Source organism: Apium graveolens, chromosome 1 (assembly GCF_009905375.1).
Source record: "Apium graveolens cultivar Ventura chromosome 1, ASM990537v1, whole genome shotgun sequence".
NCBI classification, from domain to species: Eukaryota; Viridiplantae; Streptophyta; class Magnoliopsida; order Apiales; family Apiaceae; genus Apium; species Apium graveolens.
The window spans coordinates 199,491,114-199,562,450 of NC_133647.1; the positions used below are offsets into that span (position 1 = coordinate 199,491,114).

The following is a 71,337-nucleotide window of genomic DNA, read 5'->3' on the forward strand; positions in this document are numbered from 1 at the left end:
CATAAGTTACGATACAACAATTTGGCAGGACTGCACTACAATAAAACCTCCATAAATAAATATTCGTTAAATGAATAATTTTGGTAATGAATACTGATTTTTTCGCTATTAATATAATAAAATAGTATAATTTTAATTTAAATAAATAAATAATCTTTATTAATTAATAAAATACTTTAACGTCAATAATATTTAGGGGTCGTTTGGTTGTTTGGTTCATAATTCGGTATTTGTTTGGAATCAGGAATCGGGTTAGGCCGGTATGGGGATGAGAAATGATTCCTGATATTACGTGTTTGGTTCAGTGTGTTTGGTTTAGTGCTGGAATGAATCTGTTTTATTTCAAATATAATCGACATTTCAATTTTAGTTCTATGTGCAAGTATACATTATACATTGAAATAAAATTCTTACATAATTTACAAATAAAAATTTACTAAAAAATTATATGATTAGTAAAATATAGTTTAACCAATTAAATAATATTTTATTATTTTTTAATAAATTAAATCTTACAAATTGGCATTAGATAAATATTATTATAATTTTATTTAAAATTAAATAATACATCAAATTTAAAATATGTGTACATAAATTGTATTTAATCGTATAAATAAAGATGAATAATAATAGTAAATCTGATACCCCATACCACTTCTTCATACCCACCTCTTCCCAAAGATATCAAATCTGATTACAAGTGGGTTTCAGTTTCAGCAAATACAAATCTTGAACCAATCATGAGGTATGAGTTTGGAATGAACAAAACTCATATCTGATATCCAAATTTTATGAACCTAACGAGCCCTTGCAGGTTTAGTCATAATATAGACGCAGATTGCGGAGGGTGATGCGGTAGAAGGATTTGTTTAAAATGTGAACATTATAAAAATGACAAGGGCAAAACATATGGGGCGTGACGGTGTGGGGATAATTAGCTGGATAGCATGCATTCATATTGTATGGGGCCCATCCAATTGGTAAAGTTAGGTGATATGGTAGGTGGATGAATCCTAATCCTATGATCTCTAATTACACAAAGGAGGACAAAAAGCTTACAATTATTATCGAGTGGACAAGAGATAAGACTAGGAGGAGGGGGAACGATGGTTTCGTACCCTACCATTTTACCAATCTACCACTCTATCATGTATCCAACGGTAAAACTAATAGGCAGGGGATGTAATTTGAGTCGTTAAAACCAGCTCGGTTCGCTAAATAAGCTGACTCGATTCGACTCATTTTTTGACTAGTGAAATTAAACGAGTCGATTTTGGGGAAATGTGCAGCTCGGCAATTTAAAATTAAATTAAATATTTAATTTAGTTAAAATTTCTGAAAATACAATTTAAAACCTAAAAATTAATTCGCTTGCACGTCATCCTGGAAATTCGAATAGCCAGGTAGTATATAACAGCAAATTTTAAAAATAAATTGGGCCGGCAACCTTAAAAATTAAACGCCATTTTATTTCAATATTGGGCAAAAGTTATCCATTTTGGGCCTATGACAAGCTCATTTTTTAGTTTCTATTGGGCTTTCGTTGCTTAGTATTTGTCCCAGAGTGGGTATTGGACTTGTGGCCCATAACACTTTTCAAACCTTCTTTGACATTACGATCCAACATGGTGCAAAAATATTCAGCTAAGATTAACCTAAAATTGTGAAATAGAATCAATTTCATATTTGTTCCATATTCATGTGCCTCGAGTATGACTAATAAAATATATTATGTATCTGTATTTTTCCGAGTTGATACATTTGTTTCAAATTTTCAACTTAGAACAAGAAAATCATATATTTCCAAAAAAATATTTATTGATCAAAATTATTAATTTATTGAATATTCATTTATCGACTTTCTAGCATAAACTCGATTGTATCTAGAAGCTGTCAAATGAATTATGAGATGCAAATTAAACATGTTAGGAGGTGCCGCTGCCAACACAAGAAAAATGTTATGTCAACTGTCAAGTATGGCAAAAACAAGTGCACTGTAGTACAAAATTTACAATCAAGTCGTGTGGGGAAACCATTACTATTCTCTAGTATCATTCTTTGAATTTCTGCATGTTCAACTAGACATGTAAAGACTTGGGGCATGTTTGGCTACTAAAACTACTTATGACTTATAAGCTCGTGACAACTTATTGATAGACTGTTTGTCGACCCAACTTTTAAGTTGAATTCACAATTTATAAGCTGATAAGTGGAAAGTTGACAGTGACGTACTTTTTTCCAACTTATTTTCTTTTATTAATTTTTTTCTAAAGTTTTGATTTTAAAATATAAATTTTTAAATAGTTTCTAATTTAAGATTCATGAACTAAGATAATTGTATTTAATAATTATTTATTTTAATTTATTTAAGTAAAAAAACTTCTGACTTATAAGTAAATTTATCCAAACACTTATAGAACTTGTAAATATTTATCAACTTATCAATTATTTTGCACTTAATCATTTTAAGTCATAAGTTACTTATTTTAAAATTTCTCAAACGGTCACCTAGTATAATTTTGTACAAGTTTGTGATCACAGTTCACAAGGATGTGTGTGCCATAGAGACTTATTACAAACTGTTACAAAACTGTACTCCCTTCGTCCCATATTGTTTTCCCTTTTTGACTTTGGTTACTGTTCGTGGTAAGCGATTGACTATTAATTTACGTCTAATTTATAAGATCAAACATAGTCATGAGTGATTGAACCACTGATGTACTTACTACAAACTGTTACACAACTGTAGTTGCTACCATTTGGTTTTACTTGACATTGGTATTTGCTTGAATCTAATTTAGTACCACAAGAATCTTGTGCTACAAGTTAGTAAAATATAATGCAACAAAAAAAATGTTACATATTCTAACATAGGCTATGCAAGCGATACACCGTACACTGTAATTTTTTAATAAGTAGTACTAATTACAAACTCGAAAAATGACTGTCCAAGAAAAATGATCAAAGCTGCGAACCCAAAAATGGTTATAAAATGACACATTGCCTAATTTTATTTGTGAAATTCATATGCATATACGAGAGGTAAAATAACTAATAATAGATAGGCAACTAAGCATTTTGGAACGTTTTTTACACTTAAGCATGGCTCAAGAGAAATATTGTGTGCTACGTGTTTTTGAACAGAAAACAATAAAACACCAATTCCAGATTTTAGACCAGCTTGACTTCCCCTCCATATATATTGCTTCTGTGAAGACAATTCTGTTGGGTGTATGAAGTATGAACTTCTAAAAATAGAAACACAGGCTCGACGTGTCAATATCTTTAGTCACTGTGAGATGTATTCAAGTATCTCTTGCAGTTCCTTTCCCTAATGTATTGACCAATATAAGATCTTGGTAAGGATTCCATTATAGATTCTAACAGCCATTCTAAACACTCACTTTCACTTCAATCTTTCTGTATAGTGTGTTTTCAAAACAATCCCAAAAATGTTCTCAAAAGATACATAACGTGTTTATCAAAGAATAATTAATAATACATCGATAACTTGTCATCCGGGAACGAGAACAATTTTGAAACAATTTTGGAAAATTTTAGTAATAGTTAACGATAAATCTAACTACCTTTAAACTTATGAAATTTAACATTTAGTGCTCGAGGTAAATGCAACGAATCCATTCAAATAGGATTTTGACAGCTAATATGAATGCATTAGGAAAAACAAAAAAATAAAAGATTCCAAGCGAAAAAAACATAAAAAGATTACAATTCTACATAATATTATTTTCAGAGCAAAAAAATGAGAAAAGACGGGGCAATTTTGTTTTTTCACCATTTTTTGCTCTAAAAATTTAAAAGTTACTCTGAAAATAACATTTCCCTTCATATTTCATAATCATAACCATTTCTTTTAACAAAAGAAACAGACAACAGCCTTAAGCAGTGTGGACCAAACTTTCATTCCTTCACCAACCCAAATTGGACCAAATATACATCAGAAGAACACATTAAAACAAGATCATAATTCATACCATGTTTAACAAATATTATGAAAGTGACATTAGTAATCAACTACCAAATCCAATCATAAGACAAGGGCATGAGTAATCAAACCCACAATTTTATCAAAATTTATAATAGATTGGTTTTAACTTTTAACCATTTCTTACAACCCTGTTTTCCCTCTGATCATCATTTCAAAACTATTACAAAACAAGGGCATGATCATAACTAAGCACCAACTACATATGATTAAAGACTTGAACATAACCACACATTCTCTAAACTTGTTGTTCCTAAAACCAAACTACTAAGATTTTTATTAATAAGCGAAAACAGAACCACACGAAAGAGACATCAGAAGCATAGCAGCTCGTCGTTCCTCTTCCCCAAACGTCCTCCTCCTCTTGGTTATATTTGATCTCGGTCTCTGGAAAACATTTTCGTTCTCCACACATAGAGGCTTTCTCTTCAGTGAATTCGCAATCTTATTATTCACATCTTCATCGTTATTATTAGTACTTGATGATCCATCACTAGTGGTTATAGTACTAGTATTAGAATTAATTTTTTTCGGTTTTTTCTCTTCTTTGTTACTTAATCCCAATAGCGCCCTCTTCCTCTTCCTACTTCTAATCCCACAAGCATTACACAACGACTGCAATAATTTAAAAAAAACACAAAATCAGTACAAAAAAAGCATAAACCACTGATCAAACACTATCAAGGCATAAGTATGTGTGTGAATTTGTTTAATTAAAAAGATGGTGAGATCGGAGACCTTAGGGCCAGCAGGACCGCCTCGCCAGAGAGGGGTTTTGGTAGTTCCGCAATCAGCACAACTTTTAGCACCCTGATTTAGGGTTTCATCGCACAAAACTTTCTCGCAAGCTTTGCTAGTGTTTTCATCGCAATCTGAACCCTGTATACACACAAAACATAAATCAGTATCAAAAACATAGATCACGCAATAATAACGCAAATCTAAACCGTAACGAGCCATGATCACTAACTTGTTCACGCAAATCCACCATCTCACCAAGCCAAACTCCACAAATCAAACTAGCTAGATTTGATTTGAGTACCTTAAAGTCCCGAGCTGATCACAAACAAAACTAGTAACAAGTTTCTACCATAAATAAAATGATCACATATGGATAAACTCGAAATACTAGAGAAATGATTTCTCAAGTATATTTAGTTACACATACTAATGGATAAACACAAGAAAATATATATTGATTGATGAAATGATGAAGGTGTATAGCGGCGGAGAGAGAGTGATGTGGAGAGAGACGAGAGAGAGAGAGAACCGACTCTAAAATAAAAGAGATAATAGCGGCAAAATGAAAATGATTTTAGGGGTACATTATAAGGATTGGTGGAAAACCCTAGACACTCCTTGGGTTTGTTATTTGACCTTTATAGCCTTCATTACAAAATATATTTTATTCACCCGCCAAAACACTTTGGGCTCTACAAAATAATGGCGGCATTTTTTGGTGAATTTTTGTATTGAGAATTTTTGTAGTTTGGGAGGCTAATTGTTTCCAATAGGAGCGCCAAATTGAAAAATTGAAAAATGATAAATTTGAAAATGGATAATTTTATTCATTTTTAAATGTGACAAACTTGTATTATCAATATTAGGCCATGGTTCAATTTATCCATTTGATGATAGATTTTTTTTATGTTTATTAATTGTTGCAAGTGTATTTTTCAAGGATTTGTTAAATTAATTGGGTGCTTACATTAAAAACATGGGTATTAGATTAAATGTATGATTAACAAATTAAGCAGAAAATATGGTATTGATTTCTTTTACATTGTTTGGGTATATTCCTTTTCAATCTTTTACAACATCGTAAATATAATAAATTCTTTTAAGATTATGGCAATTTGCTTGTTTGTTTTATAATGCAAACAATGACGAGCATAATTTTTTTTAATTCCTTGACAAAATTTAGTAATTCTCTTTTACTATGATTTTCTTGATTATGAATTTCTTTAGTTGTATAATCATAAATATTTGAAATTAAAAATATGAGAAAATTTGAAAGAAAAATTCTTGTTTAGTTTGTTTAAGTACAGCAGTGGTTGAAAATGATGTCACACTATACCATTCTGATTTTTTAGTTATTTTCGGTATTCCAAAAATTAGTGACTCAGCCGAGTACTCGATCCGAGTAAAACCCTCGCCTGTTTTAAGTTTCGTGTAATCTGGTGCGGATGATTTTATCGAAAATCGGTCAAAATTTGTGTTTGACTCCGAGTACTCGGCGGCTCGGAGTCATATTCGGATTTGACTTCCTCAATTTTTATTACAATAGTTCGTTTTTAAAACTATCATAATAAAAGAATAAATGCAAAATTTTATATGATGTGGTTAATTATTAAAATTTATTTGTAATTATTATTTCATAAATTATGAAATAAACAATTTGTACTTTAACTCTATTATTTCTATTATTGCTAATGTGCTATGAAATTATTATTATTATTATTAAATAATTAAAAGAAGGACCCGATCCATTGTGAGAGTTTTCGTTTCGAATACAATTCGAATTTCGAGTACTCATTTTTCCCGAATAAAATTGAGTGGAATCGATTTTTGAACAAGGGTCAGACAGACCACTGTTTTCAATCGATAGCCCATTTTGTTTTAATGTTTTCTTTTTATTTTTTTGTAAAAAACTTAAAAACTCTGTGAGTCTTTGCAGGTTCAGCCATTCAACCAACGGTCATAAGACCCCCAAAGTGCCTTAAAAATTCGTAAACAAAAGAGTGCTCGATCAATTACTTAGTGGTGTCTTAAAATATTAAAACATTCATCATATGTCTCATTTTTAAGACACACATGTTCTATCTCATTTATTTTATTTAAAAATTTATTTCTCTCCCTTTTACACATCTCTCTCCTCTCATCATTTATTTTTCCTACTCATTATAATTCAAATATATTATCTATTATATATATAATAGAGCAAATACGAGATTGGGTGAGACAATTTATTTCAATTTACTAATTTACCCCTCAATAATAAATACAAATAATTGTCAAATTTAATATCATGTGTTAACTACACTTAATTCATTATTACTCCTTATCAATAAATATAAATAATTTCCATATTTAATAACATATATTAATTACACCTAACTCATTAGTATTAATAATTTTATATATGTTACCATTTATCATTTAATATTAACAACCTATAATTAGATATCTAAAATTTAATAATATTTGCATGTATATATACTACATTCTTATTTTTTGTTAAGACTTTATATAAAATAAATTTATTTTCAACAAATAAATTTAATTTGTTAGCTAATCTAAAAATGACAATATTAGTGTATCAAGTATTAAATTCAAGAAATATAATAGATATTCTCTTTATATATTAATAAAAGAGTGGGTTGTGAGAGGGGGTTTATAATAGAGTTTAGATTCTTATTATATGACCAAATCGAATATAAACTAAGACTGGTTTGAAGATTTTGAATATATATAATAAAATATTAAAATATCAAGTTCATTACAGTTACATTAATATTTTACAATAATAAGGTGAATCATTTTTCTTACATTAACCAATTTAAAGTTTTTTCAGAGGTATAAGTAAAAGAGTTACAAGATTACTGCAGTGGTATGGAAATCGAAAATTTCGTCGATAAATTGTTACAAGACAACCAAACAATCTATTGAGCAAAATCGGAGCATACAACATTTTTGCCATTTTCGTTCAAAATCGGCAATTTTTCAGTCAAAATTTGGCGAATAAAACACCCGATTTGAGGCTATTAAGAGAAGAAAAGGAAGAAGAAATATACTCAGCAACGAGTTGGTAAAAAATGACGATTTTAAATGAAGAAATCAGATGACTGCCGAATAGAAACTGAAAAGAGAAGGGATGAAGAAGAGGGATGCGTAAAAATTATTAAGACTCTTATCATTTTAATAAAAAATGCACACAAAATAATGTTATAACTTAGTACGGATGTACAAATGCAATGTTACACATTTCAAATATAATTACTATACTTATATATTTTTAAAAAATATAAAAATATGTTCAATATTATTTCGATTTAGCATTTCGATAAATTCTCGATTTTTGATAAACCGTAAATCAGTAGTTCAACCAATTTAGTCCATTTTTCAATTTCCATTATCATTGATTACTGACGTATTTATTAATATATTTATCATAAAAAATGATGTATATTGGAAAATGTATTTATATTTTCAATTGTACAATATTATCGGCTTTCATATCCAATCATTACATTTTCTAATATGGAAAGTAATATTACGTCATATTCATTGTAGTTTGTATCACTAATTGTACCATGTAAGCAACTATAATAACTCTTTAATTAACTTCGCAATATTTCATTCTTATGAGTTGTAATTATTTTAATGAGATATGTGTGCTTTCATTTGTATTATATTTTGATCGTATATTTCGATTTCATTTCTGCATATTCAATTCATTTTGAGAAAAAACGCGTTAAGTACGACATCGATTTGCGTTAAGTACGACATCGATTTCAATTTCATAAAGAGAGATATTTAGTTAATTGATCCATCATGAAGCAACATGAATATATCGTCGATAATTACCAGTGTTCTAAAAATCGGTCTACGCGGCCGCCTCGGCGGCGCCTAGGCGCTAGGCAGTGGTAAAACGCCCCAACTCGGACCTAAGCGGTGATTTATGCGTTTTTTCAAAAAATCAGGTCAAAATCAAGATTAGGCGGGCTAGACGGTCAAAAATCGGTCCTAGGAGGTCTAGGCGGAAAATAATTAAAAAAATATTTTTTTTACATTTTTATAATTTTAAATCATTAATTTCATAATTTCACACAATATCATGTCAATTTATAATATAAAGTATTGGTAAGAAGTAACAAGTAATGTAATATATTTATTTTCTCACTTAAAATATAAAAATAACATATTATTATTAATTTAAAAGTGTGAATTAAAATATAGTTAATATTGTAACTCAATAATTAGTACATAATGCATGTCAAATGGGTAGATATTGTTTAATACTATTGTAATTTATTTATTTTTTTATCGTAGGTAACCCGCAGGCGCTACCCTTCGGGCGCGCACTGGGTAAACAATACGGGTTCACGTAATAGTCTACAAACAACGTGAACCAAGGTAAACCGCATTTAAGCGACATACTCTGACTCAGGAGGCATAATCATAAATTCAAAGAAATATTTGACATGTTGATCATTATATAATTTTAAAAATTAAAAATAATATTTATATCCTTCCGATTAATGTTCCAATTAATCGGTCCGATTAATCTCCGACTTGCCGGTTAATCTCTCGAAGGTACCTTCACCGCCCTGGCACGCCTAGCGATTTCTGGAACACTTATAATTACAATCAAAATAATATCAATTCACGCACTATAGAACATGCATGTGCATTGCATGGGCTATAGAGTTAGTTACTTTATTAATAAGGCACAAATATAAGGCATATTGTTGGAGTTGATGTATAACAAAATCATCTTAAATCACTCGTACACAATATTTTATTATATTTATAATACATTTATTAGGACATAGTTTTACTTGCTTTTATTCAAGTATGTCTATTTAATAAAAGATTACTAATTAAAATAACAAGATATAGTTGAACTTGAACCTAGATATGTGTTAACAATTAGCAACAAAAAACTCCTAGGTTTGATATGACATATCCAAAAGATGGTAGCATATGCAGATCAGAGCTCTAAGTTCGCAGGCAAAACAACATAGAACTAGATGTTAACAAACATCTAGCAAGAATTCATTAACATGTTAAGATTGGAACTTCTGGACATCATGCACTCTCGTTGTGTTTGCATCACCATCCTTCCTGGTCTGATTCCCTATGAATTTTAGGTACTTATTAGCATCAACTAAGTCTTGTTCCTAAGGACACCAATCCATCATCAGCATCAACATCGATATAAGCAACAACCTTCTTTGCCGTTGAGGACGTATACGTAATCCCAACGTTCACTTGTGTTAAAGAGTATAAAATCGTAGTTTGGACCTTCCTCTACCAGCTTAAAATTTTATTGCGTGGTTACTTACCACCTTAAGTTTTTACTTGTTCATCGTGGTTTTTGCGATAGCAAGGACTTTAGAGAAACAAAAATCTTGTTCATTAGAGTTAACACAAACAACATTAGGATTGTTCGAGTTACGACAGAGCGACCTTTTACGACATTCTTCCTCATTATCAGAGATTGGTCCTTTTTCCATTCCTAGAGGGGGAACGTGAAGGCTTTCATCCATGTAAGAACTAGAATCAGAACCGGTGGTTGTTTGTTTTTCTAACAAAATAGAACCCACCAACAAACGAGCTGTCACAATGAATCGCACCAATCTCAAACATAACTAGAGCCTCATCAGTAGTCTAACATACCACATCGATAAAAATAAGAGTGTTTGTGATCTTTATAAATACAAGTAAACAACTAATATGTACTAAATCGCTAGCTTTTTCAGACTGACCTGTGGTGGGTTGTTGGGTCCGATACGCATTCAGTTGAGGACTTGGATGTTATAAAATATATGTATGATTTTGTGTGATATGTGCTATGTGTCAAACATGTTTAAATTATATTTTCGAAAAAGATATAAAAAATTATTTTGAGTCGTTGGACGGTAGTTGCTTGTTGGGCTTCGCCGCTCATTACTTACAATTTCAGGTTTCGTCTAAGATTTCAAGTTGGATAACATTGGTGTTTGAGGATCTTAGAATTGGAGTAAATTGACTTTTGGACTTCCGCTTTTAGCTGCGTTTTTGTAATATACACATTTGTAACAGAATCTTGATCAATAAATTAAATTTTGTATTAGTTTTGATTTAGAGTTAATGGTCCGGAAGTGCGGGCTGTTTCAGTTGCTATCAGAGCTCTGCCCGATCGGAAGTGCAGAAGCACTGTCCGATTTCCGTATGTGTGTTTGTGAGATCGACGAGGACGTCGATTCTATAAGAGAGGGTGTTTGTAACATCCCACGTCGATAAGAATAAGAGTGTTTGTGACCTTTGTATATATAAGTAAACAACCAATGTGTACCAACTCGCTAGCTTTTTCGGACTGACCTGTGATTGGTTGTTGGGTCCGATACGTATTCAGATGAGGGTTTGGATGTTATAAGTAGTCTCGTTCTTCACATCAGCATCACAGGTGATCTTAAACATGACAGTTGAGTTACCAAATAGCAATAGTAAAACCGTACCTAAGAACGGACCATTCATGTGAGCTCTGAATTGTCATGTAATCAAACCAATAATAGATATTAATTTGAGATTTTCTTAACTGACTTTTGTTAACTGATCAATGTCTCCTGAAATAAATGATGAACAATCACCTGACAATCGGTTATTTGAAAGGGGACCAATCTGTAGCAACTGTTTGCTATTATTAGGTTGTTAACAAACAGTATAAGGGCCGTTGGATGGGGGATTAACGGGTGAGATGGTACCCGGACCGCAGAAAGTTTCAGCGGTTGGTCTGGACGGACCGCGGAAAATTTCCGCGGTTGGGTGCTGTCCCCTTATCCCCAGCATCCCAACAGCACCTCATTTCACCACAAAAACACCAAATTTTTGTAGAAAAATTCTACTCTCTCCAAGTTTACATTTTAGGCGATTTTCATCAAGAACTTCAAGTTGTTTTGTCAATTCAAGGTATATTTCTTGTCTTAAATTTCTCATTTTCATGGCGGATAAATTATTTGCTCGCATGTTTCGTCATAAACGTCAAAATGAAAAAAAGAGGGTATTGATTGTAGTTTACATCTTGATAGTTTAAATAGTAGTGAAGAACCTAAAACCCCTGTATATGTTGAAGATGATGATTTTGTAGATAGAAATGAGCAATTTATTAATTTAGATGACGATTTCGTTGATGTTGAAGATGAAAGTGATGGAAATGAGGTTGAAAATGAGGTCGAAAATGATAGTGATAATGTTGAGGGTGATGATGAAATTGATAATGTAGAGGATGCAAATTTGTATGAAAATGTTGATAGGGGGGAGTTCCATATTTAAATCAAATTTTTCAAAGTGTGGATGAGGCCGGTCATTTTTTTAGGGCTTATGCTTTACGAAATGGATTTGCGATTAAAATTCAAGCTAGCCATCGTAATAAAGACAACGAGATATATGGTCGTTTATATGTTTGTAGGCTTTATGGAAAAAGTGTCGTCGCCGAGAGTAGTCAAAATAAACGGCGTAGAGAGGTTCTTCCTAAAAGCGAGTGCAAGGTGAGGATGTATGTCAATTATCAAAAGAAAAAATGTCACTGGGAGGTAACTAGCCTTGAATTGGTACACAACCACGGTCTTGTTTCCCCTAGTAAGATGAATTTGGTACAACGAGAAAGACATGTCAACACCGCGACCCGTAGTTTGATAAAAACGCTTTATGGTTCGGGGGTTCGTAATTGTCAAGTGATGAATGTGATTGGTAACATTCATGGAGTTAATGACAAAGTTGGTTTCAATGTTCAACATGTTAGGAATGTGTTAAGAGACGAGAGGATGAAAAGGTTTGAGATTAGTGACGCCCAAGCGGGGTTGGACTTGTTGCATAGGTTGAATGAAGAAAGTGGTTCTAAATATTTTATTAGGACCGAAGTCGATGAAGAGAATCGCTTGAAGTGTCTAGTATGGATTGATCCGAGATGTATAATGGCTTACCAAAATTTTGGCGATGTTATGGCTTTTGATACCACTTATCGGACAAATAGGTATGCAATACCATTTGTCCCATTTACCGGAGTCAATCATCATTATCAATCGGTAATTTTCGGGTTTGCATTGATGCGGGATGAACACGCGTCGACTTTTGAGTGGATTCTTCGTACTTGGCTTGAAGGTGTGGGGAATAATCCTCCATTGACTATAATCACGGATCAAGATCAAGCCATGGCAAGCGCTATTGCGGTTGTACTCCCGAATACTACCCATTTATTGTGTTCTTGGCACATTAGTCAAAAATTCCCGGAGAAATTAGCTCATTATTATTCGACTTTTCCGGAATTCAAGACGGACTTCAACAATTGCATTTATAAATCTCTTACCGAATGTATTTTTGAAGCTAGATGGGCGTCGTTTGTGGAAAAGTATCACTTGCAAGATCATAAATGGTTAAAGGGGTTATATGAGTTGAAGCACAAGTGGATTCCTGCATATACTAGAAATAAATTTTCGGCGTTTCAAAATAGTACATCGAGGAGTGAGGGGATGAATTCTTTCTTTGATAAGTATGTGAGTTCGGCAACGGGTTTGAAGGAATTCATTGAAAATGCCCAAAAAGCATTGGCAAGGCAATTCATGAGGGAGAAGGAAGAAGATTATGTCACCATTAATCTAAAACGTCCTATGAAATTGCATACCACATTGGAGTATCATGCTTCTTGTATCTACACTAAGGAAATGTTTAGAAGATTTCAAGATGAATTGGTCGAGTCTTCAAAATACTTTGTTGAAAAAGACCGACGAGCTAGTGAAGAAGGGGAGAGAATGGGGGATGTTTATACGTACTATAGTTGTTATAGGCCCATGTCCGAGCCTACGAGAAGAAATATTTATTTTGTGGCATTCGAGAAAGCAAGCTCTTTGGGAATGTGTACGTGTAGAATGCTTGAACATTCGGGGCTACCTTGTAGACACCTATTGGCGGTCTTCACTAAGAAACGGGTTTCGGAAATTCCCCCGTATTACATAAACCGGAGGTGGACAATGCATGCCAATAGAGTTGATGGTGTGTTGCCTTACAATTTGGATGTTGGACAAAGTCATGAGATGACCTCAACCGATCGATTTAATAGCATGACAATGTTAACCATGAGTTTTTGTCAAAGTAGCATTGCATCCAAGGAACGGTATGATTATGCCGTTGGAGTGATGAATCGAGAAATACCAATTCTCGAAAAAATGAGCGTTGATGGAATTAAATCTTACGAAAGCAATTCGCAAGCTCCAAATGTAAGTGCTCATGAAGAAACAATTTTTGACCCTATTATGTCCCAAACTAAAGGGAGGAAGAAGGACGTTCGTTTCAAAAGTCCAATAGAATCGATTGGTAAAAAGGAGAAGCCGCCAAGAAGGTGCACTTATTGTCAAATGGAAGGCCATGATAAAAGGAAGTGTGCTAGTAGACTAGAAGATCTTAAAAATGTTCAAGAATCGCAATATAATTAGTGGTGTACCACTTTGTAACCGAATGTTGTAATCTTTAAATGGATTTCAATTTTAAGTGTTTAACATTGCTTTCTTTTTTGTTATATTTTATTGTCATATAATTGCCAATTATTGTCATATAATTGTGTTTTATTGTGATAGGTAACATGACTAGCGAGTATAGTGGTGAGAACAACTCCGATCATAGTTGTGATTCGGTTTCCCACGTTAGCAACACATTCTCGGACTCCCTACCAAGCGACTCGTGGTATGAGGACAATGACGAGGAAGATGTGGTCTCACCAACCTTTAGTGAGATGGAAGATGCATGTGCCGAGTTGATGCCCCTTGTGGACAATGACGAGCCGCCCCATGTGAAGGAAGAGGAAACAGACTTGTACCCACCCGATGAGGAGGCTTATAGGGCCAAAAATTGGATCGAGGCTTGCCATTGGATGGAGGGTACTGAACCGTGGAGATTGGTGAACTCTCATCCGGATCCGTACTTCCTTCCGATCTAGAATTTGGGCAACAACACGCCCGATGGAAAATGGAAAAAATCCTGATGGAATGGCGGTAAGCTTGTTAAATGTGATCGGATTGCCGATATTGTAAACTTGAGGCCTCGTGAGGGTTGTAATATGGACCAAATACGCATCGAATATGTGAAGGGTTGGGTTTCACACCTAACGGGAGGGACGGAGAGGGAACGCGGGACATGTTTTGCAAGATTTCGTCTCTACGATGGCTCGAATACGATTCCGGTTACCATTTGGAACGACTCCAACCCTTACCCTTGGAAACTTACGGAAGGCCATATCCGTGATGGTTGTGTACTTGTTCTCTACCATATTGCATGCTTCGTGGATACTACGCAAGGAGTTGCTCAACACCGGTTATCCGGTGGCCTTTCTAATATACTAGGTATTTTTGGTTAGGACCAATATATTTCATAAAATTTAGTGGATTGTATTGATCGTCTAATTTTCATTCGAATCTATGTATTTTTATTGAATTTTATATGAATTTATATGAATCTTCTATGAATTAAAGTATGAAATTTGAGATTGAAAGTGTACCTAAAAATTTGAGATTGAAAAGTAAAGTTTACAAGTCGAACTATACATTACAAATTGTTATGAAATGTATTGAAAAGTTTTTTTCAATATTTGGACAAGCGTTGACTTTCGTTGACTTTTTTAAGGAATTTTCAATTTATCGTAAAAAATGAAAAATAATAATTTTTTTTTTGAAAATCACTCATTACCATATTTTAAGACTTTTGAAAGTAGTTTGGATTAGTGGAAGTTAGTTTAGGACTAACTTCCAAAAATTAAGCAATTTCAACAGAAGATTAATTTGCACATACTCTGTTTCCCCTGTCTTTTGCTCTGTTTTTAGGTGCAAAAAACAAAACTGATGGACCGCGGAAATTTTCCGCGGTGGGGCTGTAGACGGACCGCGGAAATTTTCCGCGGTTGGGGCCATTAAATTGTTTTTTTCGCAGATTGAAAACAGAGCAGCCAGGAAATTCACAACCAAAATTCACAACCAAATTCACAACCAAATCCACAACCAAATTCCACCAAAATTCCAACACCTACAACACCAAAATCCACCAAATTCCACCAAAATCTACCAAATTCCACCAAAATCCACAACAACCCAAAATGCTCAAAAATAACAAAAAACCAACAAAATTAAACAACGTCAAACCAAACAAACCAAATAAACCAAATAAAACCCGACAACATAAAATGAAATCCAACTACATAATTCAACAACCTAAAATCAAATGAAATCCAACTACATAATCCGACAACCTAAAATGAAATGCAATCCAACTACATAATCCGACAAACTAAAACACTATGAAATTCAACTACGAAGCCTCGTGACGCCTACGCATACGAATCCCGGAAATCCCCCTTGCCTTCCCTAACTGAAGCTCCCTGGCTATCCGATACCTAAAGGTATCCACCTCCTCCTGCGACCAATTTGGTACCTCAGCTAAGTCATATCCTTGTGTGAAGTAGTCCATGTACTTCATCACATAAACACCACAATCATTAGAGTTTCGTTGCTTTGGCCTGGACGGTAGAGCTAGGACCTCGGCTGAAGTAGGGTCAAGCCCCTCGACTGGGTGTACCATATGCAATAGCCTCGGCAACAACCATGACTGCAATGAAATTATGATCCGAGAATGAATATAATATACAATTGGTAAGGACTATATAGAAGACAGTAATAGTAGAGGAACATACCACCACTCGTATATCCTCACGATAATCCGACTCGTCATTCATTGAATCTATGATAAGACCTTCAAATCGCCTAGTACCGAACATGAACAAAACCCAATGCACATCTCCGACACAACATGGGATGAATATGTAGTCCGCCTCGAGAACAGAAGGACCAACAGTAGCACTGGAAAACCCGGTAAAGCTACGTAATGCTTTATTCCATGCCCTCTGCAATGTATCTCCACCGACCCTCGATGCTTTTCTGATTTTCTTCACATGTCCTTTCCCAAGAACCATGAAGTAGGGATCCATGAAATAATAGACGGGTTTCCTCTCCCATATACCTCCAGTGTGAATCTCCTCCTCCCGAGTCCTTAGCAATCCCTGCAAGTATATATGAATGCAACAAGTAAAATAAATGCAACAAGTAAAATTAATGCAACAAGTAAAATAAATGCAAAAACTAAAATATATTAGACAACGAACAATACCATATAAGTGTATATGATCCTGTCATCAACCCATGTTCCTGGAGCCAGACTCTGCATAGCTGATGCATGGACGTGATAGTCCTGAACACTAAGACCACCGGGATTCCTCGGCGCCATCCCAAAGCCCCATCCCCAATCTGAATATATAGCATTCTTCTTTGTCATGCTGAGACTCTTAGTGATACTCCACTTCTCCTCTTTCATCCTGCGGGATGCAAGCTTCGCGGGCCTACTAGATGAGGCAATAGCCTGGGGTGGCTGAGACACATGCTGGGATGGCTGTGTCATGTCAACGACATCCTGGGCAGGAATGGCTGGAATGTCAAAGTCGTCAGCCAAAGGTGCAATGAAATCTGGTTTTATGTTTTGAAATGTGGGAGGTCTGTAGGCGGGTCCTTTGATCTTCTTCATCAACCGAGAGAATGGTGTGAGGAAGGTAGCAGAAATCCTCCCAAACTCCTCCACAAACTCAGGAGGAACCCTAACGTCCAGCTGCTTCAACATATTAAGCCCGACAACCATCTACAAACAAAAACAAGCAAACATTTTTTCATTAATTCCACAAGAATATCATATCATCAAGATGAAATACGTGTGAATGCAAATTTTGTAGTGTGTGGGTGTGTAATATGAAATATACATATTTGTAAAACACTTACAACTTCATAGCCCTCGAGGCTATCATACAACTCCCTCGTCTTGTACTGCTGCTGAGGCTGTGGATCGGGCTTCCCTATGCGCATACGAGATATATCAGCATACCACGCCATGTAATCAGCCTCCGAAGCTATGTCTACCGAGTCATCAACAAGGCCATCCAAATCTGAACAGAACCTGTCCCATTTGCCAATATCAATAAACCACCGCACCAGCCAATCCTCCCCTGCAAACGTGGCATCCTTAGCCCCCCCTGTAACCAACCATGTTCACCGGTGCCCGTGGAATCTGGGGACTAGAACCAAACTGTCTCGACACCCTGTCCGGATGCTGCCACTCGACCACGTCGTAACATACAAGGGGAACTCGACCGCACCCAACTAACTGTGCCTGTATCATCTCGCTGTCCATAACATCCTCGAACCTAGCATACGGCCTCCAGACCACCTCATCACCAGCAACACCATCAAACTCACCCCTATAGAACGGTAAGCTGTGGTGAGGGACTGACATCCTGCGCTTCTTCGAAACCCCGACATGAGTATCACTAGCATAGGCCCATCCCTCAGCAACCGGATAATCCTCCTGACAGGGAGATCGTAAAGGCACGCCAATACGAAGAAATCTCTCGTAAGACCAAACCTGTAACACCCAGACACAACAAGCAATGCTCTTGCTGCCCTTCCTTGCAGCAATCTCCAAACCCCGGTATATATGAGCTAACACAGCTGCACCCCAAGCATAATAAGGAATCTCCCGCATATTAATCAACGGGTGCATATACCGAACATGAACAAAAGAGCGGTTGATGCTGGGGAAGAGGATACAACCCATAATGAATAGCAGATATGCCTTGGTATGTACAACCGTGACCCTCATATTGTTCTTCTCAGGCTTCTGTGCACCATATCTCTCAAACAACCACCCCAGCTTGATGTTATTCCGATACAAAGCCTCCTTCACCTCCTCCTCGGTCAAAGGCTCAAACCAATTATTAGCAAAATACGCCGCCTTGTTCTCTATCACCCCACAAGTCAGCGCATCCCCCTGAACTGACACCCCTAAAATAAACCCCACATCCTCCAATGTAACAGTCATCTCGCCCTGCCTCGTGAAAAAAGTGTTGGTCTCAGGTCTCCAACGCTCCACCAAAGCAGATATCAACCGAGTGTCAGTAGCCAAGACAACAGCAGGGTCTGCAAAAATCCCAAACCCAAGCATGTGTAGCAATTCCCGCTGTGGTCTTCTTAACTTCCACAAGTGCAATGACTTGTTCCTCGAATAGCTTTGCAACTCATCTCTCCCTGCACCATCCCAAACATCATCACTGACGTGATACCGATTGTCCCAAATAATATTATGTGCATTAGGACCCGCCAACATATTCTCGAAATCATCAAAATTATCCATACCTGAAAATATTGCCAACAAAATTCATCAATCACCTATTAAAAACACCACAACGTACACAATAAAAACAATCATATTACGTTAATTCAATTTTACATACACTAAATTAATTCTAAATTAACACTAATTTATCCTAAAAATCGAATTAAATCAATTCCAAATTATGAACCCTACAAATTCTAAAAATTCGAATTTAATCATATTACGATTCATATGTTAATTCATACATTATTTAACCCTAAAATTTTGAATTACATACACAAAATAAGATTTACAACAAAAGAAAAATATAAGTTTATATACTAAAAACATAAGTTTAACCCTATATATTCGAATTATCACTAAAATTGTATTGTAACACTAAAATTCGATTTATAAATAAAATAAGGTTTAATAATTCGCATTATCCTAAATATTATCCTAAAAAATGGATTTTACTATTTAGCACTAAAATATCACGGATAATTCTAAATTTATTCATAAATTGTCACGAATTTATCCTAAATTTATTCCAAATTTATTCCAAAATATCCTAAATTTATTCCAAAATATTCGAATTAACACTAATATTCGAATTAAAATTAAAAATTCGAATTTAATACACTAAATTAATTCTAAATTAACACTAATTTTAATTCCACAAGGATATTAAAATTTCAAATTAAAATTGTAAATTCGAATTAAAATAATAAATTCGATTATTAAAATTTCGAATGGAAATTATAAATTCGAATTAACATTAAAAATTCGAATTTAATACACTAAATTAATTCTAAATTAACACTAATTTATCTAAAAATCGAATTGAATCATGTCCAAATTATGAACCCTAGAAATTCTAAAAATTTGAATTTAATCATAGTACGATTCATATATTAATTCATACATTATTTAATCCTAAAATTTTGAATTACATACACAAAATAAGATCTACAACAAAAGAAAAACATAAGTTTATATCAATAAAACTGTAAAGAACATAAATGAATCGATTATATACCTTAATAACGGAAAAGGAGAATGATTTAAGGTTGGGTTGCTGTGATTGTTGCTTGTGCTGGGTCTGCTGGCTGTGTGTTTGTGTTTGTGTTTGCAGGTTGCGGCTGTGTTTATGTATATAAATTTGAGAGAGACTGTGTTTGTCAAGAACTAGGTAAACAAAAAACGCTACCAACCGCTGAAAATTTCCGCGGTCCGTGCGGAGGGGTATTTTGGTAATTACCACGGACCGCTGAAAAATTCTGCGGTCCCTTTGGTTCTGTTTTAATTACCAACCGTTAGATCCACCATCCAACGGTGGAGAAACTGTTTGTTGTATACCGCTCTACAACAAAACCGGCCCCCTATTTGAAATTACCCGAATTATGTGGAGCTGCTAAAATTAACGACAGCTGTTCTCTGTTTATAACATTGCCAGATAAACTAATTACATGTCTTTGATATGAACACGCTCAACCAATTACTCGGTGATAACTCCAATCCTTCCCCAGGCATGGCCTATCACTCGGGATGGTATCTGGTATGCTCGTAGTCGTAGTAGACATCAGAAAATGTTTTCATGTCCCTAACAGTGTTAGTAGCCACTGCAGAATTTTGAGTCCTATTTTAACAGCATTAATATATTTCTTGTGTAGAATTTGTAAATATACAGAAGGAAGTCGACATGGCAAGATTGACTAGATGTCTAGATCACAAGTAATATAACTGACAAGCAAAAGTTATAGGCAACTATAAAATTTAATCGAATCTTTATTTACAATTTCATCTATCAGATTGTAGTAAAGCTCTTTACAATGAATATTTATATACCCCTCTTTACATTTATACAGAATTTAGATAAAGATTTTTGCTAAAAGCTGAAATGTACAGACTCAAATCATGTTCATTGTGCTGTCTAATTACAGGACTTTCATTCCTAAGCGTCTCAAGTCTGTGCCCCGGTGACCTTGGCGGGGATGCATAAAGCATAGCTGCCTCTAAAGCCTGGCGTCGCACAATTTCTTCTTCATGTAACAGTTTTTGCACGCGTAAAACTGTAATATACAAACCAGAAGCAAGAAACACTGTTGTTAACCCGAAAACTCCAGCAGCTATAAACAGACCTTGTTTTAAAACAAGGCAGCTAGGCCTTGAAGTTGACCAGTTTTTTAGGTGTCCTGATTCGACACTTATTCCTATCAATAGTAATACTTCTCCAACCGCAAAACAAATCCTGCATTCAAAAAAAATGTTTCTGTTACTTGCTCGTCGATATTATGAAAAAAATTGTAGATATTGTAGAAGAACTCCCAGTTTATACCATGTTGTTAAAAAGAAAAATGCAGCTTGCCAAGTGAGGTTTTTGGCAGGGCCGGACTCAGGATCCCAAGTGACTAAATCAGCGGATTTACTAACTGCGACAAGAATGTAAGTATGTTCCACAATCATAGCAATCGCCAGGGCTCCAAATGCACCACAAGCACAGAATAGTGGCACTTTTCCGCTGCTGGTGTATGTGCACTCATATTTCTCTGCATCCCCTTTGGCTGTGCTTACCCATGTCACCTGCAAAATAGTGAAGTTAGAAACGGTAACACCCCAATCCAACATCGAGTCCAACATCGAGGAGATTTGAGACATCTGTTTAGTTTATAAGACAAAATACTACTACTACTTGCACCAACAAATCATGATCTTTTGGGATTTGACCCGGGTTGTCACAGAAACATATCTCTACGTACACCTTACCCTGCACAGACCATGTATTCGGGTTGGACTGACTACGTTTGGTTTGGTTTGGTTTTGAAATCATTTTTAATACAAAATCATCGGTACCTGTGAATGAGTGGCCTCGGCAAAGAGGGAGAAAATGAAGCAAATGAGGCCAAACACCACTGACAAGATCATGAGAATTGCGCCTGTTTTGCTGCGTAAATCGATGACCCGACGACTCGGGGCAAGATCAGCATGGGTAACAGCCATTGTCTGAATGTGTGTTTTGCCAAGAACAAGACCTTGGTAGATTAAAAATTGGATAAATCATGAAAGAATGGAACTTGGTTATAGTTATTCTATGTGAAGATAAGGGAATGAGGATTAGTATTGCTTGGAACAGAGGGTTGCTTAAACTTTAGATATTCTTTTTGGTTTGAGCTTTGCATGGGAATTTTCACACAAGGTTCTTTATCTTTAATTAGTGGTTTGAGATTAAATTAGTGGGGGAAAGTCATTTTTACATTAACTTTAAGAAAGAATATTGATAGCAGAAGCTAGTAGTGAGCATATGAGTAGTCATACTTGCAATCTGAAGATCAAAATGCATTTTTAATGACTGTGAATCAGCTAGCATATTGATGTAAAGTCTGATCTGAGAATGAACAGAGCAAGACTAATGCCTCACATTTTAGCTCAACTATAATCAGCACAAAATACACACATTCAAAACATGCACAACTAGGGAAGACTGATTAATTCTATGGAAAATTCTAGATGATTTCTCGTTTAAACTCTCTGACGTTGTTGACAATCTAAAAATAATATACATGGCCGAGGGTAACGTTATTTGTAATCGAAAAATAATATACATGACTGACGGTAAGAGCATCTCCAACGCTCTTCACCTGTTAGGTATAAATATCTATAAATATCTACATGTCACCCTATTATACCTAACATGTAAAAAATGAAACACTCCAACTGAAAGACCTGTTAGGTACTCCCTCTGTGCCATTGAATTCTATACGTTACTTTTTGGCACGCTTTTCAATGCTCATTTAAAACATAATTTCACAATATATTTTTTTTTAAAAAAATTTCTGAAAAAAAGTTTCATGTTTAAACTTTTATTCAAAAAAAAAATTTTGAAAAAAACATTACGGAACTATATTTTATAGAGACCTCGAAATACGTGCAAATAGTAAACGTATAAAAATCAACGGGACAGAGGGAGTATAATTTTAGATAACGAAAAACAAGCACGCTACATTTGTTGATTATCCACCCATCATCTATAATACTCCACGTCATCTCTAGCCTGTATTAACCCTTATCTAGCCTAAATATTATTCTAAATTTTATTATTTATAATTTTTTATAACATGTTTAGGATTTAAATATATCATATTATAATATGAAAATGATGTATATATCTTCATAATTATTATTTATATAGATGTATAGATGTATTTTTATTTATAAAAAAATTGTTATGTAATATTAAGTGTGATAAATAATTTATTGTTAACTAAATTTATAAAAATTCTAATATATTAATATATGTTCTAGTCATATATTTTATTTTATATGTAAGTAATATTCATAATAATTACTCATTTTTATTTTATAATGTTTACTTTAAAATATTGATATAAATATAAAAATGTTATAATATTATAAAAAATATCTTTTTATTAAATATATTATTTTATTTCCACTAATATAAAAAATATAAATAATTAAACTCCTTTTCAATAAAAAAGAAATAATTAAACTTTTTTATTTATATATTTAAAATTAATAAAAAGAATAATATTATCAATATAGCTAATGGTTATAGCTAATGTCACTGGAGTAAAAATGCTTACAGGTTCAATAAAATTTTAGTTAATCATGTTTTAGCTAAAGATGTTACCTTGGAGATGTTCTAATGTTATTTGTAATCGAAAAATAATATACATGACAGAGAGTAACGTTATTTGTAATCGAAAAATAATATGTAACGTTATTTGTAATCGAAAAATCCCGTAACAAAAGGATAACTGCAAAATTAGAATCTTGCATACGTCATTTTCACGTGTAAAATGTTTTGTTGAGCCCTAAATGCCAAACAAACAAAGCAACTTATATGTACATCATATATTTCAACTAAAGTACAAACAATATATTTGCAAAAGAATAATAAAAAAAAACAGTATGATAACAATAATTCAGAAGGATGAACTCATTGTACCCAGTAAAATAGTCTCTTGTTTCTGTTTTATTACTAGTATCATAAATGCTCCACTATTATTGTTTGTTTATCCTTTGAAACTATTAATTTAATCAACTAATTTAGCATAGATTGCGGTTCGGGAGTTCATAATTTTATCATCTTTCTAAATCCACTACAGTTTGCATTTTGGAACTTTGTACCATTAGTCCCAAAGTGAAATCACATTTTTCGATTTTATGCTACAAAAAAGTAGCCCTCACCAGCTACCTGATCCTGTTATCCAACAAATGTTAGGCAAATGTCCGCAATATAATAGAGACATTCAAATTCATACCTATAATGATAAAGGTAGTTTTGTTAATAAAAAAATAAGAAATTGACTTAAAATTATAAAACTGCTTATTTAGAATTGTACTCAAAATTCTTAGAACCTCGTGTTCAGCTTTCTCTATTTTATATTAATAAATAACTAAAGAATTCTTTTTTATGCGTGTGTGAAATATAATCAAAATATTTTAAACTAATAACCAATCAACCAAACTTATATGGTAAATACTTGTCTTACAGCATCTCCGATGTTAATTATAAGAACTGTTAGTTAAAATATAATAAATAAGGAATTATGTAAAATTTTATGTAAGGGGAAGGAAAACACTCCAATGATATTATGTATAATTATGATATCAAAATTATAACTAAGCCACTTAATGGTTCGACAAATATAGTCAATCAAATGTGATTATCTATAATTTTTGCTAATGGCAACTATGGTTGGAGTGCTTAAAATTTTACATAATATCTAAATATTGCCACTTAGGTGCCACATAGATTCCACATAGATAATTTAGTTAAGGGTTTTGCACCATTGAAGATGCTCTTACCCTTGTTTAAAAGAAAAAAACGAAAAGACCGTTTTCACAAAATTGAATAAACAATTTTATAAATAAATTAAAATACCCAATATCAATATTGAGCGTTAGAGATGCACAAAAATGCCATCGGGCCGGGATTTATGCGGGCTTAAAAAACTTGGTTTTTTTTAAAACGGATCGGACCGGGCCGGGCTTCCTAAGAAATATAAGATCTGTTTTAGGCCCGCGGGCCGGGTCGGGTCGGGCCGAACCGGGATTTATCCGGACTTTTTATTTATATATTAAAAAAATTAATATTTTATAACTCAAATTATGAGTAGTTTAAATACCGTAGAAAATAATATCTCGATATATCAAATAGGGTAGTTTATACACTGAAATAAATAAATATTTTTTAATATAATATATAAATAATCATGTATAGCTTAATTGATTCTAATATTATAGTATAATATTTTAAAAATCATAAAAAATATCGTATATTTTCAAATTTTATATAAAAAATGATTTTTAATCGGGCTTTTCAAAAATCCCGGGTTTTTATCCGGGTCGAACCGGGCCGGGCTTTTTTCCGGATCAGGTTTTTTGAGTTTTTTTCCAGATCGGATCGGATTTCGGACTTCAGATTTTTTAACATCTCTACCTAAATCAATTTATATTCCTCGTTTTCATATTGCACTATTTTTAATGCCTCAATCTCAATCTTTTTCTTTTAAATTGACACTGCCTCGTAAATTATCTGTATTTAAAATTAATAGTATCTTATTTTTCTTTTCAATATTTTCCTCAACGATGCAATTTTAAATATACAATAAAATACAAAACCCATCAATTTTCACAATATAAATTTGAAATGTGGGTCCAGGCCTATTCAAAATCAAACACCTCATGGGTCCCGCATGTCCATGTCATCAGTGTAAATATAGCCATTAGGAATTTGAAATCTCTCCCACTCTCCCCAAAAAGAGACGTTACAAAGTCTAACCTTTTTTAATTATTTATTATATTATTCTCATTATTTTACTTTAATAAAAATTTAAAATATATACCTACACTATAGATACATACATTCATAAACACTCAACACTCTCTCCAACCTACAACAAAAACTCTCTTTCACCCTCTTTTAATCTGTGTATGTATATTGTGTCTATAATTAAACAACCCCAGAAGCTTGGTTTTGCTTGAAGAAAATTAAAAATGGCCCATTTGCAAATCTTGATTAGTCATTGTTAAAGTAAGCATCTTTTCTTGTTTTTTATTATATATTTTTAAAGATTTTCATTTGGGTATTTTTCTTGCAGTTGTTTAAGCCTTAATATATGTGTTTGATTCTTGATTTTTGATTTTTGAATTTATGGTTGATTTTTGATGGTTTTTGATTTAATTGTTGGTAGTTGTAACAGTGAAGCTATAGACTGTATTGGATTGTATCTAATTGAAGGAAGATAATGTAGTAAATTTTAAGACTTTGGTGGGATTCATCTAGATAAATGAGTTCGAGTTCGTTGCTTAACATGGTATTAGAGTTAAGTTTTTGGGAGGTGTTATGATTACGAAAAGAAGGATGGAATTTTTTTTGGGAAATGTTGATCAACTGTTAGGCCCTGTAAAATGAGTTTTCGAGTTATGGATATTGTTAACGATGTTTGATCCGATTAAGCCCAATTAGTAACATGTTAAGGCCGTGTTTGTTTTAAGGGATTATGATCCTTGCTTTATTAGTTTGTTTAGTATAAATGTAAAGGATTAATATTCTGTGGAACTACGTTTGATCATCTATTTGGTTTATTTATGTGGAATTATAATAAATAGAAATGAGCTAAAAAGATTATTGAAATTTTGTTCTATGGGATAGTAGTCGTATTAAGAATAAATTGGATGATAGTTTAAGGATTGTAATTCCTTAAAAGAAACATGGCCTTGGGGTTTTTGGATAGTTGGTGACTTAAAAGATTGATAAGGTGTAATGAGTTGCAATAGTGTGAGCGTAATTGGAAAGGGTTGTTGGTTTGGTATAGACGACTAAAAAAATCTCGAAGATTAGGCCTTTATTGGAGGAACATGCACAGAAGGAAATCAATGTCAAATCAAGTCTTGTGATGGTAACTTAGGCATGCTAAATTATGCCCATTTTACGACCTTTGTGGTTTGATTGTGCAGATCATTTGCTTCAGAATCTAGATAAGAGACACAGGTTTTTAAGACCAGCTAATTTCGTACTTGTGGACCTGTGGTCAAGCTATAAGTTCATTTACAGGCATTTTCATTAGTATTGCATAGTTCCATTACTAACTCTCTGTTTTTATACATAGCAAATGATTGTTTGATTACAATAAATGCATTTAGATGTGTATGTCCCGACATTAATGTGTCACTTTGTTGATAGCCAATCCTTATATATTTGTTTTACCTTTTCAAATATCTAGTTGAACAATTTTAAATTTTAATGATTATCAAACTTTATATGGATTTATGTCTCACTCTCTTGTTAGCTAATCCATATATTTGTTGATCATTTTTTGATTATAATATCTATAAAACTTTTATATTGATTCTAGGTTTCAATATGAATGAACTAAATACTATGAAAGATACATATATTTATTGTTAACTTTACATGTATTTGAATAAGATACAAGTTTACACGAAATCCTGATAATGGTCTGTCTTATCATTTCTGGATTGTATGTGTAATTAATCCTTCATAAATTATCGACCGCTTATTCTCTCATCTCTGGCTCTTTGCCTAGTGTTTTAATTAGTCCAAATATATTTTGTTTGAATCTTAAAAGCATCAACTAATTTTGCATTGACTAAGTTGCAGATGAAACTTGACTGTTAGATTGTCTCTGTCTTGGTCGTGATGTCCTCTGTATTGGATTTTTAAAGTTATCCAAATTCTAGTTTCTACATGCAACTATGGGGATTGATAGACAAGGGTCCAAGGCAGGAGGTGGTTACGTTGGTGGCTTCCTCCATCTTTTTGATTGGAATACAAAATCTAGGAAAAAATTGTTTGCAAGCAAGTCTGATCCAACAGGTACAACAATAGCATATATTATGCTTGTAATACCTGGTCTAGTATAATGTATCAATTCTGTTTCATTTCTTGCCTGTTTTTTAATAGACAGTTTTTACTGTCATTTCAATAGAGCGATCAAAGCAGAAAAAAAGAGATGATGGAAACTATCCAACAACACAGTTACATCTGGTGCGGAAACTGGCAGTCATATATCATTTCGTACTATCTTATGTCCCATTAATTTTTCTATTTTATATAATGCTTTGCTTCGTTTACTTCTCCAGGCGGATCAAGATGACAGTCTAGCAGGGTCCAGTTATAAAGGAAGTAGTGAATATAGTTGTGCTTCATCAGTAACAGATGATGATATGGGCGGGAGTAAGGCTCCTGGAGTTGTTGCCAAGCTTATGGGATTGGATTCCTTGCCAACATCTAACTTTTCCGAGGCCTACTCTACCCCATTCGTTGACTCGCGTTCTCTAAAAGATTCATACTACTATAGAAAGAGTGAGGAATTTCATGATGACCATCAAATTATGCACTCTGGAAATATGTTTAATAGGGTGCAGGAGCCTGTAAGGAATAACATAGATCCAAAGCTTCAAAAAACTCTAAACAGTCCATTTAAGAAGTTTCAAAGTGAAGTTTTGCCTCCAAAATCAGCTAAATCAATTCCACTCACTCACCATAAGCTTTTGTCTCCTATTAAATGCGGTGGATTCCATCCATCTAAAAATGCGGTGCATATAATGGAAGCTGCTGCTAGGATTATTGAGTCAGGAAGCCAAGATGTTACAAAAGCAAAAATGCCTCCAGTTGGGTCTTCACATCCCTTGAAAGTCAGGGATTTGAAAGAGAGAGCGGAAGCTGCTAGAAGACCATCAAAGCTTGCTGAAACTTCTCAAAAACCAGCAGAATCAATTGCTGCTAAAAATATCAAGGAACAATCCACTAATAAGAATTGGAATAGATCGACAGATACGAAGACATTTATAGCATCCCCGGATTTAGAAGAAAGTTCAGTTGGCTCACGAAATAAGGGAAAATCTGTATCACTTGCAGTCCAAGCTAAGGCCAATGTTCAGAAAAGAGGACTAACCCCAAATTGCAGCCGAAATTCAGTTGGTCAGAAAGAACAGGGTGCATCAGTGTCAAACCAGATTTTTAAAAGTCAGCCAAGTGTGCAAAGGACTTCACATAAGAAATCTCATACAAATAATCCTTCCTCCGTACTTAGGCAGAATAATCAAAAACAAAATTGCCAAGCTGAAAGAGAGAAGGTAGCTTCGAAATCACTGTCTTCTAATAATTCACAAGGTAAAAAGGTGATGTCCGGAGATTCTTCACTTGAGCGGCAAAGAAGCTCAAGTAAAAATTCCGGGAACAACAAAGTTGGTTCCAGAAAGATTGGGCGTGAGGTAACTGATGATGGTAAAGAACTCCCATATTCCAGTACAAGTGTCACCAGGAAGAAAAGGTGTATAGATGGAGATTTTAACTTGCAGAAAGACCAGGCTGTTGTTGACAATGCGAAAAAGGGAAAGGCGATTCAATTTAATGGAGTGATGGACAGTAAATTTAGCTGGGCTGAAGAAAGCAAAAGAAATGGAATGGATGTTGTTTCTTTTACATTTACAGCTCCAATGGGACGATCTTCTCCCGTTCCTGAGACCTCTAGGGATGTTTTGGAGAAGAGTAATGCCTTTTTAGCAGATTTCCAAGGTAAAAAGGTATTTTTTAACTCAGGCGGTACTAATGGTGTAAGGTCATCATCAGTGGGATGTAATGTGATAGAAGGTGATGCTTTGAGTGCTCTATTAGAGCAAAAGCTTAGAGAATTAACTCTAGGGGTGGAGTCTTCTCGCCATAAAGCAGGGGAAGCTGGTAGTACTGCTTCAAGTTTTCAGGATCAGAAACCGCAAAAGACAGTAGTGAAGTCCACAAAATTACATGTCGAAGGAAGCAAAGGAGGGTCCCAAACAGACAGCTTGGATGAACAACGAAGTCCTGTATTTTCCTTAACTTCTTATGAAGAAGGACGCATTAGCAAACATAAGCTTCAGGTACCTGTTTTTCGCTTATTAGTACTAATCTTTAATTTGATGGTAAATTATACTTTGTTTTGCTGCCTATAATTAGTGTACCTTTGTACCAACGGCCTCTTGGTCCAACAATATCTCTCTCGACTAACTTTACGGGAGGTCGGGGGTTAGAATCTTCTCAAAGACAAAGATGTATGGTTATGAGCGTGTCTAATTATAAAAAAAGGTGTACCATTTCTGGCAATTGTAAATCATTTTTTGTTTTATGTTCAGAAAGTTTTCCCAATGCCATAATGTGAATATGATGAAATAAGTGTCCTCATGATTAGAATTTCTACAAGTATATACTCAACTAGTATTTGACAGGCTGGCTCCGGTTCAAAAGTTTATGGTTAATTTTGCACCAATTTGCAGCAAATGATTCCTCCAACTGAACAGTATAACTTGCACAAATTTGATGCTAAATCCGAGCTTAGGACCTTCCATGATTTGTTTCTTATTGCTTCTCAGAAGTTACACTTGTCTAAAAGCATGCACGCGCATTGATATATTTTTCTCAAATGTGAGTTTATCAAGTTTGAACAAGCAAGATGAGAATATCAGATTCTTTTCAGTTACATTTGGAGTTCCTGCTTCTTTCGGAACTCAAACATAATGAAATTAATTTTGCAAACGTTTGTTCATCTCAGTGATGTTAACAAGATAGCATTTCTGTTAGATGCTTTGTTTGCTAGAGTCACCTTCGTCTTTGAATATAAATCAGGATGCACTTCATTCCTTAACCTGATTCTCATTACCCTGTTCAGGATGTAGAAGATATGTTTGATTGTGGTATAAATGGAAGTGAAGTCAGAAATATGCTCTGCTATCGGAATCCCAGTCCAATCTCTATTCTTGAACCTTCCATCTTTGCAGAAAGTTGCAACTCTACTGATACTGGAGACAGCTATAGTACCGAAGGTATGAGCAGTGCGGTACTGTTATATTGCTACTTCAAATAGTATAGTAATTTTATTATTTGAAAAAATTCATCTTCTGCTCAAATTTTAGGTCCAGTTAGCAAGCAGTGTTCTTCGTCGGTTCAAGGCCAAGATGTATATAATATGAGGAGTTCAAGAAAATTCCATGTATCAGAAACCGATACCGAGTTATCAGATTCAGCCTCTTCATCATCTAACAGAGTTGTGGCTACTAAGCAGGTGACTGATCCTGTCAGATCAACGAAATGGGAACTGGAATATGTAAAAAGGATTTTATGTAATCCTGAGACGATGTTCAAGGATGTTTCAGCTGGTCGGACATCTGAGATCATAGACCCTCATCTTTTTTATCAGCTGGAAAGCAAAAATTGCGAGCTTAATCTACAACGGAAAGTGTTATTTGATTGTGTGGGCGAATGCATGGACTTGAGATTCAGACAGTACGTGGGCGGGGGTCACAAAGCATGGGAAAAAGGGCTGGCAACAGCAAGAAGAAAGGAAGTTTTGGCAGAAGAGATTCACAGAGAGATTTCCAGCTGGGAAGCTATGGGAGATTGCATGGTAGACGAGCTCGTCGACAAGGATATGAGCAGCCACTGTGGAAGGTGGCTTGACTACAGTGTCGAAGCATCAGAAGTAGGAGTCGAAATCGAGCGTCGGATACTAAATTCTTTGCTCAATGAAGCCATCTCTGATATTTTGGTACTTTAGCCGGTAAAAATGCATTCAACTTCACCATTTCGTTGTAATTTAGTCACAAAGTCTTCAGCTGTATCAACTTCACCATTTCGTTGTAACTTGTATCAACTTGTTAATTTTAGCTCTGTGATTAGAACCATTTGTTTCTTGGAAGTTCTTGGAAGATACTTTGATTCATGCAGACAGCCGGAAAAAAAACAGATTGATATTTGTTTATAATGATCCATTTCAAAAATTTTCAAATATAGTAAAGTTTTTATAATTTTTGAAATAACTATGTTCACTACTTCTCTTCCCTGTACCCATTTTATACATATAATATTAATCGATCCCACTATTTTACTCACTTTTTTTTAACTTTTCTCCAATATTTTATCATTTTTCTTAAATTCAGGGAGGAACTGAGGGAGTAACAATTAGCTGCAAGTAACAGAATAGTTCCGACTCATTTGCACTAAAAACATCACTTTCTAATAAGGATATTAAGATGTAAAGTTAATACTAAACTTTCTGACACATTAACCATGAACCACGTGTTAAAAAAATGTTAACTATACTACACATAAAATTTCACTCATATGTAATTTTAAACTTCAAACTTCTATTTGATACAAGTACTAAAAATAATACCCGGGATTTTTTCAGCATATCATAGTACGTGACAAAAAATCTAAAACAGTTAAAACTGGACAAAAGGAGTAACGACTGAGATATTTTGGAGTTAATGTTGTGCTGCATTACTACTGCATTCTGCTCCAAATTCCGAATCTCACTAAGCAGAAGACCGTCAGAGGGAACTCTTTTAATTGGGCAGCAAAGTCATACCTCATATGTTATTCTATAAACACGCCTGCTCAATAACACGAGAGTTGCTCATATACCTCCTTGGCTCCTTGTATCTATTTTTAAGGAGCTTCAATCTCTTTAATAGTTTATACACATGAAACTCTTTCCAGGAAGGAATATACAATATAGTAATCTAAGACAAACAACTTGACTATTCTTTTACACCTGATAAAAAAAATTCAGATTCTATAAACGGCTGCCTAGTAACGAACACTCATCGCAGATCAACAACATCACAGCTCAAATTCTGGTTCATATAAACATGAGAACAGTGCTCATAAAGTGGGCTCCCATCCTCGGGCTCCTCGTGAGGATGGAAACCACGTTGTTGACAATTTCGCATAACATTAACGCCACTAGGGTCTGATAGGTGAAATATGCCGTGTGGACTGCAAGACAATAAACACATATCAAACTGCAGATCAGTATCATACAGGCCTCTTATCATGTACGCAAATCAACATGTTTTAATAAGGACACCAAAAAGATTGACTAATTTAAATGATGCTAGCAAGGCAACCAACTTTTGCTGCCAGCTTAGGCAACTGGTACAGGGCAAGCCCAAATAATCAGTAAAACTAATATTTGAACACGCAACAAATATTCATATATACCCCCCAAAAAAATAGCTACATATTTATTTATGCCCAAGTAAGAACTCATTTAAATGTAAAATTTCATCACCCAGCAGGGAAACTAAAAATAAAAGCATACCTAGCTTCATCCGTAGGAGCCATGACAATTGCAATTGCTTCTGGTAACATGACCTGACAAATAACATTCATATAAGCTATATTAGTGGACTAATGTGAACGTGTGCCTGACAGTGCGCAAAAAGTAACCTCATATACTCAATTATTTGACTATCTCTTAAGGTGATGTTCCCCAATTCAAAAATTAAAGTCCATTGCAGAAAGTCCAAATTTGCACATCTATGCAAGCTGATACACTTGTCATCCGTTCATTGCATATTTTTTGTGTGTGTTTGAATGAGTGTGTGCGCACACATTTGGGCAGGAAGTTGGGTTGGGGAGGATACAACATGAAGATTTACTAGTTTAGAATTCCACCCTACAAGATAATACTATGCCCAGGTCAATAAAGTATCAATTGCGGCATATAGAATGTTTACAGTACATCCAAATCGATATATATATATATATGGGGTTAGCTTCTATGGAGTCCCCTATATATTTGTATATATATATATATATATCAGAATAGCCCAATTGATATATTCAATACGCAACTCCAACTCATCACAACGTTATTAAGAGTACATGTATATCTTAACAACCAAGTGCGCAATTGATACAAAGCTTTATCAGAATTTCTTAATTTATGAACATCAATTTTGATATCTCACTTGCATAATAATATAGCTAAAAACATGTAAAAAATAATGTTTACACAAAACAAAATCCAAAATTCCATACCTTTTGCAAACAAGAGACATAATATTATCCTACAAACCAAAATATAACTAATAAAAAACCGTTACCTGATATGAGTAATGAGTGTGCAGATCAACTGATGACATAAAACAAGTTTGTGATGGGTGAGTCTGAAAAATAAAATAAATATACTGTTATGGCGCTAAACAGGAAACAATGTCAGTTTAGATATAAAGCGTAGTCTAGTACACACAATTTTGGACATGGGTGTAAAACTACATACAGGTCAAATAATGAGCAATTGAGCATGGAGTCGACACTCTCAAGGGTTGTGTGTCGACTTTCTATATATCTACAATTCCTTGGAAGAAAATCTTAAATCATCAAATGGCTAACTAGACCATATAGGAAATACAGTCTCGGGTCTATATACCAGAAGCTCCTTTGAGGTCAAGAATTCAACATAAAAGGATTTAAAATGGCACGATTAAGGCCAACTCATTAAAGTTTAGATCTGGTTCTAGTTAAGTTTTCAAGCCAGAGGTTACGACGAAACAAAAGGGCCTGCTCTAATTAATTATATGCCTTAAAATGCAGAGTATGAAAGTAATTAGACGCATCAGCAAGGTAAATGTTACTTACATGAATCCACCCAAGTTGAAAAAGAGAATTCTTGTCTTGAACCTCAAAAAGTTCTTCTTCATTCAATGTCTGACACTAAACAACAGGAAAAATATGTCTTGCTTCAGTAAATTGAAGTGTCCCCATGACAAAAAAAAATAGCAACTATCATCATAAATCTACTTATACATAATTAAACCAGAGGATGGAAATCATATTAGTATTATGATCCAAAATCAGAACTAAAACTAGTTTCAGACAAATCAAATTTATGCAATACCCAGGAGTATGATCTACGTATCACAAAAATGATTATTATTATATATAAGAAAACTTCTCAGTGAATGCTATTCATTACTCTGAAATTCACAATGCAAACACATGAGCTTCGTAAAAAGACAAAACAAAAAAAAGCATTAGAATATGAAAAGATAATATATCCTCAGCATTATGTTCTATTACAAATAAACTATTATCTTACCGAGTCCGAAGTCGATTCCTGCTTTGGTATTATAAGTGTAGTTATGTGGAACACTCTGTTCTTCTACAAGTGCAAAGAAGACGAATTATAAGTCCAATAAATGCCATGCTTAATATAGCTTTTTAAGTATTACTTAACGGAAAAAATTAGCAACACAATATAAGATGTGCAACATACAAGTGAACCGGCAAGCACGCCACAAGTTTCCAGATTTTTGGCAGTATTTTTTTGTGCCAGCCTCAGAAAATCTTCCATCAACTTGATTGGCTACAAAAGAACAAATGGCATAATGGTGAAGAGAAAACTTCAAAATCATTGATATCACCAAATATCTCCATAAATCTGTGACTTACAATATGCAAATGCTGATACGACGTAGAACTAGATTTTCCATCCTGGAATGGTTTTACAGGTCCAGGTCTTGGATCCGCAACTCTTGACGGAGAAATTGGAATGTGTTCTGTTTGAATTTGGGCAAGAACAGGTGGGGGAGAAGGTTGTCTGATGATGCCTACAGGAAAATGGTTGTTCCTTTCATCATTAACTGGCGGGAAAAACTTCTCAGCAGGAACTGACCATCTTCCATCATTAAGAGAGAGCACGGATTCCATGGCACTGGATCCGTTGACAGTAGAAGCAACACCGTTGACTGCTCCATGGTCATACAGGACAGTCTGATTCGAGCTATAATCAAAAGATGGACATATGAAGCTAGTTATGTATAGGCAAGTTTCCAAAAAAAAAAAGAAGAAGAGGGTAAAAGAAAATAAATAGGAAAAGAAGAGGGTAACGGAAAATACATATACCCAAGTATATTGGTAACGCAGAACACTTTTGGGATCTGTATTTGTGACTTTTTATTACAGTGGAAGTGAGGGATGGGAACAAGATTCAGTTTAATAGTCTAAAGAACCCGACAGATTTGCTTCAGTTGAGCAAACCAAGTCATTAGTGAACCTAATATGTGCATGTGCATCATTATTGCAATATTTTTATATACCCTGATACAATGTTGGCTTTCATTTTTTAAGAATATTAGTTGACCATAATGTTTTAATCGCATTGTCGCTTTTTTAATTTTACATTTAAAATTTAGTTATGTAAACACTTTCATATGTTTGAATTTAAACAAGAGAACGGCAGTTGCAGGGATAGTCATCTTTGTTATTATGTAATTTAGTATAAACAAAAAAGAAACAACAAAACCATTGTACCAGTTCGATTTTGAGATTTATAGCCCTGAAATATTGGCTCATCTTGACAGGATTGTGAATCAATGAGCATGCCTAGTATTTATTTAACAGATTAAATGTGATACAAATGTAGAGTAGGAAGTATGCAATGAAAATTTAGATATTGTTTATAGTATCCTGATTCCTGACCTTGAAGTTTCATCAAAAGCCAGATCAGTGTACTTCGGATAGTGAACCTGCATCACATAAAATAATCTTCAACTTCATGAATATCAAAAATTTTAAAATGAGAAAATAAATATAATTTCCACGTATCTGAGTTTAATCAAAATGGCCACACAAGTTTACCTTCATCTCTGCAGTAGGCCCCTGCCATTGACTTCTAAGACCAGTTTGCCCCATAAACGAATGTCTAGATAATGTCTCATTCTTTGGACGGGGTAAATTAACTGATCTGTACATGTCAAACACGTTGGGGGTAAAAAGTTTGACCATACACCCATATATGAGGCTTAGCAGCATTTAGCATAAAGAAGTTACTTAACCGCATTATTTTTCTTCAAAAAAAGTAAAGAAATCTCTCCATCGATGGGGCACATATCCATTTAGTTGGAAAATCATCTATTTCTAGTTGCTTTTAACTTCCTAAATTTAAAAAGTGTGTGATTATTATATAATAACAGCCAGGTAGTTCCCACATTAGAAAAAAAATCATATATTAACTGATTAGTAATTGCTACAAATTTAAAGAAAAATACGAAAAACAAGATTAAGTAAAAATTGGGGTTGTTTCACCCTGGTTTTGATTATCAATTATCATTCACTAGTTTAAAATTTTAACTTATACTCCTCTTTCCATTATTTTAAAATTTAATTTAAATACATATGTTCGACAATATTTTCCTACCCTATTTTTTTCCATCCTCAATTCATATTTTTACATCATAACCTAATTTACATGCAACACCGTGACTTTAAAGATGCATAAATTCAGAGATAAGGTATGTGGATCAGATTGTAATGTATCTCCTAGTCCTAGATCTTAGCTTATTGCTCTTTTCCCTATCTTGCTCTGTGGGTTCGAGAAAATTATGTCCACCAAGGACAGCTTATATTGAAAAGCATTATTGTGAAAAATGATTAGACAGCCTTTATTTGCTTATAATTTTCCAGAGGATGAGGGAAAGTAGTTACGTCTTACAAGCTCAGAATTGGTTTATTCTAATCATAGCTAGATTTAATCTGCATAAACTTGCAAGGTAGTTTGTTTACCAACATAGCAATGGTAATACTAAATCATACCCACCTAACTAGAAGCTCAAGAGATATTGAAGTGAATGAACTCATATGATGGCATTACAACTTTAGCTTAGCACATTTATGGCACTGACACCAACAAATATTTAAACCAGTTAGATAAAAAGTCCGGTTGTTTCAAATTCAAATTAGTTATCCGATGGGATGATCTCTACCATCATGTGACCGAGTACCTAACAGACGAAATTGCAGACTACAAGCTACGGCCATAGATTCTAAAAAATAAACCCAGTAACTTGTAAAATTCATCATCCTCTAACAAAATTGCATGAAAGGGAATTCGATTCATTGAGCCGAAAAGGACACTCATCCATAATATAATTGAAAATATCAAATAAAAAATCTATTTTTAAGCAACCACTCACAGATTCTGTAATTGCATGTCAATTGAGTTTGATGGCCAAACTTGACTGCTACTATTGTTCTGCTTCCAAGAAGCCACATGTGCTGTACTGCTTGACTGCAAATTCATCACATTTGCACGGAAGTAAGGCGAAAAAAGTGGCAGAATTAAAAAAAAAAGTATTACAAATATAATGGATTGGCTTTTTACCAGCTTATTTTCGAAGCCCGAAGAAAATTTACTATTTACAAGAGGCCACTCCGAAGAAGGTGATTTTGATACATATGGAGTTATATCTGTGCCTTCTATTTGATATTGTTGAGAAGAATCATTAACCTTGCCGAGTTCATCCAATTGACGATGAAACTCAGGTTTCAAAGATTCTAATTCACCGATCACTATTTTCAATTTCTGTAGCAACATAAGAAATCACCACAAGATGTCAACATTAGGTAACAAAGAACATGTTGTAAACTTTTCCGAAGAAGATTTGATTGTTAAATTTACCTTCCTGTAATTTGATCGCTCTTTAGGGTACAAAGTCTGGTAATCTCGATGGAATGGTATAGTTTCAGAAACCAAACTGAGTATAAAACAAGAAATAAGCACATACATGATACATCTTACTACAAAATTTATTAGAGCTTGTTGTTTAATTAGTAATTACCTTGAGTATCTAAGAAGTATTATATACAAGTCAATTATGTTGTTCTCTGCTCTATAAATGTTAGCCTGCACAAAAGCAAACAAAGATGAACCAGTATCAGGTCTCAAATACTATTCAAATAATAAAGATCATGATATTCAATCATTCACTACAAGTTTAAAATCACGAAAGCAAATCTCCTAATAAAAAACTAAAAGAAAATAATCGACATAAATTTGAAAGTTTTATAGTACTACATAACTCCAAAAAAATACTGAAAATTTGTATCAATGATATTCTATGTAACATAAATTGCTTAAATACAAACATAAAAATGACATTACTGAGAACTTGTTAGAAATATAATCAAACACAATATGAATCAATTTCCACTGTTGCTTAGCCACATGCCTAGCAATAGCTATTGAAGATATCAGCGGCAAACATATAATTTCGTACCATACATACATACACATGATAGATCCGATATAACTTGTTTAGAAATGATAAGAATTGTAATAAAACACTTGAATCAGATAATCAACACAGGTTAAACTCTATAATCAGACAATCAACACGATTTACATCTCACATCAATACGATCAATAGATATCAAAGATACAAGTTGTAAGCTTATACTATACCTATCACATTTCTAATTACAACTTGTTTAGATATCACAAAACCGTAAATAAAACACTAAAATCAACTAATTAACACAATTTAGATCAGTTTATAAGTCATTCAGACTACAACAACACTCCTAGCAACAAATTTCAATCATATCCGATACAGTTACAATTTTACACACAATACATAGCAATACCAACTTAGTAATAAAGCAAGCACTAGAAGCAAATGATCAATTCAATTTAATTTAATTCAATTTGAACTGTTGCTTAACTACAACAATCACATATAGATAAGAGAGGAGAGAGAGAGAGAGAGAGACCTGTTTGAGGAGATTATCGGCGATTCGGTAATAGTTACGGAGAGGAATCCGATTATCGACGTCGATCTTTCGAGCGACGGCGTCGATGTTGATAGATTTCGCCAGTGGCCTCATTTCAATTTTCCGGCGATCGTAGTTGTAATCAGTATTATAAAATAATAACTTTGGTTTAAGGATGGAAGGCCGGTTTTTCTTACTTTTCTGATGTCGACACTCTGGTGTAAATATGTGCATCTGTGGATATATGTACATCAATTTTTAAAAATCGGGATTAATTTGAAAGATTAATCGGAGAAAAAATCGGTTGTATTTATTATATTAGTTATTTATTAACAAATGCATATTTATTATATCATAATATTTTTAATTATTCATATTAAAATTAACATAATATTTTAATTTTAATAAATAATTATATATTCCGATAAATAAAAATTTGTAAGGATAAATCGGATTTTAAAATTTAAATCAGGTAGGGGATTAATTGGAAATTAATCGTTTAAATTGGGAAATTTTTTAAAATATTGATGTACATACAAAAAGTAGAATTTATTGTTAAATAATTTTTTTGGTGAAGTTATATAGATTATCCAAAAAGTTTCAAATTTATTTGTAAATTTTCATTTAATTATTTTTAATATAATATTTAATTTACAAGAAAAAATTCATAATTCCTCTAAAAAATGATTTGGCAAGCCATCTTTTTATATTAAAGATATTAAAAAGAGTTATTTTCACTTTGCACCCCAACAGTTTCAACTTAATGCGAATTTGGCATAGAACTTTGAAGATATACAATCTGCACCCCTCAACTATGAGACCTCTGGCAGAAGACACCCTTTATGCATATCCCCGTCATGTTTGACCGTGAAGTAACGGTCAGCTAAGGATAATAAGGTCATTTTACATTCTAACGGTCGTTTTTGGTTTATATATAAACATGTAAGCCTTATTATGAAAGCAACACAAATAATTGCAAGGTTTTTGAAGCATATTTGTTGATTATGGTTGGTAGATGTGTATGTGTTAATTGGATCATCGAACAAACAGTATGGACCGAAGCAAATCTAGGGAGGCGATTCATCACATGTTCCGATCGACTGTGCAACAAAACTTTCCGTTGGTTGGATGCTCCGGTAGGTGGTCTAGCTCAAGTGATTATTCTGGGCTTGATAAGAAGGATTAATAGTTTGGAAGCTGATAATAAAGCGTTGGACATGGCTTTGGGATCAGAAATGAAGGAAAAGGAATCTGGTTGTTTTCAGTGTTCATGGACCATGGTCATGCTAATTTTAACCTGAATTGTAATTTTTACCATTCTAATGTGTAAGTAAGAGGAAAATGGAAAGATGTAATCTTTATGTATTTGTTGACATTTGTGATGTATTTCTGTGTAAGATCAATGACATGCATTGGTGTGTTTTAAATTTTTTGTAAGCAGCGAATATAAAGTGTAGAAAAGATAACTAAAAGATGTAAAAATATCATAGCAAAAGTCATTGATATAGATCTGTCTGCATAATTTTAGAAAGCAGCCAGAGTCATGTTAGACAACATGAATTGATCAATCCTAGCCAAAAGATGTAGTAGCAGATCGACAAACAAAAGATGGTCCAAATAAACTTAAAATGCAGTGAAATAAGAGTCCTAATCAACTACTTCTTCTCAAGTACTTTTCTCCTTCTAGAGGCAACAACTTCCAATTTTTTTAAGGTAATGACTAATACTTCAAGCCCCTCAATTGCTTCACGTTGAACATTCAGTGGTCCTAACTTAGAAGGATGTTTAAATGGCTTCATAATACCACCATGTGAAATGGTCTTCTTCTTAGTCTCTGGGCCTTTCTCTTTTTCTTTGTCTTTTTTTCTTCAGTTTTAGCTCTTCTTCTGACTTCTTCTTCAGAGATTCTTCAAGGCCAGCTTTCATGATCTCATTTTGTTGTTGATGTTTCAGGCGTGCATCCCTTTTCTTGATTTCCAAATCAACTTTCTGAAATAACAATGTCAAACTTTAATAAATATGTTAGGGAGGTAATGTAATAGTTAATAGTGATTATACAAACCTTTGATTTACATGTCCTGGTGTTGTGACCCTCTTCTTTGCAGTAAAAAAACCTGACAATCTTCTTAACAGGCTCAACTTCTTCTGCCCCGTAGCCTTCTTCAAGCTCCCACTCAGGGTCCAATTTCCAGAAGAACATGAGGCATTTAACTATAGTACAATCATAATGCAACATACAAGGTAAAAGTTAAAGATTACCTTCTTTTTGCATGTCCTAGAGTTATGACCAAATTGTTCACATGTTCCACATCTGAGAGAAGTTTGTTTTCTTTTGAGCATTGTAGGGTTATTTTGCCTTGCCTCAACAATCATATCATTGTTCTTCTTTCTGTTCTTTTTTGGCCTTTCAAGTGCAATTCTTACAAATGGAGGTAAAGGGAGGTCAACATTTTCATCCACCTTCTCCTAATATTCCTCGCCATTGATAGGCTCCAAGATATGGTTGTATACATTGAGATATGTGGATCTTTTGTAACAGTCGTGAATGTAATCACATGGGTTTTCTTTTTTAAATAAAATGCAGGCACATGCATGAAAGCATGGAATACCTGTCAACCGCCATTAACGACAAGCACAAACATACCTCTTCAGGTCTACTACCATTTCATGTCCTCTTGCATTCATGGTCATATAAAATTTATCTCCTCCATTCCATACTGGTGTTGCTCTGGTTGCAACTTTCATAGCTCTACACGAAAGAAGAAGAAATATTTTAAAAATCTTACTTGTCCTTATTTAAAGAGAAGAGTGCAATATAAACATCACTTACTTATCCAGTTTTTTTAAAGCTTGTGTACAAAAAATGGTGTTCCTCATGCTCAAATTTGGTCTTTCTTTTTTGAATCCTTTGCATACAAGCAAGGTGAATAGACTTGAACATTGTCAGAATACCCATTTCCCTGAATGGATTGATTGCATTGTTAAAGACCTCACAATTGTTATTGACAAAAGTATCACACTTGCAAGTCTCTCTAAAAGTGTATCTACTCCATTGGGAACATGGCTTCTGAGCTAACCATGTGTATGCTTTTAAGTGCCACTATTAACAATTATATAAGCTTGGTGAATGCCTTTAATACAACAATTATATAAGAAAGTGTGAGGAAATACCTTTTTCAGATTGTCCATGTGCTTATTAAAATAGTATTCACTTGTTGACTTGGCAGCTGACCAAAGTTCTCTTCTAATCCCAATCTCATTGTACACATTAGAGAGGTTATTATATAAATGCATTAGACAAAACCTTTTCTCTGCTGCTGGAAAGTACTTTTCCAATGCATTTACTAGGCCCTAAATAGAAATGTGCGGTAAAGAAGTTAATATGCAACTACTAAAAATGTGCATTAAAAAGGCTCAACAACTTGAAGATATATCATTTACCTTCTGCCTATCTGAGATGAATGTGTAGCCCCCGTAATTTTCAATCCTGAGGTCTTATTTAAGCAAGCTTAAAAACCAATCCCAGCGTTGCCCATTTCCTGCTTCTACCTGAGCCCAGGCCACATGATACATCCCATCATTGGGATCTGTGGCCACAACACTCAATAGAATCTTCTTGAAGGGTCCTTTTAAGTGACACTCATCTAGCCCAATTAAGGGTCTATAGCCTGACAAAAATCCAGCTTTCAGAGGGCCAAGACAGACATAAAACCTTTTAAATCGTCTACCTTCAACTCCAGCTTCAGCAACCTCTGTCATGAGTTTGACAGTTGTATCTGGCATGACCTTCATAAGTTCATTTTCATAACTGTACAATTTTTTAAATTCTTGATCATGATTACCCATAATTTTCTCTTTTGCTTTCCTCATGGCCCTGTATATCATAAAATATGCAACTGAACACTTTAAGTCATTCACTACTTATTTATGGAATGATGTCAATTTCCAGATTGGATTTAGTCTGATCTGGTCTTCATAAGTATTTGCAATCCATGTTGAGTTGACATGTTTCTGTTCCCAGGTGGGAGTACATGTGTGCACATTCATCAGAGTCTTGATTTGAATATTTGTTGACCTTTGTTGCATGATCCCATAGCATTTCCAACCACAACCTGGTTTACAAATCCACTTGATTTTGTCCTTAATTTTTTTTTCAACCTAATTGGTCTTTGGTGCACTATAACATGTTTCCTAACAGCAGCTCTGAACACTTGACCACTACTAAACATCATCCCAAGTTCAAATTAAAGATCATCCATGTCATTAGTCTCGTTGAATTCCGGATATTTCATTTCTTCTTCATCACATGATGAAATGGCCATCATTTCTTCATTGTTGTCATATGCACCCTCAGAACTAGCACTCTCAACATCAAACATTAAATATTCATTCCATTCATCTACCAAATCATCACCTTCTCCACTTGGACTATAGTAACCCTCTTCATTTACTTCACTCTGTCTTTTCTCACCATTTGCTTCATGATCCCCGTTTGTACCTTTCTTACCCTCTTCATTTACTTCACTCTGTCTTTTTTCACCATTTGCTTCATACTCCATTTGTACCTTTCTTACCCTCTTCATTTACTTCATTTGTCCTTTCTCACCATTTTCTTTATAGTCTCCATTTGTACATTTCTCACCCTCTTTGATTGCTTCATTTTGCTGGCTGTCTTGTGTTGCAATGGGAACATCCTCAACTTGATCTTCAACATCGAGACCATCTAACACAACAGGGGTGTTTGCTGTGTTTTTAAATAAACCCCGGTTTAAACAAAACAAGGCCATATAATTAGTAACATATAAAACAAGGCCATATACACAGTGCATAATAGACCACTGACTAAATCTACTTACTCGTAACATGGAATATCTACCCTTTTTCCTTGATCTATATGGAGGGTTAGGATGAGGCACTCTTCTCCTTCTTCTAGTAACAGGTGCTTCACTCTCGGTTGTATCAAGGTTCGAGGTGTCGGCATGGAAAGCAACGGTTTCATATTCACTATTATGATCAACTCCTTGACTTGGTAGTACATTATTTTTCTTATCTTTCTGTCTCATATCCTCAACCCTTTGTTCTCTCTCATCCAATGCTAATTATGTAAACGATAAATCATAATCACACAAGCCATAAACTCCATTACTATTTGTTGTGTACATAGTGAATATTTCATTATACATATCAACATAAAAGTTCTCAACATCCTCATCACTCTCAAGTAATGTTATATTGGTATGATGCAGTGGTAGTCCTGGATATAAAAATCATATTCGAAAATTCTCTAAACCTAATACACGGAATATTTCCTCTAAACCGGACAATGAAGTTTCGTCCCTAGAAATATAGTCAAATTATGAAACACTTCCACATTTATATTTTCTAGTCTTCCATCAAAATCTCCACCATAAATTACTTGAACACTGAAGAATTCAGAACCTACTACAAAGCAAAAAAATATACAAATATACCAATTAGGGAAGATGCCATTAAATATAATTTCTACTTTGAAACCCTAAAAAAATCATTTTTAATCAACATTCAGGGACCACACCAATATCTCATACTATAAAGAGCATAAAACATATGTTCCACTTAATTAGTAACATGCATGCTCATAAACACTCTTCAAAGTATATTTACGATCACAAATTATCACAAAAAGCAAAGAATCGAGTAAGAATCGTTACCATATTTGTTATTTGTATGACCGTAATTGGGCATTCCATCATCATCAGGGGCTCCGTCTTTCAGAGGTCTTAGTATGCCTCTCATTGCTGTTTAGATTTGGGGTTTATGCTGAGTTTTAATTAGGTTAACATCTCGGTTTTAATTAGAAGGATGTCTGATTTGGGTTTTCTTTACACAAACAGGGATATGTATCGTTGTGATGTTATTGACTATATATACACTTGTTTGACCGTTAATTTACGGTCAAACATAAAGTCAATATAAACAAAGGGTGTCTTATACCAGGGGTCTCATCGTTAAGGGGTGCAGATTGTATATATTCAAAGTTCTATACTAATTTTGCATTTACCTGAAACCGTTGGGGTGCAAAGTCAAAATAACTCTATTAAAAAATTGTGTAAATTTCAGCATTCAACTGTACAAATGTTTTCCCAATATAAGAAACGACACCAATATGCCCCCACGTTATTTCTACTCTTTTGTTTAAGTTGCAGTAAGTTGTCGTACCAGTGTAGAATATTCAGACAATACACTTATTCCGTCTCAAATTTTTGACTAAAATATGAACACTTTAACCAATTTATTGAGCAAATATTTATCACACTTAATAAAAACACGGAATATGCCAAATTCGTAAAGTTTTTTAGAAAATTAATTTCAATCTAAAATATGTTATTATTTTATTATGAAATATCTAACTTAATACAATTATTTATTAATAAAATATGTCGGTACCGGTATCCAAAAATAATACAGTGTCCCCTGTCCCCAATTTTTAGACTTTTAAAATCCGACAATTGGATATGTGTCTGTGTCCGACACTTCATATCCGAGAGTCATAGCCGATACGGTACGGACATGATAGCCAAAATTCATCTGATCTTTTTTATTTTATTTTTTTTAACCAAAATTCATTGGTAGGTAATACTATTCTAGAGATGAATTAATTTTTCGTCATTAACTGTGATTTAAAGGAATGTATTTAAAGATAAATCAGTTATAGCACCATGCTTGAGGCTTGCTTAATTTCTTTTGAAACTGAAAACTGACTCATATTTAGAAAAACAAGCTCAAGAAGCTAAATGCCTGTCTGAGATAACAATATACATGGACAGTACTTGCTGTCTGGAGACTGGAGATAATCATTTAAGGATCATCAGATTGTGCCAACTTACAGTAATAAAACAGTACAAGTTTGTAACACTGCTTCATAATTATTAAACCTCCAGTAATACACACCTGCATTGTCGATCATTTATGACAAGTATAAGATGAACAAACACAATAAACATAGAGAAGCCAGGCCAAAGCACTAGACTTATTCAGGTATTATGTTTGCTGTTTATAACTTGCTCTTTCTTACCGGTCCCATCTCCTTCGCCTTGGCTCGCAACACATGCTTCTGTACTTTCCCCGTGGCAGTCTTTGGCAATGGGCCAAATACTACTGACTTTGGCACCCAATATGCAGGCAGATTGGACCGGCAGAATTTCATTACATCCTCGGCCATCTTGCGTTCATCGGATTGATTGACCCCGGGCTTTAAAGTGATAAATGCACAAGGAGATTCTCCCCATTGTTCGTCTGGCCTGGATACCACTGATGCTTCCATAACTGAGGGGTGTTTGTATAGAATATTTTCAACCTCCACGCTACTGATATTTTCTCCTCCAGAAATTATGATGTCTTTTGATCTATCTTTGATTTCGATATAGCCATCAGGATGTTTCACAGCAAGATCCCCTGAATGATACCAGCCGTTTGCAAAAGCCTCTGCATTGGCTTTAGGGTTCTTTAGGTAACCTTTCATGACAGTATTGCCCCGAAATACAATTTCCCCGACAGTGGTTCCATCTGCTGGGACAGGTTTCATGTCTTTGTTGACAACTTCCAAACCCTCTAAGCCAACATACCTCACCCCTTGCCGCGAATTCAATTTAGCTTGTTCTTCAAGGGATAGTTTGTCCCACTCAGGTTTCCATGCATTTACCGTTGATGGACCATAGGTTTCAGATAAGCCATAAGTGTGTGTGACACGAAAGCCATGTTGGGCCATAGCTTGTAGAACAGAGGATGGCGGGGCAGCACCAGCTGTCATTACATGTACAAGTCGAGGGAGGGGAACAACTTTCTCGTTTTGTGGGGCATTTACCAGAGTATTGAGCACCACTGGTGCAGCACAAAAATGAGTTACCCCATTCTTGGCAATGGCAGAATAAACACCCTTTGCTGTTACCTGCAACAAACCAAATAACAATCGAATTGAAGCATGAATTAGTATAAGAAAGCAGACAACTTTTTAGATAAGCGCAAGTCCTTCCAAGTTTTAGCACAAAGGCGGAAGAAAACTATTTTTGTTGTTGCATAGTCAAAATTAAATACATTAGTCAGGATGCAACAGAGGATAAGATACGTTCATAACTTGTCTTTTGAATACTCATTAACTTATCTAAATATTAATGTTCCCTAACAATTTTTTAATGGACAAAGAGTTCAGTCTCAGATGTGCAATACATCTGCACCAGTTAAGAGTGTGTTCTGCTACTACAAGGGTCTGTCTTAACATTTAAGGACAAACAAAATTTAAAATCAGAGCGGGCTCTACATCATTTGTTATTATATATAGAAGAGATCAAGAAAATTACCTGCCGAAGGCATATGCTTGTGCCGCACAGAGCAGCCAGCGTCCAAGGAAAACACCAACCATTGCAATGAAACATGGGTAATGTCCATAGATACACAACTCCGTCAGTCATTCTCCATATCACTATATTACTTAATGCCATGAGATACGCTCCTCTATGATGCAAAACCACTCCCTTGGGGCTGGCTGTTGTGCCAGAAGTATAACCCAGAGCAATAGTCTTCCACTCATCCTGAGGTGGTTTCCACGGGAATTTCGGATCACCGGACTCAAGGAATTTCTCATACTCAATTGCTCCTTTTTCTAAAGCATATTGAAGTGACTTTTGATCACAGTTTTCATCTGCAATGACAATTAGAAGTGGGGGCTTAAAGTTGCTCTTGGCTTTGTCTGCCAAAACTTTTAAAGCTTCTTCTGCCATTTTAAAGAACTCCTGGTCCACCAGTACAACTGCAGAACCTGAATGCTCTAGAAGGAAAGAAGTAGCTCCTGCATTTAGACGAACGTTGACAGTGTTGATGACAGCCCCAGCCATTGGAATTCCGAAATGAGCTTCATACAGGGCAGGTACATTTGGTGCTATAATTGCTACCTGCAAATGCAGACAATGAGAATAACTACAATATATAAATAATGAAGGCATTACATCATGCTATACATACTTTTAATCCGTAAGAAGAGTACGATAAGTGAAATTTTATTACAGTTAAACTAGCGTACTAAATTCCTTCTCTGTTTTACCATAACATACAAAATGGAGGGTCCGGGTAGATACCGGTCTAAAAAAATATAAATATTTTTTACATTGATGCAGAATACATTCAATTTTTTCTATTTACTCGCTAACTGTAAATACCTAGTAAATCATTCACTTTTTTGCACGAGCAAAAATATGAGGTATAAGTGAAACCGATCAAAGATAAGAAGTGCTTATTAGGCTGTTTTAGCTTTGCAGCTCAATTTTATAATTAATCAAGGGATAAATGTCAAACTAAGGTACAGTTAGTATTATGTGATGCAGAGCAAGAAGCTAAAACCATTCCAGTCCTGATCTTTCTATAACATCTTCATGTAGCAGTTAAATTGAATTCCAATCCGCGTTCAACTAAATTGTATAGGTACATAACCTGACAAATCCAGATTGAAGCTGCTACTTTGTAGTAGGTCTCTCCACTTCAGCCTTCAGGTGATAATAATTTTTACACAATTTAAAGGTGTATCATCATTCTAAATCTTCATTACATTAAAAAATTATCATAGAACTGGCAAACCACATGATAAGAATTTATTAATGAGCAGAACAGGTGTGCTATGAAAGTGGGAAATTTGACATTTTAGACAAATCAAAACACAATAGGATTGTAAGATTTATTAAGACTTGATCATGGAAAGTGGTGATGACATTTAGACAACTTTACTCTCCTCTAAGAAGTTAACTTCCTTTCTATAAGCATATCCCACCGTGCGGCTAAGCCTTTACCCGTGTAGTTGAAAGGATAGATAGTAGTGGCTCATCCTTTACTGAAATGAGTTTAATAGAGTTTGATTCATGTTATAGTCCAATTATATATAATGTAACAGATAACACGCCTAATTTATCAAACGGAGGTCAAGCTTACCCCATCTCGGTCAGTGCAGAAAGAAACCTAGCTTTGATAGTAACACATATTAACCTTTACTCAAACCTCAATAGATTTTAAGAATTGTCGATAATACATTACAGAGCTCAAACCTCAAATTCTATATCTTTTATAATCTTGATCAGTGGCTTAGTAATGAATGTGACAAGTTCCATATTATAAAGTAACTTGTTAGGCAAATGCACTATACTTAAAAAACAGGGTACTACTATATAGACAGAGACCAAACAACCAAAGCAAAAGGCCAAACAACACTCCCAGAAAAAGGTATACTTGATAAAAATAAAACAATGCCAAGGTTGCCACACACAAATAGATAATATGGTACATAAACAAGTGTCTTGATGTTGATGGCAACAGGTAAAAGAAAATAATTACATAATAAATAAACGAAAGATATACGAAGCTTCAATCAGCTCACAATACCACTGCCTCTTTAGCACTTCGTAATCACATCTGAAAAATCACGCACACACAAATACTCCATGTATCTCTAAAAAAAACATCTCAAATAAAATTTTGTGCAGTACTATATACCACAAATACATCAATCAAACAATCAATCCTTAGAAACTCAGTTCACTCAAGGTTGAATTATTTAATTTCCTCATAAAATTATAGTATATGATTGCTACTTGAACGAAATTGAGTACATCAGCTTATTAACATCAATTACTATCAAAGCAAAACAAATTAGAATGCACAATTGTAAATTCAAATAAATCATATACAATTTTTTTTAATTAATATATCAGATCAAATGAGAAATTCATCGAAAAGGGTAAACTACTCTCATCCATAAGATAAAATTTGCACAAATGTACGAATCTATGTTTACTATTTAACGTTAGCTGTGGACCTTAACCACGGATGTACATGAACCACAAAAAATATAATTTCGCTTTTGATTATGTAAACAAGTGATCAGTGATCTAGACAGTAATAGAGAACACAATAATAAATCACAACCTTATACAATTCACTAACAATACGATGACATAATCAACATTAAAAACGTCAAAGAATTAAAATTCAGAAATGAAAGGATTAAAATATACATAAATGAATATGTGTGTGTGTGTGTGTTTACCGTGCTGCCGGAGGAAACGGAACGTTTAGACAGAGCAGAAGCCAAACGACAGCAACGTTGATAAGTTTGAAGCCAAGTGTAAGTGAGATTTCCATGAACAATGGACGTGCGGTTAGGATGCACCAAAGCAGCTCTTTCTAGAAACCCTAGCGGTGTTAAAGCTGTGTAGTTTGCATTGTTTTTAGGTAGATCATCTATATCTCTCTCTCCCATCTCTCTCCCTCTCTCTCCCTCTCTCTCGCGGCTCTCTGTCTCCCTCCCTCTCTCTCTCGCTGTTCTCTCTAGAAAAATGCAAATACTACTACTGTTTCTGGTTTTGGTCTCTATAAATTTCGTGAGAGGCTTGCTTTCTTTCTTATAGTACTTGAGGCGAACTACATCGTGGGCCCCTTGGATCCTTCATCCTTTCAGGCCAATTACCTAAATTATATTATCCATTATTGTATTGTTATATTGCGAATCATTTCAGATCCGATGTATTTAATTTCCTGCTTTTCTTCTGACAAAAAAAAAATCCAGCTTTTCCAAGAGTTCGAATTTTGAGCTGTTAGAGCATTTTGGATGCCGTTTGGTAAAATGATTGGTTAAAATAGTTTAAAATAATTGATATGTAAAATTTGCTGAATTTATAATTTGATTTTTTCGATGGAGTTGAGTATAATAATTAGCTATATTTAAAAAATAACATGTTATTATTATTTGAAGTTATTATAGATAATAGTTTTGTCACATTGAAGTGTTGAACTTTTTAGATATTCTAAATAAATTTAATTTTTGGGATGCCACCTAGATATTTAGTTAAGGATTTCTTATGGTTGGCGATGCTCTTACTCGTGCAATCTGTATTTTAAATTGAGTACTAATGCTAAGTATTCAAAAAGTTTTAATTTTTTTCCCAAATGATGTATATTGTTTCTAATCCGTGCAATCTTTTCTATACAACTTTTTACCACTACACCATATTATCACATATGTTTTTTATCATATACATAATATGTAAGTGTGTTAAATGAATATTTTATTTAACTTTAAAAATACTTACTTGAATTCCATAAAAAAAAGGATAGTTGGTTGAATATTTGTACAGTTAATTTTAAATAATTGAATTCTAGATATGAAATTAGGCATAGTACATAAATTAATTATTATCCTATTTATTAATCATTTTTTAGTTTGAAAATATATCTCATATATTTTTATCATATTTTTTATTATAAAAAGTAATTAAAATGTACATATATAATTTTTTTTAAAATATTGAAAATAGAATTGCTTATATATAAATAATCAATATTGATATTACATATTTGGATAAGTTCGAATAATAATGAGTCAATGCATTTTAGAACTTGACCCATTGTTCAAAAAATACTCGAAATTTAACTATATGACCCGACCAAAAAACATCGTCACATTCGACGTTTAGTAAATTTAAATTACAAGTTCGACGAGAATATCTTACCAATAACGTGAAATTTTTTAATATCTTATGTTAATATACATTAATGTGTTTGAGGTATTTATAGAATCAAGTCAATTGATTATTTATATTAAAATTACTAACTTCACTAGTAACGCATTATTATTTGTGTGATTTGTCCCAAATTTAAGAATATTTGGAATTTGAAATGAGATCTCACGAGATTTGTTAAAACTGCGATGATATATTAAATCGATTTATTTTTCATTTTTCATTTAAAAAAGAATTATTTTAGATCAGCAATATTCATTGATCAAGATAATATTGTACAAATATTTTGAATTATTTTTAATATTTTGAATTATTCAAATAAAAGTTATATCTATAATATATTGTAATATTTGATTCAATGCATTTTATATTATTTAAGGAAAAAAACATATATTGTTCAATATCAATTTTACTATTTCTAAATCGAGCCAAAAAATAATTTCAAGAAATCAACCAATTCAACTGATATTTATAAAATTTTATTGAACTGGAATTTTTTAATTTTAGGAAAATAGTATAAAATGTTATCAAATTATTATATGAAAAAATATTACAGTCGTAATGAAATAAACTTAAAAACGGTTTAAATAATAATATAAATACAATATTTCTTTCGAATTCTTGAAAAAAATCATGAATATCAATAATAAGTCTTAAAAATATATAATTCATTTTTATGTTAAAACCATGATTGATACCCGGTTGCGTAAAAAATAGATATGAATTGTTTGTTAATGATAATGTGAATATCATATATAAATTATAACAATTTATTTATTACATAATTTTAATTTTTGAATAATTACAAATACATAATATTTAAGTAATCAATTGTCTCACTAGATGTTAATAATGATTACACATGTACATAAATCAGATATTTAGCATATAAATAATTGAAACCATCATAATTTACTAAGAGATGTAACATACAATAATTTACATGCTAACACACACATATATAACTTAATCTTACTTTGTTAACAGTAGTGTAAATAAAAAAAAACTAACATTTTCTCATACATACATACGTTGAATTTCAAAAACTAATATTTTTCATTAAAATCAACTTTAATATTAACAATAATGTAAATTTTACATTATTGTATATTATGATTGCAAGTCATTCTGACTTCAATTATGCATTTTTTATTTGTTTAAATTGAGTAAGTTAATTGTAAGTTAGTAGGGAACTCAGTAATAATATAGAGCAGTACATATAGTTTATTTAAATAAAATTCAAGATTTTGATCAACTCTGTATTCAACATATATGTTAATTTTTAATTTTTTATTTGTAAAATACTAACGACATTTTACAGATTAAGTATAATAGTTTCGTTTTAAACATACACTTACTACCATGTTTATATTCATTCATTAAATATAAAATAACGGGTAAGAAAAATATAATATAATAATAATTGAGGGGATATTCACTCCTAAAAATGAGGAAACATTCGAAACTCCTAATGTTATAGAGGGGGACATGAAGTTTGTTGGAAATAAATTTTATCTCAATTTTTTCAAAATTTGACTTAAGAACCTATATAAAACTCTAGAAAATAACTCATTTCTTGCACGGGTTATTATACGAGTTCATATTAACGTGTAAACGACCCATTTAATAACGACATAACATTCAATAATATGATGATAATTTATTACTTTGGAACAATCTTCGGAACAATTTTAGATATCCTAGTAAATTTTTTATCCGTTTGACTGTTTTGTTTTTTAACTGCGACCACTTTAACGGTTCAGAAAGTAACCATCTTGTTATTTATTCCATAGCAGATATTAAGTTAATAACGATTTTCTTTTGCTTGAAAATTGTTCTAATCAATAAAATTTCTTCATACGTACGTCATTAATTAGTTATTTTGCTAAATTTTTGGCGTTCGAACCAATCAAAGTTTAATTAGAAAAAATTACTGTAACTAAATAGAGCACAAAAAAAGTCAAACTAAATGAATAACATGGACCTAGGTAGCATTTGACTCGTTATTTAATATATCTAATATGTAACCATCCGAGTATTTATTCCGATCGTGATTGTAAAACCTCAAACAATAAATTTTAATTAATATATTTTTATAATATTTAATCACTGACACGTCATGAGTGAACTCTTATCCAAGCTACCAACATTTTGTGAGTTAGTAATACACGACCTCACAATAATGGTATACGACACGTAAACACGGAACGAAACAACATGAATAATTAGTGTTTGTTTTCGAAAATTTGGCACACGAACAAGAAAGTACACGAACACGAAAAAATATGGATATAATTAGTGTCGGGTCTGGGTTTCCGATATAGGTATACGACACGGAACGAAAGTACACCGAATAAATAAATAGTTAAATTTTTTTAAAAATATAATATATATATATATTTATATTTATATTTATATCCCGCTTCCAAACTCTTATCTTTCCAATTTAGATCCATATATATTACTTAATTTTGATCAAGTAGTTAACTTTATGATTTTAATTTTTTTTTAATGTCGAACAATTTGTAATTTGTTGTACGCAAAAACATTTTCACTTGTTTCGTATTTTTGTATTCAGAACTTTGTTGTTCACTATTTAAGACCGTTTAATTATCTATTATATTTTTAATATTTAATTTTTTTGATACATAATCCGTGTACTTTAGTATACCAAAGCGGGTAAAACACAAATATATTAGTGTCGGGTTAGTATCACCAAATTGGTATACGAATGCAAATCTGGGTCGGGTTTGGGTTTAAGGTTTGTTACACAAAAACACAAAAGTACACGGAACATTTGTACAGGACACGGAACGTTACAAGTCTGGTTACTAATAATTTGTTTTCATTAACTTTTCTATTATATAGATAAAGATATATATATATATATATATATATATATATATATATATTGATTGAATTTATAGCTGGGCCTTGCAGGTGGGTATCTCGCTATTTATATTGATGGCAGATGGAAAATTTTCAACAAAAATTTTTTTTGCTTGAAATTTGCAGCTGGCGCATACACGCATTTCTTTGAAGCAAGAATGGCTATGTTATAAAAAAGACGGAATTTGGTAACGTTTGACCATCTGATTCTATGTATCCATCTATTTTATAGGTGTGTCTGCGTCACATGTGAGTAGGTTTTTTCTGGATTCCCGAGAATAATTTGGAATGGTACAAAATCCTTGGCTAAAAATCAATGTGGTATTTTATAAATATTATTATAGAGTTTATGTTAAAATATTATCTACTCTAATGGTACAAAATTATTAGCTAAAATTTTAGTCAACCACTGATGTTGACCATATTTATTGAACATCTGGAGATCTGTATCGATGTGTCAAATCACCTATTACCATACTGAAGTAAAATATCCTATTTATAATAAAGAGAAATAATAATAACATACTATTTTTAAAATATAGTCAATTATTAGAGGATATCCAACCATGAAGAGCCCTTAGCTAAAAATTAAGCTGACATACCAAAAATAAAAAATATAGTTAATCTCTTCAAAAATTCACACTCAAACCATACCCCCTTATCTATAATTATAGCCAACCTCATATGGATGGCTATATTTGTCGATCCACTACAGGCATGTAACAAATCTGTAAGAAGATTACACATCAGTTATTACCATATTAAAGTGATATATTCTATTTAATAACAATCCAAAATATTAATAACATATTATTTTTAAATTATAGGCAATCAATATAGCCAATACCATCGAAGCAAAATGTCTTACGGGTTCAGCAAATTTTACATAATGTGTCCTATTTAGTCAATCATTTTAGCCAACCTCATTGGAGATACTCTCATTCGAGAGTATTTCTGTTGAGCATTCGCACACATCGCACGTTTCCGGTTTGTGAGTTGATTTGTGGGATTTATTCGAGCTCTGTTTTGAGTCATTGCATTCTTAGAGGCATCGACATATTCATTTGGTTATGGTTATTCTGAGGGGAACGATTGCATTATCATCTAGTTGCATTCATGCATTAGGTTTGTTTTATAGTTTTTGACTCTGTTTACGCTTGAGGACAAACATCGATTCAAGTTTGGGGGTGTGATAAGTGGATTTTATATCTACTTGGAACTCTTCATTTCAAGTTTAAGTTGGTGTTTTGGACTCAAGTTGTTGGTATTTTTTTATGTGTTTTGTGTTAATGCATTTCAAGCATAAGTTAAATGAAAAGATGAGCTTTTCAAGGAAATATGCTGAAAAGAGCTAAGAATTTGATGTCAAGGCCATTCCCAAATTGTAGAGGATCTCAAGAGCTTCGTGTGGGTTGTTGAATCACCTAATTCTGACGAGTAGAACTCAAGATACAACCAAAAGAAGAAGCTGAAGAAAAGTCCATAAGTCAGGCGCGGCCGCCCCCAAAACTAGCGCGCCCGCGCTGACTTTCTGCCAAAATAGCGCGGCCGCCCCACCCCGATTTTTTCCTAAAATCCTAGTTTTAGTAGAAATTGAAGATGTTAAGAGTCCTGGTCATCCTGGAGCCTATATTTATCAATAAAAAGATGTTTTTAACGCCGATGAGGCCTGGGAGAGAAATAAGAAGACCTAGAGAGCACGAGACGGCTACGGAGAAGAAGACTTTTGTTTTCTTTAATATAGTTGATACCTGGATGTTTGTTTTCGATTTATCTTTGAACCCTAGTACTCTTATATTGTTTTATATCATGTTTTCATTGGAACCTATGGTGACGATAAGTTCGGTTATGAATTAATCGTTATCGTGGGGTTCTAGCGGATTTACTTATGGATTTCTATAGTTAATTTGTTTTAATATCTTGATGTGTGGTGATTGTATGATATCCTAGTATTGGTTGTGCTTATTCGTCTTATGTGCGTAACTAACATATAAGATATCAAGTTAATCTTTATTGAAGCAAAAGTGAATATAGAGATTTAGAACTTGTCATGCTAGCATAGATTCATGTATTTATTATGCCCTATGTAATCACGATAGATAACTTGTTCATTAAACCTTTATGTTGTCAAATTCTATAGACATATAGGGTCTCAACATAGTTGGTATCTATTCAGCTTCTATCTCTTTTATGGATGTCTGGTAGTAGGGTATTCGTACAACGACAGTTGGCGTTTACTAGTTTCGTGTTATCTGATTAGTGTCATCACCATTGCATGTTATGGTTAAGAACAATGACTTTGAATGAAGTAGTAATGAAGTTAGAATCCCATGTCTGTCTCATATAAGTAATTAAACCTCAATTCTCTTAGTTAATGCTATTTAGTATAATCTCTTAGTTTAATCAAAACCCAATTTGTTAATTGTTTTAGCATTGAATGATAGCCATACCATTGTTGCATAAGTGCATAAATTGAACTTAACCTAAACCAGTCTCTGTGGGAACGAATTTGATCTATATCTTATACTACTTGCGAACGCATATACTTGCGTGAATTTTAGCGCGTGTTTTCGCCCTAACAAGCCTATGAGTCCAGCGTAGACAACACAGGCCCAGCTCGCGCTACCAGCCATGAGCCCAACTCACTCATCAGCCCATGAGCTCAGCACATATATGCGATCCCAGCATGCATGTGCTCATGAGCCCAACACACATGTGCTAGTTTAGCACGCATAGCCTAGCCCAACACGTATGTGCTCATGAGCCCAGCACGCATGTGCTAGCCTAGCTCATGCATCCATTTATTTAAGCCCAATTCTTCAATATACTCATAGGGACCTATTTAGGGCCCATGCCCCAAAAGCGGGCATAACAACTACCCCAAAATTCCTGGTCGCACTTGTGGGGCTAGGAATTTTCTAACATTTTCCTTTCTGCTCCTGCGAGTGCGAGCCCATGAGGTCGCACCCGGCCGCCTCGTATGCCTTCCAACAGTCATGACTTTTGAATGCTTAACAGCTGTAAGACAGCTGACATGGGGATCTGTGTCAACCTATGAAATGATGACATGTGTCAATACAACCTTCTCTCTCATATTCCCTATAAATATGTGAACTTCAAATTTCATTTCTTCACTTTTCCAAGAACACCAATGAATTGCTGTCCATTTTGCTTAAGGATCTACCACGGCCAAAACAATTATCACCACAAGAACCGTCTACCGGCGGCGTTACTCTCCAGCAACATATTCTTCAGGATCTTCATTTGAATCATCCATAGGTATAATTTTGACCTAAAATCATTCATATTCGTTGTTGTTTGTTCATGTATATCATGTGAGCACACACCACGTGTTTGATGCGAGGCCGACTTGACACACTCGCTCACACACCACGATGCGAGCCCATGAGCTCGCATAGACATTTAGGTGCGACCCTATTTTCGTGTGTGACGCGAGGATACTTAGGTGCAACCCCATTTTTATTTTCATTTTTTAGGGCCACACACTAATATTCACCATCTTTTACAAATGTCGAGTGCAGCTTCAGCCCGCTCATACGGATCATTTCACTCTTCCTCGAGCCCGGCTCGCTCTTCAGCCACCCTTTCTCCTCTCAATCAATATCCACCTGAACAGTGAGGCTCAAAATATTTCCAACGCGAGCTCACTTCTATCTCTGAACACCTTAGCCAACCTAGTTCTCCCGGCTCCGCTATCACCCCACAGGGAGCCATGAACATAGCTCGAGTCGGAAATGAGATGTGTGCTAGTGGTTCCAGCTTACTGAATATCCACCTTGACCCAAACCCTGAGCACTATACAAGGGAAACCAACATTTACGACTGGAGGAACAGGCCTATTGATCTCCCAAAATTCCTACATCACTTGGGGTGGAGGAGATTCTCGGGCGTGAGCCCACTCCAATCGAAAAAGAGCGAGCAAAGGAGATTCTGAGGGAAATGGCGAGAGAGAGAGAGAGAGAGAGAGAGGCTCGCCTTAAGCAAGTTGCAGCCAATGACCTCAACCCCATTCACCTTGATTTTGAATCAACTGACGGCACCTTGGGGAGTGCGTACTACGACACCAACATAGGCAAAAAGCTAGTTCCTGCAGAATATCCCATTCTCGGGCTCGAAGGGGGGGAGGACGGCTCACACTTGTCTTACGACTCGCCTAAAAGCGAGGATTTGCCAGATGTGACAAGCCATATCAACGTCTGTAACTATAATTATGTCTCCACCACTTCCCCTGAACCATATGTTCCTCCCGCCCAGCCCGAGCTCAAGGGGGAGATCATTTTCAGGAAGCAAATCATCCTGGATGGGGAAGAGAGCTCTAGCTCGGCCTAAGAGGAGGTAAAAATCCTAGCATGCCGCGACATGGCATCACCTCCAACCCAAAAACATCCGGCTGATGTAGTGTGTGACGCCCTCCAAACCCGGGTCAGAAGTTTGGGGTTCACAACACCCACACACACACCCAATATATAAACCTGCCTATGAAAGTAATATATATAAAGACCCTACTTACCATAACCATGGTTCGTAACAGGTTAAAGTATGAAAACAAGCCACAACCTTAACTTTTATTACATCGTACCAAATCCCAACTAGTTCCGCTTACAACTGATAATGATATCATTCTTACAATCTTGGATAACTCATCTACAATATAAAGCTCCTACTAGCTCGATCCAACTTAACCTGGAATTCTAGCTCGCACACTGGACAGGAATCCTCGTTACCAACAATTTCCTTTTTCAACTGTTGAAAACATAAAAAGGTTTGCAAGAGTGAGCTAACTAGCTCAGCAAGTCATAATTGCAATAACTTAGGTTAAACAATGATCAATTGGAATGATTCAGAAGAATCAAGTTTCTTGACAAGCAAGGATTAGAACTGGATATTCATTTTCATTTTAAAAACCAAGGTTAGGCTGCTGATCAGTCACGCACTAACCCCGAGCAAGGCTCCCAGCTTTGCTCTATATACAGGATCCAAGGCACACATTGGCCTATTATGACCACGAATCTGGTCCGACCACGAATCTGGTCCATATTTAAAAACAATCCAATTCCAGAGTAGTAATATGATAAACAATGTAATTCAATAAGCTGAATCATAAAAAAACATTTATCTTGAAGCATAGGGTGATTCACAATACCATGAAGGTATAACAAAGAATTTAAAAATATTGGCTTTCAATCAAGGAAAGAATCAGAAAGTAGAAGACTAAGGGTTCAAGGGTTACAAGGATTAGTCTTCTGTTAAACAAGGCATAAGGGTTGGTATTCCAAACAATTCAATATCAGAAATCAGTATGTGGTAGATATGTATTTGTGGAGTAGTATCGTGTATGTTTGGCTCGTATCTGAGAATTCAACAATCAATGGTTTATGAAGAATAAGGCTTATGGCTCAAGATCAATAAGAATCAGGGTTCAAGGTTGAATAGTTTAAAGCGCTTGCAAAATAAAGCATGATTTATTTTGAATACTGGTAACATGTTATGAGAAAGTTCGAAAATATTTGCGATATATCTTGAAGAAGGTTCAGAAGTACTTGCCTTGTCACAGATGATTTTCAACTTTAATTGTACCCATTAACAGTTTTACGCATCAATCACTTTCTTTCTTTTTCTATGTCTTGCTTCCATTCATCAATCAATTTCCTTCTCTTTCTACGCTTCAATTCTATTTACGGATCACTGACTTTCTTTTTCTATGCCTCTCTTGCTCTGTCAGGTATCATAAGTATCTATCAATACCCAATCTCATATCATTCTAATCGACACATAGACGTCATAAGCTTTTATCTACCCTTCGTTTTACCCAAATCCGATTTACGGATTGAAAGTTATGACAAAAACAGTCAAACAATAACCACATAGGCATATAACACATCAATCAGATAGCATGTAGCACATAGCACACAAGATATTTAATCAAAATAATTTTTCAAAGAAGATTCAGGGCCAAAATAATTTTCCAAGTATTTAATACGAATTTTTGAACATTTTTCGGAATTTAAATGGGCCTCTGAATTATTTAATAATTAAATAATAGGGTTCGAACACTCGAATCTGACTTTAAAATAATTTTATAAGAATTATCGAGCCTTGAAAATAATTTAAAATAATATTTTAAAGCTCTAAACTACTTTTCAGAATTTTTAAATCAAAATAAATAATTAAATTTAATTAAATAATCAATTAAAATTAATTAATAAATAATTACATAAATTAATCAATTAATATTTAAATTAACTGACTAATTAAATAATTAATTATCAACCAAAATCTATTAATTAATTAATTAAGATTTATTTTAGAATAAAAATAATTTTCAGAAATTAAATAATGAATTTTTGGGATTTTCAAGTAATTAAAAAAATAATTTTATGAAAATAATATAAAAAGAAATCTTTTTTTGAAAATTTATAAAACATAAATCAACATTTTGTAAGTTCTTAAAATTACAGGGGCTGGATTGTAAAAACAGCAAACTAGGGGGACCAAACAGTACTTTTGGCTGTATTCTCCACCATCGCGCCGACGACGGTCGGGGAAGCCATTAACGGCGACCCCTCGCCGTCTGGAGCTTTTCCGGCAAGCGAAGAACACGCCCAGAAACACTCTGAAATGTGCAGATATATAGATAACGTTACCAGGAACACGATTATGTGTTCAGATCAAGCAAATAATAGTTGAATCGCTGGGAAATCACGTCGAAAAATTCGACGCCGCCGCACCTTTAATTTTCGGCCAACCTTTTACGTTTATCGTTTGCTAATTACAGATACATCAATAAGTTCGTCTTCTCACGATCTATAATATGGCATGATCAATTTCAAAGAATAACCCTTAACAAAGAAATCCCCAAATCTCAATTAAAAATATTCATATCAAGAACCCTAATTTTATTTCTGAGAATCAAACCACCTTTTCTATATGTTATTGAACTCTATTTTTGACATATAATATACCAATTTGACCAGGAAGAAAAGATCTACATGATTCTAGCATGAAATCATATCAACAACATTAATAACAAATTTTCATAATTTAATCTTTAATTAATTCGAAATAAAATAATTGAATAAGAAAAATACTTTGATTTCTGCACCAAAATAGTTGATTGATTCATAAAGAGTTTTTCGAGAGCTTCGATTTGATATATGGCACACTTGAATTGGAGTTCGATAACGCCTTCGTTCGTGCATTTGATTTTCAAGAACGTAACGTTTTTAGGGTTTTTCTCTGTATTTCAATGGATTTTACTGACTGATTATGATTATACGATTAAAAAGAAATACTAAAAAGGTTATATATATTTTTGGAATATTGGTTCGTGTTGGATCATTTTGGATCGATAAATTAGTTACTTAGCCGCTAAGTAATTGCAAAAACGATCCGATTTAATATCCTTATTGGATAATTATCCAAACCGGGCTTCTTATAAAACACTTTATACGAAAATAATGTAATAATATCCCGTTTTTCGAGAATACGGGTTTTGTTGATTTATCGAAATAATAATCGTATCGAAAATTTTGCGTCGGGCTGCGCACGGGTCAAACCGTAATTCAGATTAAAAAAGTCAAAACACAGAAAATGTTCGGAATTACCAGATTAGGTTAGGAAGGAGCTTTCAGAAGAGTTTCGGGTTGTAAAATGCAAAAACGGTTGAAGTTGGACGATTCCCGGCTTTATAAAATAGTTTCGTAATTATTCAGAAAATAATTAATAAATTCATAAATTAATATAAAATCATATAACACTCCAAAAATTATCCGAAAAATAACACAATTATCTATATTTTATTCCGGACATAATAAAAATAACATACCTATACTTTACCACGTATAAGCATCCACATATCCACACCAATCATCAGATATTTCACCAAAAATCACATAATAGTCACATAATAATTATTTATCAATGAAAATAATTACAATATATGTCCCGGATATTACATAGTGGACCAATTCCAGCTCGAGGGCCATGTAATTCTTCCAAGGTTGCACATGCGATGCTACAGTTCGACCACCCCGAGAACGGGGGAATGGTGCCTCGCATGGTCTTGTCCACCTTCCTACTCAGTATAGGGATTTTCTCACCTCTCCATCCTTTCATTAAAGATGTTTGTTAATACTACCTGCTCGCCCCACTTCAGATTAATCTGAATGGATATAGGGCCGCTATTGCTTTGTACATCATATACCATAAGCGCTGGTTCCCTCCTCTCACCACGAGACTACTGGGCTACTTTCTTAGTTTGAAGCACTTGCCAAATGACTTCGGTTATTACTACCTTTTTGTCTGGTCGTGCTATAATAAGAAGAACCTTATCCACAACAGGCCGAGTAACTCAGGGAAGTGGAAGAGCCCATACTTCTATATTTATGAGGTACCTCGAGTCCAAACTCACTTATACTATAATCCATGTAAGTTTTCTCTGGTCGCACTTTCTTTTCCTCTTTTTATTTTTAAGTTTAACTTTAATAATCAATACTTTATCACCAGCCACCCTGCCTCGCACTGTCCTTCAAGGACAAGAAAAAATAAATGCAGATAGCCTTCTCGAGCTTCCCCGTGCGGACAGAGATATCCGTAAGCTCATAACTACCTCAAACCTGGTCAAGTGTGGTTTTTTGAAAGAGGGAGTGAGGCTGACTCCTCAAAAGAATAATTCAAAGAAAAGAACTAGAAAAGGTAAGGATACCATCCCCGCACATGCGAGCTAATAGGCTCGTACCTTATATTTTCTACACGCATCCTACTTTACTTGCATATTTTTCTCGTTGCATTTTTATTTACATCTTCTATCTGTTCGCATCTTATTTTTAATTGAATCTTTTTCCTGCTCGCATCCATCCGGTACTAATGTATTTTTGTTGACTATTTTCAGAAATGGCCATCTCGCTCATTCCCTTCATAAAGGAGGCTGAGCAAGCCGTGGCCTCGGGTCCGGTTCAGCCCGCTGCTGCGACCACAGCGGCTCGCACCCAGGAGATTCCTCCAGCTCGTAAGACAACCCTAACCGAATACTTGAAAGGCGGGGCTCCTTCTCCCAAGCTAAAAAGGCATCACAGCTCAAAGAAAGGGAGGATAAGCGAGGCTGAGCTTAAAAGGAAAGGCATTTCTGCCCCTGTTTATGTCCCTATTCCATCGTCCTCTTCTGCCAACGTGGTCGCGACCATATTTGGTCGGCTCGCACAGGCCAATGTCAGCGACCAGGACATCAAGGATTGGACCTCTTCATCTCTCGAGGCCAAAAATGATGTTTTGACCCGGGCTGCGGCCAAAGTATACTTCCGACATCTTACCCGAACTCGTGAGATTCAAGCCATCGGCCAGGCCAACCTAAAGTTTGATGCTAAGGTCAAGGCTCTAGAGGGCCAGGTCATGGAGCTCGGGCAAGAGAAGACCAGAATGATGGAAAATTACAATCAAAAAATGTTTGATATGTCTTCTGCCCATGAGAAGGCACTAAGGGAGCAGAAAGAACCCACGACCTGGACGCGGAGAATGTGAAGGTGGAGAGAGAGGCCCTCGAAAAGAAGGTTGCTGAGCTGGAGGGGTCGCTTTTTGCCATGACTGCGAGCCGGGAGGCCGCCCTCGCGGATGCCAGGAACTTAGGGGCCATAAACTTCATGAAAATATTTATTGGCAAGGTCCCTAACTTCGATTGGAGACTCCTGGGGGCAGGCATGGCCAGACATGCTGAGAAGCTAAAGCTGGAGATAAAGAAGGATGCCCAGATTGCCGAAGAAGCTTGGGTCGCGGCCGAGCATGCCTCCAAAAAGCCAATGCCTGAAAATCCTTAGCTTCTTTTTACTTTGACAAACTTTTGGATGGGGAAGCGGGCACCCCGTTTGCCTCGCATGTGTATTTAAATCATATTGCCCTTAGGCCCAACTCTTTAACTATGCTTATTTATCATTGTTGCACAAATTTCCCAAGTCTTTTGTGCTCGCGTATTCTTGTTATGCTAGCTTGTTTTTATTGTTAATTTCTTTTATTTACAAGTTGTATGTGCCCGCATTGTTCACAACCTTTAGCCTCTACTGGTCTATAGTTGTCCTACCGCGTATGGAGAATGTTTTACCTTGACAGCGAGCCGAGCCTACCAGCTCGCATCATCTTCCTAAGTAAAACAAGCTCGCACCGTCTCTGAATCATAATTGTTGTCTGGTCGCAACTCTCTATCAATTTTCCCTCTTCGCATAATGCAAGCCAGATAATTCAAATCAGACTTGCTCGAATTCTTCCTCCTTTGTTAAAATTATCCTTTAATGTGATGAACTCTTGCCGCTACTGGCCTACAGTTATCATAACCCTGGCCGCGTATGGCGAGTTTATTTCGAAAACGAATCGAGCTCATCAACTCGCATCGATAGTCTATTATTCAAGTAAAAAAAATGTCATGTGTCATACTTTCTAATTAAACATAAGTAAAATGTACCCATGATAATTTTAAGTAGAATAAGCCCGCATCAATATTGGCCTCGAATTGCTATAATTCTGGCCGCAAATTGCGAGTTTGTTTACTCGATAGAGGACCGAGCTCACCGGCTCGCATCAGCGAGCTCGCATCGCCTCCATAGTTGGGACCGCGAGCTCATTCATTCATATATAGTGGAAGATGAGTCAAGTACATGCCTGTGGCCTCGGGGAGGTACCTATATAGCACTACCCCCTGAGACTTAGGAATATTTTAATAATGCTAAGTCTAAACAGAACAATATTACTGATAATACTTGCGGAGATTCTCCAAATTCTAGGTTCGTGGGATCAGCTTATCTTGCATATCACTGAGGTGGTAGGTTCCCCCCCCCAGAGTACTGATTTTATCATGTAGGGGCCTTCCCAGTTTGCCCCAAAGACTTCATGGCTCATTATCTTGGTATTTGGCATGACCCGCGTAGAACCAAATCTCCTGTTTTAAAAGTCCGGGCTCGAACCGGGATATTGTAATATCGAGTTGTCCTCTACTGATATGTTGTTATCATGATCTGAGCATCCTCTCGAGTTTCCTCAATCGTGTCCAAGTAGAGACGATGGTTAACATCATTCACCCCTGAGTCATAATTATCCCTTCAAAAGGATCTTGCCCCCACTTTAATTGGTACCATGGCCTCACATCCATATACCAAAGAGAAAGGTGTTTCCCCGGTTGTGGTTCTTGGGGTAGTGTTATAGGACCACAAGACCTGCGGGAGCTCATCTGGCCATGTTCCTTTCTTCTCCTCCAGCTTTGCCTTCAAGGTATGCTTGATGATCTTATTAACAGCCTCAGTCTGCCCATAGCATTGCAGGTGATTAACCACATTGAAACTCTTCTGAATCCCCAACTGCTCACAAAATTGCCGCATCTCCTTGCTGTCAAATTGCTTTCCATTATCGGAGACAAGCTTGTATGGGATGCCATATCGGCACACAATGGCTCTATATACAAACTCTTTGAGCTTCTTTGCTGTAATGGTGGCCAGGGGCTCGGCTTCTGCCCACTTCGTGAAGTAAACCACCGCAACCACTACATACTTGACACCCCCCTTCACTTTGGGCAGCTCTCCAATCAAATATATTCTCCACATGGAGAAGGGCCAGGGGCTCATAAGAGATGTGAGGGGAGCCACGGGGCTGTTATAGTAATTGGTATACCGCTTACACTTGCCACAAGCTCGAGAAAATTTAAAGGCATCTTTCTTCAGCGTTGGCCAATAGTAGCCCTGGCGGAGGATTTTATGAGCTAGAAAACTACCCCCGAGTGATTGCCGCAAATGCCCTCATGTACCTCCCTTAGGATATAGTTGCACTCATCTCCATCAATACATTTGAGGAGGGGCACACTGAACCCTCTTCTATATAGAGTCCCATCATTTACCACATAGCGAGTTTCCTTGTACCTCATCATTCTTGCCTCATTTTTGTCGTCTGGGAGCGATATGTCTCTTATGTAAACCAAAATAGGGGTCATCCATGTTGGGCCGATGCCGCTACCAATGCTACTAATCTCATGTTCGGGCACACTAGGTTGCCTTTGTATATCAAAGCTTCTGTGCACATCCATGTTATCCTCTGTGCACATTTTAAGTAAAGCTTCGTTCTTGGCCCCTTAGCTTGGTACCCCCCGTTTATCTAGTAGACCACGATCATAAAGTCACTAAACACGTTCAAATTATCTGCCCTCATTTCCAAGGATAGCTTAGAGCCATTGATTAGGGCCTCATATTCATCATCATTGTTGGTCACATAAAAAGCCAAATGGGTCGCATGCCTTATCTTGTTCCCCTCAGGGCTGATCAACTCAATTCCGGCTCCAGCCCCTTCCCTATTAGAGCCTCCATCCACAAATAGGCTCCACCATGAGGCGCAGTTCTGCTTCCCTTGCTCATTCTCCTCTACCTTTGGTATGATAATAAGGCCCCCCTGATCCACCTCCTGGTATGGGGGAACCTCTAGAATAAAGTCAGCCAAGGCTTGGCCTTTGATCGCAGTCTTAGGCTTGTATTACACCTCATCAAACTGGTCAGACTCTACCATCCACTTCAACATTCGACCAAAAGCCTGTGTGCATCACCCTTCGACCAGAAGCCTGCGTGCATCACCCTTCTGAGTGGATAATAGATTCTCACTTCTATTTTATGGGCCTGGATATAGGGTCTGAGCTTCCGAGAGGCCAGGATTAGAGCGTATGTCAACTTCTCGAGATTTTTGTACCGAGTCTCTGCGTCGGCTAGTCTTTTGCTCACATAATATACCGATAGATGGATACCATCTTTTTCCCGGACTAACACAGCACTAATCGAGAAGTCGGAGACAACCAATTAAAGGACCAGGACTTCCCCTGCCTTGGGGTTGGACAACATAGGAGGGCTGTCGAGGTGCTCTTTATGTTCTGAAATGCGTCTTCACACTCCTTTATCCATTCAAAGTTCTTCCCCACTCCCTTGATCGCTTTAAAAAATTCCTGGCATCTATCGGAGGACTTTGAGACAAAGCGGTTCAGAGCGGGCACTCGTCCTGTCAGGCTCTGTACATCCTTTACCCGTCGTGGAGATTTCACCTCGAGTAGGGTACGTATCTTGGCTGGGTTAGCCTCAATACCCCTATGGTTGACAATAAAGCCCAGAAACTTCCCAGAATCGACCCCGAACACACACATATGGGGGTTGAGCTTCATCCTGTAACTTCTCAAGATCTGGAACATATCTGATAGGTGGTGAACACAATCCTTTGCCTCCTTCGATTTCACTAACATGTCATCTACATACGCCTCCATAGTTTTTCCCAGTTGGTGTTTGAACATATTATTCGCCAGTCTTTGGTAGGTTGCTCCAGCATTAAGGAGCCCGAAGGGCATCCCGATATAACAATAGAGGCCTCGATCAGTGATAAAGGAGGTGTGCTCCTGATCTAGCCCATTCATTGGGATTTATTTATATTCTGAATAAGCATCCATAAAGCTAAGTAACGCGTGCCCAGTTGTGGAATCAACCAGCTGGTCGATCTGGGGTAGAGAAAAACTATCTTTCGAGCAGGCTTTGTTGAGGTCAGTGAAGTCCACACATGTCCTCCACTTGCCATTTGGTTTCTTGACAAGCACTGGGTTTGCCAGCCACATGGGGTAGAAGGCTTCCCTTATGAGCCCTTCCTCCATCAGTCTATCCACTTCTTCTTTGAGGGCTTCTGCCCTCTCTCCACTTATCGGCCGTCTCTTCTGTCTAACCCCCTTATTTTTTGGATCTAGGTTGAGCCGGTGACAAATGACATTCGAGTCAATTCCCACTATATCAGAGTGCGATCATGCAGAGACATCCAAATTTTTCCTCAAGTATTGAGCCAGATCTTCTCTCAGTTTAGGGCTCAAGTTAGAGCATATTATTAGCACCTTGGAAGGATTATTCGGGTCTTCCAGAATCGAGATCGCGTCTTCTGTGGCCCCAACTTGTTCAACCATCGGGCGCATTCACGGGTCCAAGTCTGCCCGAGCTTCACTAGTTTCCCCCTCATCTGTGATCGTTAAGTCTTCTGCCACCTCGAGCTCGGGCTCATGAGCTCGACCCAAACTCACCAAACCATTAGCACTTATGGTGACTTTGCGGGTGATTCCCTTTCCTTTTCTGAGTCTCGCAACAACTTGCTCGGGGCTCTCTTCATCATCGCTTGCTTCCTCTACAATCCCCTTCTGCACCATCATAATAGGCTGAGAGGCTTCCATTAGCAAGACCCGAGGGCGCGACTCCACTTGAATCCCCATGTGCTCAAAATAGCCATCTGGAAATTTCTCGATCGAGATCATGTTGCAAGTCTCGTGTCCCTCAGGACGTACTCTTTTCCTCCCCTCAGCCTCTTCCACGAGGACATCATTTTCATCCGGATTTATCGTCTCTTTCGATGCGTTCCCCAACTCTGCTTCCTTGAGTGCCTAGTTGTAACAGACTCTCGATTTGTACTTACAACTCTTCAAGAAGCCTACCTCTGTGGGAGTTGGGAATTTTACTGTCATGTGATGGATCGAGGTCACCATCCTCATTGCCCTCATGAGGGGTCTGCCGACTATAACATTGTAAGCACATGGCTGATCCACGACTGTAAACATGGCAACCTGTGTGGCCATATAAGGCTCTTCTCCCAAAGTTATTGGGAGCCGTATTATCCCCTTTACTCTGATCGAGTTTCCTGTAAACCCATACAGGTGCCCATCTGTCGAGGTGAGTTCTTTGTCCAACAACCCTAGTTTCTTGTAGGCATCGTAAGTCAAAATGTTAGTCGAGCTCCCGGTATCCACCAATGCTCGGTGAACATTCATCGTTCCAATCTTCATTTTTATGACCAGGGAATCAGTATGAGGGTAATGAACCCAGTTGACATCGTTTTCCCTAAACATGATGTCATCGGCCTCCATTTCGAAGAGCTCCGGTGGCCTTTGGCTCAGATGGTTGACATTGGTGAGGGGCTTGTCCTTCGCCTCCCGGGCATACCTGTCCATCGCTATCCAGTTGTCTCCCCCAATATGAGACCCGCATAATATTATATGAATGTTGTTGGCTCTGGGAACTCTCTCCTTTTCTTATGGGGGTGGAAGAGGGACTGTATGATAGTCTGTCTTGTGCTTCCGAACCTCCTTAACGACCCACTCTATAAGCTTCCCCTGACGGATCAGCGTCTCAATCTCATCCTTTAGCTGTCTGCAATCAGCTGCATCGTGTCTTGTGGCCTCGTGGTATGCACAATACTTCGAATTATCCCTCTTGTTGTAGTTTGTGAGGGGGAATGCCTTTATGAATACCCCTTTTCCAGCATAGGTAGCATATATGTGATCAATGGAGGTCACAAAGGGCATGTGGGTTTGCCACTTGCTTGTATAGGGTTTCCTTGAATCCTTGGCCGTCTCTCTACTCTTGGTAGTCTTTTTTGGGCTCGAGCTGCGCTGATATGTCTTCCTCCTTTCCTCGGGACTCGAAGATCGATCCCTCCTATCTCGATAATGCTCACTGATTTTCAGCTCCCTCATCGACTTCTCTAACCTCTTAAAGGGCTCGGCCTGCTCATAAAATTCTTCCAAGGTGTTGGGCTCGCTGGCTTGGAGGCTCTTCCAAAACTTTGACCCTTCTTGTGTATGAGTCTTTTGTGTTGTTTTGAAAGTCTCTTTTGTCACTTTTATTTATTGAAAAAGGGATATTGTGTATGTGTATATACATATATATAATATATATATATATATATACAATATATGATATATTGTGTATGTATAAGAATAGAGAAATAATAGACCAGGCTGGGTTGTATCTGATGCTAGATATTTTTTTATTAATTAATATCTGAAATAGTCATTATATTTATAGTTGGCCGTGATGACGGTGCAAAGACGAATAACTAAAGGCGAATAGATCAAGAAAAAACATGAATAAAGATATGTAAGAACTCTTATAGTAGATGTGTTAAGTGGGCATACTGGGCAATTTTTTTGAAAAACTCAGGTATTTTGGGACCTATTTCTTGAATAATACGAAATGTAAAAAATGTTAAGTAGTACAGTAGAACCTCCATATAGTAATACTCTATATAAAAATAACCTTTTATTGTAATAAAAACTTACATTCCCAACTTGGGCCTTTTATAATTAAGAATAAATTATACATTGTAATATTATATATATTATTAATTTATATCTGTAAGAGTCATTATAGCTGGCCGTGATGACTGTGCAAATACGAATAACTGGAGGTAAGTAGATCAAGAAAAACATGAATGAAGATATGTAAGAGCTCTTACAGTAGACGTGTTAAGTGGGCATACTGGGCAGAAGCTTTGAAAAACTCATGAAAGGTATCGTGGTACTTATTTCCTGAATAAATATGAAATTTAAAAAATATTAAGTAATAAAGTTTAATCTCCATATAAAATACTCTATATAGTAATAACCTCCATATTGTAATTAAAACTTACAATCCCAACTTGGCCATTTATAATTAAGAATAAACTACACAATGTAATATTATACATTTTTTAAAGTCCATCATTTAATAACTTTCTGTATATAAGAATAAAATCGCTTAATATTTATTATATATATATATTCAATAAATATAATCTTCTTA

At 35.1% G+C, this 71,337-nt stretch overlaps 6 protein-coding genes across 9 annotated transcripts; 2 read left to right on the top strand and 4 right to left on the bottom strand.

Annotated features, from left to right (window-relative positions):
* Positions 1-4,067: 4,067 nt before the first annotated feature.
* On the bottom strand, positions 4,068-5,330 carry LOC141678041 (GATA transcription factor 16-like). The gene is made up of 3 exons (XM_074484230.1): positions 4,977-5,330; positions 4,745-4,885; positions 4,068-4,621 (listed from the first exon to the last, which is right to left on the bottom strand). The coding sequence occupies exons 1-3, from the start codon at positions 4,995-4,997 to the stop codon at positions 4,286-4,288; spliced, it is 498 nt and encodes a 165-aa protein (XP_074340331.1). The 5' UTR covers positions 4,998-5,330; the 3' UTR covers positions 4,068-4,285.
* A 6,138-nt stretch (positions 5,331-11,468) lies between these two features.
* LOC141716477 (protein FAR1-RELATED SEQUENCE 5-like) lies at positions 11,469-14,199 on the top strand. The gene is made up of 3 exons (XM_074518774.1): positions 11,469-11,680; positions 11,800-12,006; positions 12,087-14,199. Exons 1-3 carry the CDS (start codon positions 11,469-11,471, stop codon positions 14,197-14,199), a joined length of 2,532 nt encoding a protein of 843 aa, XP_074374875.1.
* Positions 14,200-20,700: 6,501 nt separating this feature from the next.
* Positions 20,701-22,025, bottom strand: LOC141724181 (uncharacterized). Its single transcript, XM_074526203.1, has 3 exons — positions 21,797-22,025; positions 21,282-21,526; positions 20,701-21,194 (listed from the first exon to the last, which is right to left on the bottom strand). Exons 1-3 carry the CDS (start codon positions 21,941-21,943, stop codon positions 20,804-20,806), a joined length of 783 nt encoding a protein of 260 aa, XP_074382304.1. The 5' UTR covers positions 21,944-22,025; the 3' UTR covers positions 20,701-20,803.
* A 3,799-nt stretch (positions 22,026-25,824) lies between these two features.
* LOC141678052 (uncharacterized) lies at positions 25,825-31,737 on the top strand. 4 transcript variants are annotated; one of them, XM_074484251.1, is made up of 6 exons: positions 25,825-26,000; positions 27,585-27,806; positions 27,919-27,977; positions 28,073-29,851; positions 30,637-30,790; positions 30,881-31,737. In XM_074484251.1, the coding sequence occupies exons 2-6, from the start codon at positions 27,686-27,688 to the stop codon at positions 31,519-31,521; spliced, it is 2,754 nt and encodes a 917-aa protein (XP_074340352.1). In that variant the 5' UTR covers positions 25,825-26,000; positions 27,585-27,685; the 3' UTR covers positions 31,522-31,737. The 4 variants fall into 4 exon arrangements, with proteins under 4 accessions (XP_074340352.1, XP_074340343.1, XP_074340369.1 ...); XM_074484242.1 differs by having other exon boundaries at positions 27,591-27,806; XM_074484268.1 differs by lacking the exon at positions 27,919-27,977.
* Positions 31,738-32,091: 354 nt separating this feature from the next.
* On the bottom strand, positions 32,092-39,513 carry LOC141678070 (AMSH-like ubiquitin thioesterase 3). Its single transcript, XM_074484280.1, has 14 exons — positions 39,303-39,513; positions 38,372-38,436; positions 38,212-38,287; positions 37,915-38,115; positions 37,727-37,821; positions 36,393-36,498; positions 36,234-36,280; positions 35,205-35,535; positions 35,029-35,118; positions 34,852-34,914; positions 34,392-34,466; positions 33,857-33,919; positions 33,070-33,122; positions 32,092-32,744 (listed from the first exon to the last, which is right to left on the bottom strand). Exons 1-14 carry the CDS (start codon positions 39,414-39,416, stop codon positions 32,570-32,572), a joined length of 1,554 nt encoding a protein of 517 aa, XP_074340381.1. The 5' UTR covers positions 39,417-39,513; the 3' UTR covers positions 32,092-32,569.
* A 6,553-nt stretch (positions 39,514-46,066) lies between these two features.
* On the bottom strand, positions 46,067-50,752 carry LOC141678075 (acetate--CoA ligase CCL3-like). Its single transcript, XM_074484296.1, has 3 exons — positions 50,368-50,752; positions 47,639-48,229; positions 46,067-47,229 (listed from the first exon to the last, which is right to left on the bottom strand). The coding sequence occupies exons 1-3, from the start codon at positions 50,578-50,580 to the stop codon at positions 46,336-46,338; spliced, it is 1,698 nt and encodes a 565-aa protein (XP_074340397.1). The 5' UTR covers positions 50,581-50,752; the 3' UTR covers positions 46,067-46,335.
* Between the last annotated feature and the right edge of the window lie 20,585 nt (positions 50,753-71,337).

What these genes read in the sequence shown, in the direction of transcription:
- LOC141678075 (XM_074484296.1), bottom strand. Translation starts at nt 50,580, where the DNA reads ATGGGAGAGAGAGATATAGATGATCTACCTAAAAACAATGCAAACTAC. An exon ending in CCGTTTCCTCCGGCAGCACG is followed by an intron (nt 48,230 to 50,367) that starts GTAAACACACAC and finishes CTGCATTTGCAG; the next exon opens with GTAGCAATTATAGCACCAAA. An exon ending in CAAGCATATGCCTTCGGCAG is followed by an intron (nt 47,230 to 47,638) that starts GTAATTTTCTTG and finishes GGTTTGTTGCAG; the next exon opens with GTAACAGCAAAGGGTGTTTA.
- LOC141716477 (XM_074518774.1), top strand. Translation starts at nt 11,469, where the DNA reads ATGGTACCCGGACCGCAGAAAGTTTCAGCGGTTGGTCTGGACGGACCG. An exon ending in AGTTGTTTTGTCAATTCAAG is followed by an intron (nt 11,681 to 11,799) that starts GTATATTTCTTG and finishes ACATCTTGATAG; the next exon opens with TTTAAATAGTAGTGAAGAAC. An exon ending in AATGTAGAGGATGCAAATTT is followed by an intron (nt 12,007 to 12,086) that starts GTATGAAAATGT and finishes TCATTTTTTTAG; the next exon opens with GGCTTATGCTTTACGAAATG.
- LOC141678070 (XM_074484280.1), bottom strand. Translation starts at nt 39,416, where the DNA reads ATGAGGCCACTGGCGAAATCTATCAACATCGACGCCGTCGCTCGAAAG. An exon ending in CCGATAATCTCCTCAAACAG is followed by an intron (nt 38,437 to 39,302) that starts GTCTCTCTCTCT and finishes GCTTTTGTGCAG; the next exon opens with GCTAACATTTATAGAGCAGA. An exon ending in TTCAACTTGGGTGGATTCAT is followed by an intron (nt 33,920 to 34,391) that starts GTAAGTAACATT and finishes TTTATTTTTCAG; the next exon opens with ACTCACCCATCACAAACTTG.
- LOC141678052 (XM_074484251.1), top strand. Translation starts at nt 27,686, where the DNA reads ATGGGGATTGATAGACAAGGGTCCAAGGCAGGAGGTGGTTACGTTGGT. An exon ending in CAACAACACAGTTACATCTG is followed by an intron (nt 27,978 to 28,072) that starts GTGCGGAAACTG and finishes TTACTTCTCCAG; the next exon opens with GCGGATCAAGATGACAGTCT. An exon ending in TTAGCAAACATAAGCTTCAG is followed by an intron (nt 29,852 to 30,636) that starts GTACCTGTTTTT and finishes TACCCTGTTCAG; the next exon opens with GATGTAGAAGATATGTTTGA.
- LOC141724181 (XM_074526203.1), bottom strand. Translation starts at nt 21,943, where the DNA reads ATGGCTGTTACCCATGCTGATCTTGCCCCGAGTCGTCGGGTCATCGAT. An exon ending in CCGAGGCCACTCATTCACAG is followed by an intron (nt 21,527 to 21,796) that starts GTACCGATGATT and finishes ACTATTTTGCAG; the next exon opens with GTGACATGGGTAAGCACAGC. An exon ending in TTTTTCTTTTTAACAACATG is followed by an intron (nt 21,195 to 21,281) that starts GTATAAACTGGG and finishes TTTTGAATGCAG; the next exon opens with GATTTGTTTTGCGGTTGGAG.
- LOC141678041 (XM_074484230.1), bottom strand. Translation starts at nt 4,997, where the DNA reads ATGGTGGATTTGCGTGAACAA. An exon ending in TGGTGGATTTGCGTGAACAA is followed by an intron (nt 4,886 to 4,976) that starts GTTAGTGATCAT and finishes GTGTGTATACAG; the next exon opens with GGTTCAGATTGCGATGAAAA. An exon ending in GCGGTCCTGCTGGCCCTAAG is followed by an intron (nt 4,622 to 4,744) that starts GTCTCCGATCTC and finishes AAATTATTGCAG; the next exon opens with TCGTTGTGTAATGCTTGTGG.